Source organism: Hyperolius riggenbachi, chromosome 10, assembly GCF_040937935.1.
Source record: "Hyperolius riggenbachi isolate aHypRig1 chromosome 10, aHypRig1.pri, whole genome shotgun sequence".
NCBI lineage: Eukaryota > Metazoa > Chordata > Amphibia > Anura > Hyperoliidae > Hyperolius > Hyperolius riggenbachi.
In genome coordinates, this window is record NC_090655.1 from 181,607,917 (window position 1) to 181,680,005 (window position 72,089).

The 72,089-nt window shown below is 46.0% G+C and overlaps 2 long non-coding RNA genes across 2 annotated transcripts in view; one reads left to right on the plus strand and one right to left on the minus strand.

The window, feature by feature from the left end:
- Positions 1–23,379: 23,379 nt before the first annotated feature.
- Positions 23,380–48,899, minus strand: LOC137536055 (uncharacterized). The gene is made up of 3 exons (XR_011024510.1): positions 48,835–48,899; positions 29,773–29,971; positions 23,380–23,460 (listed from the first exon to the last, which is right to left on the minus strand). It is a non-coding gene; the product is annotated as an uncharacterized lncRNA (long non-coding RNA).
- A 17,226-nt stretch (positions 48,900–66,125) lies between these two features.
- LOC137536056 (uncharacterized) overlaps positions 66,126–72,089 on the plus strand; it is a 13,396-nt gene continuing 7,432 nt past the window's right edge. The window contains exons 1-2 of the long non-coding RNA XR_011024511.1: positions 66,126–66,212; positions 71,415–71,542. This is a non-coding gene — a long non-coding RNA (uncharacterized lncRNA). The remainder of the gene's footprint in view (positions 66,213–71,414; positions 71,543–72,089) is intronic.

Genomic DNA, 72,089 nt, shown 5'->3' on the forward strand with positions numbered 1-72,089 from the left:
AATGATATTATCAGCCCGTCGCGCACCTACTAAAGGGCGCCGGACCAAAAGGTAACTTTAAATTATATTATCAGCCCGTTTGAGAATGGCATCTCAACTGCCAACAAAATACTGCACGCATTGCACAAATTGCTGCAACCTAAAGAGTAGAACTCAGGGGCATATTTAAAATGATTTAAATATACCCCCAAATTCGACTTATGGCCTCCTCCTCCCCTACAGCCATACCAAGCCTCACCAAAAAGCAACAAAAGCATAAGACTGCAAACAAAACAAAGAAAATGCTGGCCGACAATTGCCATTCCAGAAATACCAATAGCACTAGCAAAGACCAAGAACTGTGATTTACATGTTCATCGCAGTGCTGTTACTAATGACAAAAAGGAAACAAATCGATTTTTAGATCGAAAAGTGCTGTATAAGGGCCCTAATTAGTTGTTCTCTTCTAAGATATTTTTATATTATTTTGTGGCACATTACTTTAGGTAAGGTAATTCAAAATTATATTATTAGCCCATCTTGGTCATGCCACAGGACGCCGGACCAAAAGGTAACGCAAAATTATATTATCAGCCCGTCGCGCACCTACTAAAGGGCGCCGGACCAAAAGATAACTCAAAATTGTATTATCGGCCCGTCGCGCTCTTTCCACAGGGCGCCGGACCAAAAGCAAATGTAACTAATGTAATAAAAAATTACATTTCTAGGCCGTCACGCTCCTACCACAGGGTGCTGGACCAAAAGGTAACTCAAAATTATATTATCAGCCCGTCGCGCACCTACTAAAGGGCGCCGGACCAAAAGATAACTCAAAATTTTATTATCAGCCCGTCGCGCACCAAAAGATAACTCAAAATTTTATTATCAGCCCGTCGCGCTCTTTCCACAGGGCACCGGACCAAAAGCAAATGTTATTAATGTAACTAAAAATCACATTTTCAGTCTGTCGTGCTCCTACCACAGGGCCCCAGACCAAACGGTAACTCCAACTTTTATTATCAGCCCGCCTTTCCACAGCGCGCCGGACCAAAAGCAAATGTAACTAATGTAATTAAAAATTACATTTTCAGGCCGTCACGCTCCTACCACAGGGCGCTGGACCAAAAGGTAACTCAAAATGATATTATCAGCCCGTCGCGCACCTACTAAAGGGCGCCGGACCAAAAGGTAACTTTAAATTATATTATCAGCCCGTTTGAGAATGGCATCTCAACTGCCAACAAAATACTGCACGCATTGCACAAATTGCTGCAACCTAAAGAGTAGAACTCAGGGGCATATTTAAAATGATTTAAATATACCCCCAAATTCGACTTATGGCCTCCTCCTCCCCTACAGCCATACCAAGCCTCACCAAAAAGCAACAAAAGCATAAGACTGCAAACAAAACAAAGAAAATGCTGGCCGACAATTGCCATTCCAGAAATACCAATAGCACTAGCAAAGACCAAGAACTGTGATTTACATGTTCATCGCAGTGCTGTTACTAATGACAAAAAGGAAACAAATCGATTTTTAGATCGAAAAGTGCTGTATAAGGGCCCTAATTAGTTGTTCTCTTCTAAGATATTTTTATATTATTTTGTGGCACATTACTTTAGGTAAGGTAATTCAAAATTATATTATTAGCCCATCTTGGTCATGCCACAGGACGCCGGACCAAAAGGTAACGCAAAATTATATTATCAGCCCGTCGCGCACCTACTAAAGGGCGCCGGACCAAAAGATAACTCAAAATTGTATTATCGGCCCGTCGCGCTCTTTCCACAGGGCGCCGGACCAAAAGCAAATGTAACTAATGTAATAAAAAATTACATTTCTAGGCCGTCACGCTCCTACCACAGGGTGCTGGACCAAAAGGTAACTCAAAATTATATTATCAGCCCGTCGCGCACCTACTAAAGGGCGCCGGACCAAAAGATAACTCAAAATTTTATTATCAGCCCGTCGCGCTCTTTCCACAGAGCGCCGGACCAAAAGCAAATGTCATTAATGAAACTAAAAATTAAATTTTCAGCCTGTAGTGCTCCTACCACAGGGCCCCAGACCAAACGGTAACTCCAACTTTTATTATTAGCCCGCATTTCCACAGCGCGCCGGACCAAAAGCAAATGTAACTAATGTAATTAAAAATTACATTTTCAGGCCGTCACGCTCCTACCACAGGGCACTGGACCAAAAGGTAACTCAAAATGATATTATCAGCCCGTCGCGCACCTACTAAAGGGCGCCGGACCAAAAGATAACTCAAAATTTTATTATCAGCCCGTCGCGCTCTTTCCACAGGGCGCCGGACCAAAAGCAAATGTTATTAATGTAACTAAAAATCACATTTTCAGCCTGTCGTGCTCCTACCACAGGGCACCAGAGCAAACGGTAACTCCAACTTTTATTATCAGCCCGTCGCGCTCTTTCCACAGGGCGCCGGACCAAATGGTAACTCAAAATTATATTATCAGCTCGTTTGAGAATGGCATCTCAACTGCCAACAAAATACTGCACGCATTGCACAAGTTGCTGCAACCTAAAGAGTAGAACTCAGGGGCATATTTAAAATGATTTAAATATACCCCCAAATTCTACTTATGGCCTCCTCCTCCCCTACAGCCATACCAAGCCTCACCAAAAAGGTAAAAAGCATAAGACTGCAAACAAAACAAAGAAAATGCTGGCCGACAATTGCCATTCCAGATTACCAATAGCACTAGCAAAGACCCAGAACTGTGATTTACATGTTCATCGCAGTGCTGTTACTAATGACAAAAAGAAAACAAATCGATTTTTAGATCGAAAAGTGCTGAATAAGGGCCTTAATTAGTTGTTCTCTTCTAAGATATTTTTATATTATTTTGTGGCACATTACTTTAGGTAAGGTAATTTAAAATCATATTATCAGCCCATCTTGGTCATGCCACAGGACGCCGGACCAAAAGGTAATGCAAAATTATACTATCAGCCCGTCGCGCACCTACTAAAGGGCGCCGGACCAAAAGATAACTCAAAATTTTATTATCAGCCCGTCGCGCTCTTTCCACAGCGCGCCGGACCAAAAGCAAATGTAACTAATGTAATTAAAAATTACATTTTCAGGCCGTCACGCTCCTACCACAGGGCGCTGGACCAGAAGGTAACTCAAAATTATATTATCAGCCCGTCGCGCACCTACTAAAGGGCGCCGGACCAAAAGGTAACTTTAAACTATATTATCAGCCCGTTTGAGAATGGCATCTTAACTGCAAACAAAATACTGCACGCATTGCACAAATTGATGCAACCTAAAGAGTAGAACTCAGGGGCATATTTAAAATGATTTAAATATACCCCCAAATTCGACTTATGGCCTCCTCCTCCCCTACAGCCATACCAAGCCTCACCAAAAAGGAAAAAAGCATAAGACTGCAAACAAAACAAAGAAAATGCTGGCCGACAATTGCCATTCCAGAAATACCAATAGCACTAGCAAAGACCAAGAACTTTGATTTACATGTTCATCGCAGTGCTGTTACTAATGACAAAAAGGAAACAAATCGATTTTTAGATCGAAAAGTGCTGTATAAGGGCCCTAATTAGTTGTTCTCTTCTAAGATATTTTTATATTATTTTGTGGCACATTACTTTAGGTAAGGTAATTCAAAATTATATTATTAGCCCATCTTGGTCATGCCACAGGACGCCGGACCAAAAGGTAAGGCAAAATTATATTATCAGCCCGTCGCGCACCTACTAAAGGGCGCCGGACCAAAAGATAACTCAAAATTGTATTATCGTCCCGTCGCGCTCTTTCCACAGGGCGCCGGACCAAAAGCAAATGTAACTAATGTAATAAAAAATAACATTTCTAGGCCGTCACGCTCCTACCACAGGGCGCTGGACCAAAAGGTAACTCAAAATTATATTATCAGCCCGTCGCGCACCTACTAAAGGGCGCCGGACCAAAAGATAACTCAAAATTTTATTATCAGCCCGTCGCGCTCTTTCCACAGGGCACCGGACCAAAAGCAAATGTTATTAATGTAACTAAAAATCACATTTTCAGCCTGTCGTGCTCCTACCACAGGGCGTCAGACCAAACGGTAACTCCAACTTTTATTATCAGCCACAGGGCACCGGACCAAAAGCAAATGTTATTAATGTAACTAAAAATCACATTTTCAGCCTGTCGTGCTCCTACCACAGGGCGTAAGACCAAACGGTAACTCCAACTTTTATTATCAGCCCGTCGCGCTCTTTCCACAGGGCGCCGGACCAAAAGGTAACTCAAAATTATATTATCAGCTCGTTTGAGAATGGCATCTCAACTGCCAACAAAATACTGCACGCATTGCACAAATTGCTGCAACCTAAAGAGTAGAACTCAGGGGCATATTTAAAATGATTTAAATATACCCCCAAATTCGACTTATGGCCTCCTCCTCCCCTACAGCCATACCAAGCCTCACCAAAAAGCAAAAAAGCATAAGACTGCAAACAAAACAAAGAAAATGCTGGCCGACAATTGCCATTCCAGAAATACCAATAGCACTAGCAAAGACCAAGACCTGTGATTTACATGTTCATCGCAGTGCTGTTACTAATGACAAAAAGGAAACAAATCGATTTTTAGATCGAAAAGTGCTGTATAAGGGCCCTAATTAGTTGTTCTCTTCTAAGATATTTTATATTATTTTGTGGCACATTACTTTAGGTAAGGTAATTCAAAATTATATTATTAGCCCATCTTGGTCATGCCACAGGACGCCGGACCAAAATGTAAGGCAAAATTATATTATCAGCCCGTCGCGCACCTACTAAAGGGCGCCGGACCAAAAGATAACTCAAAATTGTATTATCAGCCCGTCGCGCTCTTTCCACAGGGCGCCGGACCAAAAGCAAATGTAACTAATGTAATAAAAACTTACATTTCTAGGCCGTCACGCTCCTACCACAGGGCGCTGGACCAAAAGGTAACTCAAAATTATATTATCAGCCCATCGCGCACCTACTAAAGGGTGCCGGACCAAAAGATAACTCAAAATTTTATTATCAGCCCGTCGCGCTCTTTCCACAGGGCACCGGACCAAAAGTAAATGTTATTAATGTAACTAAAAATCACATTTTCAGTCTGTCGTGCTCCTACCAAACGGTAACTCCAACTTTTATTATCAGCCCGCCTTTCCACAGCGCGCCGGACCAAAAGCAAATGTAACTAATGTAATTAAAAATTACATTTTCAGGCCGTCACGCTCCTACCACAGGGCGCTGGACCAAAAGGTAACGCAAAATTATATTATCAGCCCGTCGCGCACCTACTAAAGGGCGCCGGACCAAAAGATAACTCAAAATTGTATTATCAGCCCGTCACGCTCTTTCCACAGGGCGCCGGACCAAAAGCAAATGTAACTAATGTAATAAAAAATTACATTTCTAGGCCGTCACGCTCCTACCACAGGGCGCTGGACCAAAAGGTAACTCAAAATTATATTATCAGCCCGTCGCGCACCTACTAAAGGGCGCTGGACCAAAAGATAACTTAAAATTTTAATATCAGCCCGTCGCGCTCTTTCCACAGGGCGCCGGACCAAAAGCTAATGTAACTAATGTAACTAAAAATTAAATTTTCAGCGCGTTTTGCTTCTAATACAGGGCGCCAGACCAAACGGTAACTCCAACTTTTATTATCAGCCCGTCGTGCTCTTTCCACAGGGCGCCGGACCAAAAGCAAATGTAACTAATGTAATAAAAAATTACATTTCTAGGCCGTCACGCTCCTACCACAGGGCGCTGGACCAAAAGGTAACTCAAAATTATATTATCAGCTCGTATGAGAATGGCATCTCAACTGCCAACAAAATACTGCACGCATTGCACAAATTGATGCAACCTAAAGAGTAGAACTCAGGGGCATATTTAAAATGATTTAAATATACCCCCAAATTCGACTTATGGCCTCCTCCTCCCCTACAGCCATACCAAGCCTCACCAAAAAGGTAAAGAGCATAAGAGTGCAAACAAAACAAAGAAAATGCTGGCCGACAATTGCCATTCCAGAAATACCAATAGCACTAGCAAAGACCAAGAACTGTGATTTACATGTTCATCGCAGTGCTGTTACTAATGAAAAAAGGAAACAAATCGATTTTTAGATCGAAAAGTGCTGTATAAGGGCCCTAATTAGTTGTTCTCTTCTAAGATATTTTTATATTTTGTGGCACATTATTTTAGGTAAGGTATTTCAAAATTATATTATCAGCCCATCTTGGTCATGCCACAGGACGCCGGACCAAAAGGTAACGCAAAATTATATTATCAGCCCGTCGCGCACCTACTAAAGGGCGCCGGACCAAAAGATAATTTAAAATTTTATTATCAGCCCGTCGCGCTCTTTCCACAGCGCGCCGGACCAAAAGCAAATGTAACTAATGTAATTAAAAATTACATTTTCAGGCCGTCACGCTCCTACCACAGGGCGCTGGACCAAAAGGTAACTCAAAATGATATTATCAGCCCGTCGCGCACCTACTAAAGGGCGCCGGACCAAAAGGTAACTTTAAATTATATTATCAGCCCGTTTGAGAATGGCATCTCAACTGCCAACAAAATACTGCACGCATTGCACAAATTGCTGCAACCTAAAGAGTAGAACTCAGGGGCATATTTAAAATGATTTAAATATACCCCCAAATTCGACTTATGGCCTCCTCCTCCCCTACAGCCATACCAAGCCTCACCAAAAAGGAAAAAAGCATAAGACTGCAAACAAAACAAAGAAAATGCTGGCCGACAATTGCCATTCCAGAAATACCAATAGCACTAGCAAAGACCCAGAACTGCGATTTACATGTTCATCGCAGTGCTGTTACTAATGACAAAAAGGAAACGATTCGATTTTTAGATCGAAAAATGCTGTATAAGGGCCCTAATTAGTTGTTCTCTTCTAAGATATTTTTATATTATTTTGTGGCACATTACTTTAGGTAAGGTAATTCAAAATTATATTATTAGCCCATCTTGGTCATGCCACAGGACGCCGGACCAAAAGGTAACTCAAAATGATATTATCAGCCCGTCGCGCACCTACTAAAGGGCGCCGGACCAAAAGATAACTCAAAATTGTATTTTCAGCCCGTCGCGCTCTTTCCACAGGGTGCCGGACCAAAAGCAAATGTTAATAATGTAACTAAAAAATCACATTTTCAGCCTGTCGTGCTCCTACCACAGGGCGCCAGACCAAACGGTAACTCCAACTTTTATTATCAGCCCGTCGCGCTCTTTCCACAGGGCACCGGACCAAAAGGTAACTCAAAATTATATTATCAGCTCGTTTGAGAATGGCATCTCAACTGCCAACAAAATACTGCACGCATTGCACAAATTGCTGCAACCTAAAGAGTAGAACTCAGGGGCATATTTAAAATGATTTAAATATACCCCCAAATTCGACTTATGGCCTCCTCCTCCCCTACAGCCATACCAAGCCTTACCAAAAAGGAAAAAAGCATAAGACTGCAAACAAAACAAAGAAAATGCTGGCCGACAATTGCCATTCCAGAAATACCAATAGCACTAGCAAAGACCCAGAACTGCGATTTACATGTTCATCGCAGTGCTGTTACTAATGACAAAAAGGAAACGATTCGATTTTTAGATCGAAAAATGCTGTATAAGGGCCCTAATTAGTTGTTCTCTTCTAAGATATTTTTATATTATTTTGTGGCACATTACTTTAGGTAAGGTAATTCAAAATTATATTATTAGCCCATCTTGGCCATGCCACAGGACGCCGGACCAAAAGGTAATGCAAAATTATATTATCAGCCCGTCGCGCACCTACTAAAGGGCGCCGGACCAAAAGATAACTCAAAATTGTATTATCAGCCCGTCGCGCTCTTTCCACAGGGCGCCGGACCAAAAGCTAATGTAACTAATGTAATAAAAAATTACATTTCTAGGCCGTCACGCTCCTACCACAGGGCGCTCGACCAAAAGGTAACTCAAAATTATATTATCAGCCCGTCGCACACCTACTAAAGGGCGCCGGACCAAAAGATAACTTAAAATTTTAATATCAGCCCGTCGCGCTCTTTCCACAGGGCGCCGGACCAAAAGCTAATGTAACTAATGTAACAAAAAATTAAATTTTCAGCGCGTTTTGCTTCTACAACAGGGCGCCAGACCAAACGGTAACTCACACTTTTACTATCAGCCCGTCGCGCTCTTTCCACAGGGCGCCGGACCAAAAGCAAATGTAACTAATGTAATAAAAAATTACATTTCTAGGCCGTCACGCTCCTACCACAGGGCGCTGGACCAAAAGGTAACTCAAAATTATATTATCAGCTCGTTTGAGAATGGCATCTCAACTGCCAACAAAATACTGCACGCATTGCAAGAATTGCTGCAACCTAAAGAGTAGAACTCAGGGGCATATTTAAAATGATTTAAATATACCCCCAAATTCGACTTATGGCCTCCTCCTCCCCTACAGCCATACCAAGCCTCACCAAAAAGGTAAATGCATAAGACTGCAAACAAAACAAAGAAAATGCTGGCCGACAATTGCCATTCCAGAAATACCAATAGCACTAGCAAAGACCCAGAACTGTGATTTACATGTTCATCGCAGTGCCGTTACTAATGACAAAAAGGAAACAAATCGATTTTTAGATCGAAAATGCTGTATAAGGGCCCTAATGAGTTGTTCTCTTCTAAGATATTTTTATATTATTTTGTGGCACATTACTTTAGGTAAGGTAATTCAAAATTATATTATTAGCCCAACTTGGTCATGCCACAGGACGGCGGACCAAAAGGTAACTCAAAATGATATTATCAGCCCGTCGCGCACCTACTAAAGGGCGCCGGACCAAAAGATAACTCAAAATTTTATTATCAGCCCGTCGCGCTCTTTCCACAGGGCGCCAGACCAAAAGCAAATGTTAATAATGTAACTAAAAATCACATTTTCAGCCTGTCGTGCTCCTACCACAGGGCGCCAGACCAAACGGTAACTCCAACTTTTATTATCAGCCCGTCGCGCTCTTTCCACAGGGCACCGGACCAAAAGGTAACTCAAAATTATATTATCAGCTCGCTTGAGAATGGCATCTCAACTAGAAACAAAATACTGCACGCATTGCACAAATTGCTGCAACCTAAAGAGTAGAACTCAGGGGCATATTTAAAATGATTTAAATATACCCCCAAATTCGACTTATGGCCTCCTCCTCCCCTACAGCCATACCAAGCCTCACCAAAAAGGTAAAAAGCATAACTGCAAACAAAACAAAGAAAATGCTGGCCGACAATTGCCATTCCAGAAATACCAATAGCACTAGCAAAGACCCAGAACTGTGATTTACATGTTCATCGCAGTGCCGTTACTAATGACAAAAAGGAAACAAATCGATTTTTAGATCGAAAATGCTGTATAAGGGCCCTAATTAGTTGTTCTCTTCTAAGATATTTTTATATTATTTTGTGGCACATTACTTTAGGTAAGGTAATTCAAAATTATATTATTAGCCCATCTTGGTCATGCCACAGGACGCCGGACCAAAAGGTAACTCACAATTATATTATCAGCCCGTCGCGCACCTACTAAAGGGCACCGGACCAAAAGATAACTCAAAATTTTATTATCAGCCCATCGCCCTCTTTCCACAGGGCGCCGGACCAAAAGCTAATGTAACTAATGTAATAAAAAAATTACATTTCTAGGCCGTCACGCTCCTACCACAGGGCGCTGGACCAAAAGGTAACTCAAAATTATATTATCAGCCCGTCGCGCACCTACTAAAGGGCGCCGGACCAAAAGATAACTCAAAATTTTATTATCAGCCCGTTGCGCTCTTTCCCCAGGGCACCGGACCAAAAGCAAATGTTATTAATGTAACTAAAAAATCACATTTTCAGCCTGTCGTGCTCCTACCACAGGGCCCCAGACCAAACGGTAACTCCAACTTTTATTATCAGCCCGTCGCGCTCTTTCCACAGGGCGCCGGACCAAAAGGTAACTCAAAATTATATTATTAGCTCGTTTGAGAATGGCATCTCAACTGCCTACAAAATACTGCACGCATTGCACAAATTGCTGCAACCTAAAGAGTAGAACTCAGGGGCATATTTAAAATGATTTAAATATACCCCCAAATTCGACTTATGGCCTCCTCCTCCCCTACAGCCATACCAAGCCTCACCAAAAAGGTAAAAATCATAAGAGTGCAAACAAAACAAAGAAAGTGCCGGCCGACAATTGCCATTCCAGAAATACCAATAGCACTAGCAAAGACCCAGAACTGCGATTTACATGTTAATCGCAGTGCTGTTACTAATGACAAAGAGGAAACAATTTGATTTTTAGATCCAAAAGTGCTGTATAAGGGCCCTAATTAGTTGTTCTCTTCTAAGATATTTTTATATTCTTTTTTGGCACAGTACTTTAGGTAAGGTAATTCAAAATTATATTATCAGCCCGTCTTGGTCATGCCACAGGATGCCGGATCAAAAGTTAACGCAAAATTATATTATCAGCCCATCGCGCTCCTACCAATGGGCGCCGGACCAAAAGGTAACTTTAACCACTTAAGCCCGAAGGGTTGACATTTTTTTACATCCGAGCAACTTTCACCCCCCATTCATTTGCCAATAACTTTATCACTACTCATCACAATTAATTGATCTATATCTTGTTTTTTCCGCCACCAATTAGGCTTTCTGTGGGTGGTATATTTTGCTAAGAGCCACTTTACTGTAAATGCATTTTAACAGGAAGAATAAGAAAAAAATGGAAAAAATTCATTATTTCTCAGTTTTCAGCCATTATAGTTTTAAAATAATACATGCCTCTATAATTAAAACTCACATATTGCATTTGCCCATATACCCCGGGTATTTCACTGTTAAAATTATGTCCCTATCACAATGTATGGCGACAATATTTTATTTGGAAATAAAGGTGCATTTTTTCCGTTTTGCGTCCATCACTGTTTAGAAGCCCATAATTTATTAAATCATATTGATATACTCCTTTGACATGAATATTTAAAAAGTTCAGACCCTTAGGTAACTATTTATGTTTTTTTTTTTTTATTATTATTGTAATTTTTTTTTTTTTTTTATTTAAACTTGTATGTGGGTATTTTTTGGTGTGGGAGGTAAACAGGTTTTTTTTAATATATTTATAGGTTTATTCTTAAAACTTTTTATTTTTAGGTGTAATTTGCTATTTGGCCACAAGATGGCCAGAATCAAAAAGTCCTGGGAGCGATCGATCTCGCTCCCAGGCAGAAGAAAGGAGACCAGAGCTCAGAAAAGCCGCAGCGTCTGAAGAGACGCTGTCGGCTTTTCTCAGGGGGGGGGTCCAATCAGCGAAAGGGATTTATAATCCCTTTCACTGATCGGTGGGCTAGCGGCCAGCAGCGGGGCGCGCGCGCGACCCGCGGGAGTGCGCGCAGCCCAACTGGACGAGAAATCTCGTCCAGTTGGGCTTAAGTGGTTAAATTATATTATCAGCCCGTTTGAGAATGGCATCTCAACTGCCAACAAAATACTGCACGCATTGCACAAATTGCTGCAACCTAAAGAGTAGAACTCAGGGGCATATTTAAAATGATTTAAATATACCCCCAAATTCGACTTATGGCCTCCTCCTCCCCTACAGCCATACCAAGCCTCACCAAAAAGGTAAAAAGCATAAGACTGCAAACAAAACAAAGAAAATGCTGGCCGACAATTGCCAATCCAGAAATACCAATAGCACTAGCAAAGACCCAGAACTGTGATTTACATGTTCATCGCAGTGCTGTTACTTATGACAAAAAGGAAACGAATCGATTTTTAGATCGAAAAGTGCTGTATAAGGGCCCTAATTAGTTGTAAGGTAATTCAAAATTATATTATCAGCCCATCTTGGTCATGCCACAGGACGCCGGACCAAAAGGTAACGCAAAATTGTATTATCAGCCCGTCGCGCACCTACTAAAGGGCGCCGAACCAAAAGATAACTCAAAATTTTATTATCAGCCCGTCGCACTCTTTCCACAGGGCGCCGGACCAAAAGCTAATGTAACTAATGTAACTAAAAATTTAATTTTCAGCGCGTTTTGCTTCTACCACAGGGCGCCAGACAAAACGGTAACTCCAACTTTTATTATCAGCCCGTCACGCTCTTTCCACAGGGTGCTGGACCAGAAGGTAACTCAAGGCACATTCTCACCAGAGGGGTAATCTTAGCAGTCCCTGTGTGTGTGTGTGCGTGTGTGTGTGTGTGTGTGTGTGTGTGTGTGTGTGTGTGTGTGTGTGTGTGTGTGTGTGTGTGTGTATGTATGTATGTGTATATATATATATATATATATATATATATATATATATATATATATATATATACATATATATATATATATATATATATACAGGATCTTCTCAAAAAATTATTGTGATAAAGTTCATTATTTTCTGTAATGTACTGATAAACATTAGACTTATATATATTTTAGATTCAAATCAGCCTGTGGCACTGCTCAGGTGTTATGGAGGCCCAGGATGCTTCGATAGCAGCCTTAAAGGGAAGGTTCAGGGAGGGTGGGGAAAAAATAAAAATCAATTTCCACTTACCTGGGGCTTCCTCCAGCCCGTGGCAGGCAGGAGGTGCCCTCGCCGCCGCTCCGCAGGCTCCCGGTGGTCTCCGGTGGCCGACCCGACCTGGCCAGGCCGGCTGCCAGGTCGGGCTCTTCTGCGCTCCAAGTCCTTGTACTTCTGCGTCCCACGCCGGCGCTCTGACGTCATCGGACGTCCGCCGGGCTGTACTGCGCATGCGCAGTAGTTCTGCGCATGCGCAGTACAGCCCGGCGGACGTCCGATGACGTCAGCGCGCCGGCGTGGGACGCAGAAGTACAAGGACTTGGAGCGCAGAAGAGCCCGACCTGGCAGCCGGCCTGGCCAGGTCGGGTCGGCCACCGGAGACCACCGGGAGCCTGCGGAGCGGCGGCGAGGGCACCTCCTGCCTGCCACGGGCTGGAGGAAGCCCCAGGTAAGTGGAAATTGATTTTTATTTTTCCCCACCCTCCCTGAACCTTCTCTTTAAGCTCATCCAGAGTGTTGGGTCTTGCGTCTCTCAACTTTCTGTTCACAATATCCCACAGATTCTCTATGGGGTTCAGGTCAGGAGAGTTGGCAGGCCAATTGAGCACAGTAATACCATGGTCAGTAAACCATTTACCAGTGGTTTTGGCACTGTGAGCAGGTGCCAGGTCGTGCTGAAAAAAGAAATCTTCATCTCCATAAAGCTTTTCAGCAGATGGAAGCATGAAGTGCTCCAAAATCTCTTGATAGCCAGCTGCATTGACCCTGCCCTTGATAAAACACAGTGGACCAACACCAGCAGCTGACATGGCACCCCAGACCATCACTGACTGTGGGTACTTGACACTGGACTTCAGGCATTTTGGCATTTCCCTCTCCCCAGTCTTCCTCCAGACTCTGGCACCTTGATTTTCGAATGACATGTAAAAGTTGCTTTCATCCGAAAAAAGTACTTTGGACCACTGAGCAACAGTCCAGTGCTGCTTCTCTGTAGCCCAGGTCAGGCGCTTCTGCTGCTGTTTCTGGTTCAAAAGTGGGTTCATGCTTCCATCTGCTGAAAAGCTTTATGGAGATGAAGATTTCATTTTTCAGCACGACCTGGCACCTGCTCACAGAGCCAAAACCACTGGTAAATGGTTTACTGACCATGGTATTACTGTGCTCAATTGGCCTGCCAACTCTCCGGACCTGAACCCCATAGAGAATCTGTGAGATATTGTGAAGAGAAAGTTGAGAGACGCAAGACCCAACACTCTGGATGAGCTTAAGGCCGCTATCGAAGCATCCTGGGCCTCCATAACATCTGAGCAGTGCCACAGGCTGATTGCCTCCATGCCACGCCGCATTGAAGCAGTCATTTCTGCAAAAGGATTCCCGACCAAGTATTGAGTGCATAACTGAACATAATTATTTGAAGGTTGACTTTTTTTGTTTTAAAAACACTTTTCTTTTATTGGTCGGATGAAATATGCTAATTTTTTGAAATAGGAAATGTGGGTTTTCATGAGCTCTATGCCAAAATCATCAATATTAAAACAATAAAAGGCTTGAACTACTTCAGTTGTGTGTATTTGAATGTAAAATATATGAAAGTCTAATGTTTATCAGTACATTACAGAAAATAATGAACTTTATCACAATATGCTAATTTTTTGAGAAGATCCTGTATATATATATATATATATATATATATATATATATATATATATATATATATATATATATATATATATATATATATATATATATATATATATATATATATATATACACACACACACACACACACACATACATACATACATATATATATATATATATATATACACACATGCTTTTAATATATAATGCTTTTACAGAGTACATCATCATGGTCCTCAAAGGAGCTCACAATCTAATCCTTCAAATCATATGTCCATCCTAAGGTCAATTGTAGTGGAAAGCCAAATAGCTTATCTGTATGATTTTGGGATGCGTGTGGAAACTGGAGTGCCAGGAGGACACCCACAGTGATGGCCACACTAGTTATATGACTCTTGCAAAATGGTTCCCACCAGGCTGTGTGAGTCACCAAGGCGAGGGGTGTGAGCATGGGGGGGAAGGGGGGCACATCGAAGTCACGCTGAGGGTACCATGGTGTTTAGTTAAGCCCCTGCTTTTCACCACGTCCCAAACCCAGGTCACCCATGTCAATCATATAGTTTGCCCCAAAGGAACATGACTGAGGCCTTGTTCACATTGTGTTCCGTTTGCGTGTCCGTCCGTGTTGGGCTTTTTTTGAGCGGTCTTTTTTTCTGATACCCTTTGTGGTTAGCAGTTTTCTAAGCTTTTTTTCCAGAGCGGATTAGAAATCCAGTCTTTGATGCAAATCAGGAAGTGAACTCTTTGACCTGGAAAAGAATAAATACAATGTATTTATTCTTAAAAACGCGGACGCAAACGCCTTAATGCACGTTTTGTATGCGTTCGCCGATTTTTCTATACCTTTCTTTGAGGCGGAATTGCCCAGAAAATGCGACACGCACCGCTTTGCTAGCCACACCGCTTTCCTAGCCGCACCGGACTGACGTCAGTGAAGCTGGAGACGGAGCTCACCGTGGCTGAACAGCAGACCACGGGAGGACGGCATGGGACTTGAACACAATTATTGGTCGGCAGGAAGCCCCGGGTAAGTATCAGAGCTTGAGTTAATTTCATCTCTTAGTCTCTTTAAGCCTGGCACTTTCAGACCTTGTTCACATCTAAAAACGAAAGTGCAAACGTTTTACATTTTTGTGCATTTTTTTTTACTGCGCACTGCGTTTTTGTTAAAAGCACTTTTCCACAGCGGTTTTTTTCATTCACTTCCTGATGCAAGTCAGGAAGTGAACTCTTTGACCTGGGAAAGAATACAATGTATTTATTCTTAAAAACGTGAAATACAGGGCACCTTTATACGCCGCAATGATAAAATAGCAGCTAGCCCCAAATTTCCAGCTATTGCTGCTAATTGAAGCTTGGAGGCAGGAGTGGGAGGGTGTTAAGAATTAGTCTCCGCTGAGGGAGGTGGTCAATGGTTAGGCACCGTGGGGGGGCATTAAAGGGTTAGGCAAGCCTACGGGTGGCGATGGGTACACAAGATAGGCTGCTGTCATCGGAAACTAATGATAAATGACGGTTCAGTTGTGAATTGTGTATAAAAAAAAGTGTCCCAGTCATGGTAAAAGAGCAATTATTGTCCATGTAGACCGATCTGTCCCGGAGGATTGGTTTAGACGAGTGTGGCAAATGTCACACTTCTGGGTCCTCTTCTTCGCACTTCTGGTAATGATCCGATTGGCAGACCATCGTCATGCCGTTACTGACTTAAAATATGCATCAACAACGTTCACTCATCACTAACCGTCAGGGATTGCTCGTTTTCCAACAATCACGATCTAGCGTGTACCTCCGCACACATGGTAGAATGTGATCTTGGGAAACTAGTTTTAGAGTACAGCAACATTAAAAGGAACTGTACTGAAAATATTGTAATTAAGGTGCCCATTAACAGTACAATTTTTTCACCAAATGCGATCTTTCGATGTGATTTTATGAGCGTTTTGAATAGAAAATGATCGATTTGTATAGAAAATTAGTTGTTTTTGAAGGCAATCAATAAGAAACGATTCTTTGGTAGATTGCTGAGTAGGATAAAATCGATCCAAAAGTTGCATTTTATGATGGAATTTGAAGACAGAATCATTCATTAATTGTAAACAATCGATAATTACCTTCCAATTATTTTCGATCGTGAAAATTGCATTGAAATATGGCATCTGGTTTAAAAATTGTACTGTTTATGGGCACCTTTAGTAAAATAGCTTATTACGTACAATATAACTTTATAAATTATCTGGTCAGTGTTTGCCCATTTTAAAATCTTTCCTCACTCCAATTTGCATTCTGAAATCTTTATTGCTGTCAGGTGCATCTCTGTGGAATGCTTGTTTACCGGGAGTCCTGAAGCCAGGGAAAATAATACCTGGTCTCCCAGAATGCTGTGGGAGGAGAATTCTGCATATTTAAATAGCCTAGGCTGTGACATCATTGGGAGGGAAGGGCTACATACCAATATATTGCAAAATACTGTGTATAGATATAGGAAGTGATTCTGATGCTGAAAGCAAAATAATTATGGTAAACGTGAGTATCCTGAATAATTTACAATGTGTCACTTTGGTGCCTCCTTAGGGGCTGATGTAAGTCTGGTGAAGTTGCCGTGTGCTCCCTGCAATATTACCACGGTAACACACAAGGCACTAATGGGTTAATGGGCGGTCCTCCTACTGCGCTCCTAATGGTAAAATTGCTGTACGTTCCCTGCACAATTACCTCTGAGCTCAGATCACACTGCTGTCCATGCACCTGACCCTCCCATAGGAATGAATCAGTCCTGTGCTGCTGGAGCTATAAAGTCTACCCCACACACTTTCCATGACATGAGGTGTGCACATGGGGGATAGAATTGCGCCTCTCATCTCTTTTTTGCTGGAGCAATGTGAAGGATACATCAGTTGTGATGCTTTGTGATGTGAAGCTCCACGACCCCTTAAAGGACAACTGAAGTGAGAAGACTATGGAGGCTGCCATGTTTACTTCCTTTTAAACAATACCAGTTGCCTGGCAGCCCTGCTGGTCTGCTTGGCTGAAGAAGTGTCTGTATAATACCAGAAACAAGCATGGAGCTAATCTTTCAGATCTGACAATAATGTCAAACACCTGATCTGCTGCATGCTTGTGCAGGGTCTATGGACGAAAGTATTAGAGGCCAAGGGTCAGCAAGGCTGCCAGGCAACTGGTATTTCTTAAAAGGTAATAAACATGGCAGCCTCCATATACCTCTCTCTTCAGTTGTCCTTTAAAAGTACCTTTATTGCGAAAGTCGTAAAATGTAAAATCTATGTCAACACATACAAATAAGAAGTACGTTTCTCCCAAATTAAAATGCTTTTCAGGGAGTGTCTTAATAAAGGCCATGCTGAGAATCCCCCATGAGGATATGGACTAGTCCAAATCCTGTCAGTTCGGCCAGCTTTCTGCTGCTAACCATAAGTGACAGCAACATAGTAGAAAATTAATTTAGAGCTCATTTTACTCTGGGAGAAACGTGATTCTTATTTATGTGTTTACCGTATTTTTCGGACTATAAGACGCTCCGGACTATAAGACGCACCCAAGTTTAGAGCATAAAAATCATGGGAAAAAAATATATACTAAACCTGGTGCGTCCATGGTCCAGGAGCATCTTGTATATGTTCTGCCCCATTTATTGTCCCCCTTGTGCCTTCCTTGTATATCTTGTGTCCTTATTTCCTCCTGTATCCCCCATGTCCTCCTCTGTCCCCCTGTCCCTGCATACTCTGTCCTCCAGTGGCTTCTCTGATAAAATCACAGAAACTGCAAACTATTGCGATTAGCTAATTAGCTCCTTTAGCAGCGCTTCAGCTAAGTCCTGTCTATAGCAGCAGATCGCAAAGAAATCAGCCTCTCAGCTGGCTGGCCACTAGGATGATCGCATCCTAATATGGAGAGGGAAGACAGAGCTACCAGGAGGGTGCCTTGCTGGAGAGATGCTGCTTTTCATTACCAATGCCAGCAGGTGGCTTCCAGAATTCTGTGTCCCTTCCACCTGTCTTTGGCCCCCTAGGGTATCGCTGTCCCCCTGCCCATCATCCACTCTGGTGTACACTGTCCCCCCAACCCCCCCTCTGGTGTCTGCTGTCCCCTGCCCATCATCCCCTCTGGGGTACACTGTTCCCCCTCTGGTGTCTGCTGCCCCCCCCCCCTCTGGTGTCTGCTGTCCCCTGCCCATCATCCCCTCTGGTGTCTGCTGTCCCTGCCCATCATCCCCTCTGGGGTACACTGTTCCCCCTCTGGTGTCTGCTGTCCCCTGCCCATCATCCCCTCTGGGGTACCACCCCCCCTCTCTGGTATCGCTGTCCCCCATCCCCGTGACCCCTCTGGTGTCTGTCATCCCCTCTGGTGTACACTGTCCCCCCCCCCCCTCTGGTATCGATGTCCCCATCCTCGTGACCCCTCTGCTGTCCTCTGTCCCTTTAAAATAGATACTGTGAGCGCTGCAGATTACTAGCAAATACCGGTATATACACACCGAGGGAAGGGGCCACACATCTTCACATATCCCTCCTCCACTTCGTAATCCTTTGCCCCCCGACGGAAAACACTGAAGGTTACCGGCATGTTTTTTCAGAACACGGGAAGGAGCCACACAGCTTCAGAACGCAATGCCCGATCAGGCAGGGGGCGCTGCGCGAGCCGGCCAATCACAGACTTCCCGATAGTCTCGAGGGCGGGACAAGGGCTCTATCAGCCGGGCTGGTGATTGGAAGGAAGCAGTGAGAAGAGAGTGCTGTGATTGGCCGGCTCGCGCAGCGCCCCCTGCCTGATTGGGTATTGCGTTCCGATGCTGTGTGGCTCCTTCCCGTGTTCTGAAAAAACTTGCCGGTAACCAGCAGCGTTCTCTATCGGGGGGCAAAGGACACCGGCGTGGAGGAGGGATATGTGAAGATGTGTGGCCCCTTCCCTCGGTGTGTATATACCGGTACTTGCTAGTAATCTGCAGCGCTCACAGTATCTTTGTTAAAGGGACAGAGGACATCAAAGGGGTCACGGGGATGGGGACAGCGATACCAGAGGGGGGGAGGGGCAGTGTACACCAGAGGGGATGACAGCAGACACCAGAGGGGTCAAGGGGAAGGACAGTGGCAGTCACAAAATTTAGTATTCGGACTATAAGACGCACCAACTTCCCCCCCCCCCACCTTTGGGGGAGAAAAAGTGCGTCTTATAGTCCGAAAAATACGGTACATATATTTTACATTTTCAAATTGTTTTGCAATAATGGTCCTTTAAGAAGAATCGAAGGATAGCTGTCATGTTCCATCTCCCTGTTGGGCCTGTGTGTGAAGAGGAATGTGCAGTGTGTGTGGATCCACAGACCGAAGATGAATTAAATTTATATTGTTCTGAGCTACATTATAATTGTGGGACTGACAGTGGGAGGTGACTGCAAGGCGTAATGAGCAGCAGCTGCTGACAGTTTGCGGCCATATTGTGTGTGCCGGGTTCGGTTGGGCCTTACTATCGAATGACTCGCCTCACCCTCAAGGGATTATGGGACTGGTCAGTGGACAGCATAGGAACAGTGCTAGAAGGTTTATTTACACGGCATGTTTCTGATATTGTATTGTGGAGCGCCAACCAAAAAAGGACAGCTGTAACTTGCTATAAAAAAAGTAAGATACTCCCCTCAGAAGAGGGAAGACTCTGGATCCCTAATAGCCTTCCCGTTCCTCTGTGTCCCCTCGTTCCACTGCCGGGGCCATTGTTCAAATCTACCGCTGGCTGCTGCTTCAGGTCTTCTAGTACGGAGCTGCTTGTCTTTGGAAGTACTTGGACACCCGAGTACTTCAGTGGCCCTCCGAGGATACCCAAAGGCCTCGTCCACATTAAAGTTGAAAACTGGAACGGGGGCGGCGGCAGTGGAACGAGGGGACATAGAGAGGAACGGGAAGGCTCTACGGCAGGGGATGCAAACTCCAGTACAAAATGGGGAGAATTAAACACTGGGACAAAGTGGTGGGCCAACTTCAATGTCTAATGGCCACTGCTTTAGCCATGTCCGTGTTCTACCTTCTCCCCGTGTCTGTGTGAGTTTCCTCCAGGCACTCTACGATACACGCACTACACCATATATACATAGACATATGACTACAGTAGAGATTAGATTGTGAGCTCCTCTGAGGGACAGTTAAGTGACAAGATCATATACTCTGTACAGCGCTGCGAAACATGTCGGTGCTATATAAACACTAATGCCATAGAATTATGCCATCTCTACCCAGCAGTTACCTTGTTTTGATGATTAAACTCCCTATTGTAATGTGATTACTTAGCTAGACTGTCATTAGCTTAGACTTCAGTATTCCCCACCAGTGGAGTAGCTAAAGAGCTGTAGGCCCCGATGCAAGTTTTACATGGGGCCCCCCCAAACACTCTATACATAACAATTGATACGTCGCACCAAAACCCGCCAATGGCAACTACAGTGTCAGAGGGAATGGGGAGCAGTGTGTTCATGTTTACTACTATTTAAAGTATCTATAGAAGTTATTATTACGAGCTAATACTGCAGTTGAGAGCTAATACTGCAGTTGAGGGAGGGCCCTTCGGGGCCTCTCTGGGGCCCCGATGCGGTTGCAACCTCTGCAACCCCTATTGCTACGCCCCTGTTCCCCACACTCAGATTATACACGCGCTTTCTCACAGCCCCCTCCGATAGAACCGTCTCCTGGTATTTACAGTATTTGCATCTGCAAAACCTAACAATCTCACAGTACGGCCACGCGGGGAGAGCCGCACACAAGTTCAATGGACATTCTGACAGTACGGCCACAAGGGGGAGCTCCGCACACAAGTTCAATGGACATTTTCCTAGTAATGTCGACAAGGGGGAGCTCTGCACACAATGCTGCCGGCATACATACCGTTCCTGGTTCCAGGATACTCGGTGGGATGCTCTTAGTCTCGTCCCCCTCGGCTGTGTACAGCAGAGACACACCGACCTCCTCCATCCTTTTGTCGCATGAGCGCTGCTTCCTGTGCCCACGGAGATCGTGTTTCCGTCCCGCAGGTGATGCAGATGCCTCGCGCTGGTAACGTGGAGCTGTGCGATTAAGCACACCTTGCCAGTGATGTATATACTATACTGTAATATATATGTTATATCTATTAATACAAGATTAATTCTTGGCACAGCATATACTGTCAGGCTGTATAACGGTAAGCACAGCTTTAATACAAGGTTTTCACACTGGTTTCTTCAACTAGATGTTCAAGTATTACTGTGCATGTTTGCTAGCCTTGTAACACATAGCTGTCTCTTGCAGCATTTCATAGCTCCCGCCTCCCAACTATCCCTGCTTTGGAGGGACAGTACCTCTTTAGGGACCCTGTCCCTCTGTCTTCCTCATTTGTCCCTCTTTCTTGACTGATGTATACATCTACAGTGGTTTGCAAAAGTATTTGCCCCCCTTGAAGGTTTTCCACATTTTGTCATATTTCTGCCACAAACATGTATCAATTTTATTGGAATTCCATGTGAAAGACCAATACAAAGTGGTGTACATGTGAGAAGTGGAACGAAAATCATACATGATTCCAAACATTTTTTACAAATAAATAACTGCAAAGTGAGGTGTGCGTAATTATTCAGCCCCTTTTGGTCTGAGTGCAGTCAGTTGCCCATAGACATTGCCTGATGAGTGCTAATGACTAAACAGAGTGCACCTGTGTGTAATCTAATGTCAGTACAAATACAGCTGCTCTGTGACGGCCTCAGAGGTTGTCTAAGAGAATATTGGGAGCAACAACACCATGAAGTCCAAAGAACACACCAGACAGGTCAGGGATAAAGTTATTGAGAAATGTAAAGCAGGCTTAGGCTACAAAAAGATTTCCAACGCCTTGAACATTCCACTGTTCCACTGAGCACTGTTCAAGCAATCATTCAGAAATGGAAGGAGTATGGCACAACTGTAAACCTACCAAGACAAGGCCATCCACCTAAACGCACAGGCCGAACAAGGAGAGCGTTGATCAAAAATGCAGTCAAGAGGCCCATGGTGACTCTGGACGAGCTGCAGAGATCTACAGCTCAGGTGGGGGAATCTGTCCATAGGACAACTACTAGTCGTGCACTGCACAAAGTTGGCCTTTATGGAAGAGTGGCAAGAGGAAAGCCATTGTTAACAGAAAAGCATAAGAAGTCCCATTTTCAGTTTGCCACAAGCCTTGTGGGAGACACAGCAAACATGTGGAAGAAGGTGCTCTGGTCAGATGAGACCAAAATGGAACTTTTTGGCCAAAACGCAAAACGCTATGTGTGCGGAAAACTAACACTGCACATCACTCTGAACACACCATCCCCACTGTCAAATATGGTGGTGGCAGCATTATGCTCTGGGGGTGCTTCTCTTCAGCAGGGACAAGGAAGCTGGTCAGAGTTGATGGGGAGATGGATGGAGCCAAATACAGGGCAATCTTGGAAGAAAACCTCTTGGAATCTGCAAAAGACTTTAGACTGGGGTAGAGGTCTTCAAGCAGGACAACGACTCTAAACATAAAGCCAGGGCAACAATGGAATGATTTAAAACAAAGCATATCTGTGTTAGAATGGCCCAGTCAAAGTCCAGATCTAAATCCAGTCGAGAAGCTGTGGCAAGATCTGAAAACTGCTGTTCACAAACGCTGCCCATCTTATCTGACTGAGCTGGAGCTGTTTTGTAAAGAAAAATGGGCAAGAATTTCAGTCTCTAGATAAGCAAAGCTGGTAGAGACATACTCTAAAAGACTGGCAGCTGTAATTGCAGCAATTTAAAAAAAAAAAATGTTTGGAATCATGTATGATTTTCATTCCACTTCTCACGTGTACACCACTTTCTATTGGTCTTTCACGTGGAAATCCAAAAAAATTGATTCATGTTTGTGGCAGTAGTGTGACAAAATGTGAAAAACTTCAAGGAGGCCGAATACTTTTGCAAACCACTGTATGTAATCATATGTATACTTCTTATTTTCAAATGTTAATATGAAGGAAAATGAACCAGGATAGAAAGTACCTGTGTGGTTTAAACTATAAAATAACATATTTTTCTTTTGGGAAAAGGGTAGGAGGCGCCCGTGGACGTGTATCTGTGGTTCTTATATTAGATGTGGAAATTCAAACAAGGTATTAATGATCCTACCTTATAGTAGTACAACTCGCACGTAAAGTGATGGTTGATGTTTCTCAAACTTTATTAGGGCACAATTGACAACGCGTTTCGCGACCACGCCGCTTCCTCAGGTCTATAGGTGTGCCTTCAAATACAACATGGCAACAATCAGGATAGACACACCACTAAACGTTAGTATAGGCATAAAAAACCGTAAATTACAATAAATCACACTAATCAATATATAATAAAAAATATTCGGAACGTACCACAGTACTCCAAAGGATAAAATGTATGCATCCATATACATATACATATACATATACCCATATATATATATATATACACACTCACTCCCATTCACACAGACAAAATTGTAATAATAATATATACATGAAAAATAAAAAAAAAACACATACATGCATACTATACATTTCTATTCGTGTATAGAATAATGGTTAAAAAGAACCCGTATACCAATTGAAGGGCCTAATGTAGTATGTAGTATAATCAATATAAAAACGTATGTGGCCGTAAGGGCCCACTAGTGCAACTAACCATAAATATTAAAGAAGTGGGGCTCAATAATGTGTGTAGGATGAATGGAGCCGAGGTGCCTATAAGTGTGTAGAGCAGTAGGGTGAGAGAATCTAATGGTTAAGTATATTTTTCTTTTGAAATCTTTATAGTATGCGTGACTAGGGGTGTGCCTAGGGCGTGATTAACCACTTAACGACCGCCCACTGCACAGGGGCGGCCGGAAAGTGGATCCCACAAGGACCAGCTCATGCCCAGAGGCGGCGGTCCTTGTAGGGGCATGGGCGGCGCGATTGCGTCATTCGTGACGCGATCGGCCGCCGGCGACTGGCTCCGCCCCCCTCGCGCTGTAACCCGCCGGCCGTTCGGAAGCGCCGGCGGGTTACTAGCACCCGGATCACCGCATACAAAGTGTATAATACACTTTGCAATGTATACAAAGTGTATTATACAGGCTGCCTCCTGCCCTGGTGGTCCCAGTGTCCGAGGGACAACCAGGGCAGACTGCAGCCACCCTAGTCTGCACCCAAGCACACTGATTTCCCCCCCCCCTGCCCCCTGATCGCCCACAGCACCCCTCAGACCCCCCCTGCCCACCCCCCAGACCACTGTTTGCACCCAATCACTCCCCTAATCACCCATCAATCACTCCCTGTCACTATCTGTCAACGCTATTTTTATTAAGCCCTAAACTGCCCCCTGCTCCCTCGTGATCACCCCCCCCCACCCCTCAGATTCTCCCCAGACCCCCCCCCCCGTGTACTGTATGCATCTATCCCCCTGATCACCTGTCAATCACCTATCAATCACCTATCAATCACTCATCAATCACCCATCAATCACCCCTGTCACTGCCACCCATCAATCAGCCCCTAACCTGCCCCTTGCGGGCAATCTGATCACCCACCCACACCAATAGATCGCCCGCAGATCCAACGTCAGATCACCTCCCAAGTGCAGTGTTTACATCTGTTCTCTACCCTAAACACCCACTAATTACCCATCAATCACCCATCAATCACCCCCTATCACCACCTGTCACTGTTACCCATCAGATCAGACCCTAATCTGCCCCTTGCGGGCACCCAATCACCCGCCTACACGCTCAGATTGCCCTCAGACCCCCCCTTATCAATTCGCCAGTGCAATATTTACATCTGTTCTTCCCTGTAATAACCCACTGATCACCTGTCAATCACCCATCAATCACCCCCTGTCACTGCCACCCATCAATCACCCCCTGTCACTGCCACCCATCAATCAGCACCTAACCTGCCCCTTGCGGACAATCTGATCACCCACGTACACCAATAGATCGCCCGCAGATCCGATGTCAGATCACCTCCCAAGTGCAGTGTTTACATCTATTCTCTACCCTAAACACCCACTAATTACCAATCAATCACCTCCTGTCACTGCTACCTATCAGATTAGACTCCTATCTGCCCCTAGGGCACTCAATCACCCGCCCACACCCTCAGAACGCAGCCCTGATCACCTCGCCAGTGCATTGCTTGCATCTATTCCCCCCTCTAACCACCCCCTGAGACACCCATCAATCACCTCCTGTCACCCCCCTAGCACTCCTATCCATCAGATCGGGCCCAATACAACCTGTCATCTAAAAGGCCACCCTGCTTATGACCGGTTCCACAAAATTCGCCCCCTCATAGACCACCCGTCATCAAAATTTGCAGATGCTTATACCCCTGAACAGTCATTTTGAGAAATTTGGTTTCCAGACTGCTCACGGTTTTGGGCCCGTAAAATGCCAGGGCGTTATAGGAACCCCACAAGTGACCCCATTTTAGAAAAAAAAGACACCCCAAGGTTTTCTGTTAGGTGTATGACAAGTTCATAGAAGATTTTATTTTTTCCGCAAAAAAGTGGGATCAGCGCATCACCAGGCCGCCTCTGAATGGCCTCTGCTCAGAGATGCGCTGAGCCCCCCCAGAAACTACAAACGCACCTTGAACCCAAACAGAGGCTCTGCATATACACCAAAAGCAAAACTGTTAAGTGGGAGCAGCTGACCAGAAATAAAATTATAACATAGCAAAGAAGTGAACAGCGCTACTTAAAAACAGATGAATGCTTACCTGCAAAAGAGTGCAAGCCCCACTTATGGGATAAAATACACACTGAGCCTACACATGACCTGTCTACCACTTGGAGGATGTTAGTTTCCTGTAACAGCTTGCATGCAACTTATTAAGTACTCGTCCCTCCCACTGTCGAAGAAGTCTTTCCTCCACAGGAGGGGACCTAACACTAACTAAATCCTACCTATGCATATGCACAGCCTGGGCGCGCTACCAAGTAAAATTGAAAATTGCGCAAAAAAGTTGGATCAGCGCATCACCAGGCCGCCTCTGAATGGCCTCTGCTCAGAGATGCGCTGAGCCCCCCCCAGAAACTACAAACGCACCTTGAACCCAAACAGAGGCTCTGCATATACACCAAAAGCAAAACTGTTAAGTGGGAGCAGCTGACCAGAAATAAAATTATAACATAGCAAAGAAGGGACGAGTACTTAACAAGTTGTATGCAAGCTGTTACAGGAAACTAACATCCTCGAAGTGGTAGACAGGTCATGTGTATGCGCAGTGTGTATTTTATCCCATAAGTGGGGCTTGCACTCTTTTGCAGGTAAGCATTCATCTGTTTTTAAGTAGCGCTGTTCACTTCTTTGCTATGTTATGATTTTATTTTTTGTCAAAAGTTAGCGGAAATTGATTTTTATTGTTTTTTTTTCACAAAGTGTCATTTTTCACTAACTTGTGACAAAAAATAAAATCTTCTATGAACTCGCCATACACCTAACGGAATACCTTGGGGTGTCTTCTTTCTAAAATGGGGTCACTTGTGGGGTTCCTATACTGCCCTGGAATTTTAGGGGCCCTAAACCGTGAGGAGTAGTCTAGAAAACAAATGCCTCAAAATGACTTGTGAATAGGACGTTGGACCCCTTAGGCTGCAAAAAAGTGTCACACATGTGGTATCGCCGTACTCAGGAGAAGTAGTATAATGTGTTTTGGGGTGTATTTTTACACATACCCATGCTGGGTGGGAGAAATCTCTCTGTAAATGGACAATTGTGTGTAAAAAAAAAATCAAACAATTGTCATTTACAGAGATATTTCTCCCACCCAGCATGGGTATGTGTAAAAATACACCCTTAAAACACATTATACTACTTCTCCTGAGTACGGCGGTACCACATGTGTGGCACTTTTTTACACCCTAAGTACGCTAAGGGGCCCAAAGTCCAATGAGTACCTTTAGGATTTCACAGGTCATTTTGCGACATTTGGTTTCAAGACTACTCCTCACGGTTTAGGGCACCTAAAATGCCAGGGCAGTATAGGAACACCACAAATGACCCCATTCTAGAAAGAAGACACCCAAAGGTATTCCGTTAGGAGTATGGTGAGTTCATGGAAGATTTTATTTTTTGTCACAAGTTAGCGGAAAATGACACTTTATGAAAAAAAAACAATTAAAATCAATTTCCGCTAACTTGTGACAAAAAAATAAAATCTTCTATGAACTCACCATACTCCTAACGAAATACCTTGGGGTGTCTTCTTTCTAAAATGGGGTCATTAGTGGGGTTCCTATACTGCCCTGGCATTTTAGGGGCCCTAAACCGTGAGGAGTAGTCTTGAAACAAAAATGACCTGTGAAATCCTAAAGGTACTCATTGGACTTTGGGCCCCTTAGCGCAGTTAGGGTGCAAAAAATTGCCACACATGTGGTATCGTCGTACTCAGGAGAAGTAGTATAATGTGTTTTGGGGTGTATTTTTACACATACCCATGCTGAGTGGGAGAAATATCTCTGTAAATGGACAATTGTGTGTAAAAAAAAAATCTAACAATTGTCATTTACAGAGATATTTCTCCCACCCAGCATGGGTATGTGTAAAAATACACCCCAAAACACATTATACTACTTCTCCTGAGTACGGCAATACCACATGTGTGGCACTTTTTTGCAGCCTAACTGCGCTAAGGGGCCCAAAGTCCAATGAGCACCAGCACCAGACACGCTCGTGAGCAAGCGCCGGTCTGGTGTGAAACGGCTGTAGTGCCGTCCATTCTTCCCCTGGTCACCTTTCCCCTGCACACCACAGCACCATCTGGCATCCAGGTTTGACGCTTCTTCTTTCTGTATGTCAATACTGTTGATTTTTGGCTGAAGGACAGAATAAATATAAAAAATGTTTAAAGAGACAGGTGCACAGTATTTTTTCTCCATGTGCTATGTGATTAAGGGTGTGACAGGGGTGTGGCTTAAGTGTCCCTATTTCTTATCTCACTAAAGTTGGAAGGTATGGCCAGGGCCTGTTCGAGGGGCTGGTTACAATTTCTAGGACACCAACACAGGTGTCCATTTAAATATCTGAATGGTCGCCTATGGCAGTGCCCAAATTTCCTATTTCAGAGTCTCCCACATAGGTAGCCAGAGAGCCCTGTTTATGTGGCAAGAGAGGGCCCCAAATACACCACACAGCAGAGGGAGAATTAAAGTGAACCTTAACTGTATGAAAAAAAAAAGAGAGTTTAACTTCCCTGGGGCATCTACCACCCCCCTGCAGCTGCCCTGTGCTTGCACCGGGACACACCCATCCTCCAGTGCCTCGCTGCACCCTACTTTCGTTCTAATGAGAGCCTCTGGTCCGCTTGCCTCCTAATCACGCTCCCATGGACGGGAGCACTCTGCAGATTTGCAGCACTAAAAAATCTCTACTGCACATAGATGAGAGCGTTATTGAGGAGCCGCACATGCGCAGTGGCCAGTCAGCCTGGAAGAGGATCGCTGAGGGGGCACAGGGCAGCTGCAGGGGGCTGGTAGAAACCGCAGGTAAGTTAAACCTGTTTTGATTTCTTTTCTTTTTTTACTTAATAAGGTTCCCTTTAACTCACCTCTCCAGGTTCGCAGTAGTGATGGGTCGTTCGTGAACGAGCCGGCTCTTTGCTGCGAACGACAAGAGCCAACTCCCACTTTGAGGAGAGCCGGTGCCTCAGCCACCCCACATAGCCCTGCTTTGCTATGTAATAAAGGGTGCTAAGGCATGCTGGGAGATGTAGTCCTCCTCTTGCAGCTTGTAGGAGTGTATGGGGCGGAGCAGAGCAGTAGCAGGAGGGATTGCCCCAGTCAGAGAAGCAGTCTGGAGTTGTCATGGAAACGGGGGCGGGGCTTTTACGCCGATTCTGAATGGTGTCTAGTGATATTTACACTGCAAGCGATTCCGATTCCGCTTTTTAATCGGTTTTTACATCTGATTCTGATTTGCAGTTTGCTCCCTGCACACTGCAAATCGGAATCTGAATCGGATCTAAAAACTGATTAAAAAGCGGAATCGGAAATGCATGCAGTGTGCAAGAGGCCTGAGAGCCGGCTCTTTAATGGGAGCCGATTCAGAAGAGCCGATTCTCTGAGAAGAGCCGGAATTCCCATCCCTAATAGTAACATGTCTGTAGATGTAAGGCCTGTACACACTGAAAATCACCAGACGCAGTGTGATGCAATGTTGCTGAGGGGATCTGTTGCTGGTTTTATGATTGTTCAATTATGAAACAATGCAAAGTACCAGTATGGGCTGTTGGCCGGGGGAGAGCACACCTGTCTGCTCAGCCTGCCATGTGCAGCAGCAGCGCCCCTGATCACGTGCAGCTCAGTCTGCAGCCACCTGCATCCATATACAGCCGCCCTGTTCTTCCAGCAGCCTCAATACGGGATTCCCCAGACTCACAATATACACACAGCCCTCCCATATCACTGGCTCCTCACAGGGTCTATGTACATCAATAAGAGTTCTATAGCGGCCACACGGGGGAGCTCCGCACACAAGTTCCATGAACATTTTACAGTCCGGCCACAAGAGGGAGCTCCGCACACAATGCTGCCAGCTTACATACGTGATCCTGGTTCCTGGCTGTTCCATGTGATGCCTCAAGAGGGTAGGCGGACTCTCGTCCTCGGCTGTGCAGAGCGGAGACTCGTCTACCTCCTCCGGCTGTCAGTGTCTCGAGTGTGCTGTGTCCGTGGAGGGCGTGTTTCCGGTCACCTCACCTTCTGCAGATGCCTCGCGCTTCCAGCTCACCCGGCCAGTGCTATATGTAATGTATGCAATAGCATTGCTGACTATACTGTAATATATATATGCTATATGTTAATAGAAGATTAATACATGCACAACATATATTGTCAGGCTGTATAATGGTAAGCACAGCTTTTATACAATGATTTAACACTTGTTACTGCAACTAGGTTTACAATCACTTCCTTTGTGCTGTTACTGTGGACTTATCATTCTGCTGGACTATCTTTACATTGATAAAACAGTCCACTTCAGCTTATAGGAGGGCTATCTAATTCTGGGCTCACCTCCATCTCTTTCCCTGAACCCTAGCAATCATTAGGGCTCTTTCACATCACAGAGCGTGTGCAGGAACCGATTTCGTGCACGCATTATGACCTGCGGTGTGACTTTGGGAAATTGCGGTGCGACGCTGATTAGCGGCGGTAGTTCTAATTCAACCTTGCGGGAGAACGCTGCGGCTGGACGTTACGAAGCTCCCAGATGCATTTCAATGTAACGCTCTGGAATGTGTCATTTAATGTGAAAGTGAACATGAAAGTCAAATAGGTTTTCATGTTACTTTTCTAAACGCAGCCTAGGAGCGATCCGTCAAAACGCACGGTGCAGCTCCTAGTGTGAAAGAGCCCTTACTGGTTCAGCTGTATCACACTGCAGACCTCGGATCCAAGTTTCACAGAGCCATAAAACATCACCTGCAATTCTTCTTAGGGCTCATTCACACTAAGTGCTGCGCTGTCAGTTTTGATGCATTGCACATAGTGTGCGATCCACATGGTAACATGAAAGTCCATAGACTTTCATGTTATTAGTCACTGTAGAGCTGTGCGTTCCCTGGGTGTTGCGATTTAACACGTCTGGGAACATCTTATCACATGACAAACACATTTTCCCAATGGGTTCTATTGTGTTGCTGCTGCCAATGTCTGCGCTTTAACCCTCCTGGCGGTTTGCTAAAAAATCGCCAGGGGGCAGCAAATCTTTTTTTTTAATTTTTTTTTTTTGTTTTTTCATGTAGCGAGACAAAGTCTCGCTACATGATAGCCGCTGCTCAGCGGCATCCCCCCAGCCCCTCCGATCGCCTCAGGCGATCGGCGATCAGGAGATCCCGTTCAAAGAACGGGATCTCCTGGAGGGCTTCCCCCGTCGCCATGGCGACGGGGCGGGATGACGTCACCGACGTCGTGACGTCAAAGGGGATTCCGATCCACCCCAAAGAGCTGCCTGGCACTGATTGGCCAGGCAGCGCACGGGGTCTGGGGGGGGGGCGGCTGCGGCGCGACGGATAGCGGCGGATCGGCGGGTAGCAGCGGCGATCGGGCACCGGCCCAGCGGGGCCTGAGCGGTGCCTTCCAGCGGCATAGCCCGAGCTCAGCTCGGGCTTACCGCCAGGAAGGTTAAGACACCTCAATGTGCATTCCGTGCGATGGAGATGCATGCACAAAATCGCATTTGTGCATGTGTTCTGTAGTGTGAATGAGCCCTTAGCCACAATTCTAGGGATACAGTGGGTTGCAAAAGTAATCGGCCTGCTTGAAGTTTTCCACATTTTGTCATATTACTGCCACAAACATGAATCAATTTTATTGGAATTCCACGTGAAAGACCAACACAAAGTGGTGTACACATGAGAAGTGGAACGAAAATCATACATGGTTCCAAACATTTTTTACAAATAAATAACTGCAAAGTGGTGTGTGCATAACTATTCGGCCCCCTTTGATCTGAGTGCAGTCAATTGCCTATAGACATTGCCTGATGAGTGCTAATGACTAAATAGAGTGCACCTGTGTGTAATCTAATGTCAGTACAAATACAGCTGCTCTGTGAGGGCCTCAGAGGCTGTCTAAAGCCGCATCTACACGCGTAGATGCGGCCGCGATGTTCCTTATCAATCGAGCCGGCTCAATTGATAAGATCCGGCAGGACGGATCTCCCCACCGCCGATTCCCTGCTTGCTTCCGGCGAACGCGCGGCGAGCGGGGACGCGGAAGAGGTGATCCGGTGGCTAATCGAGCCGCTGGATCGCCGCCTCATCTACACGTGTAGATGAGGCTTAAGAGAATATTGGGAGCAACAACACCGTGAAGTCCAAAGAACACACCAGACAGGTCAGGGATCACGTTATTGAGAAATTTAAAGGGGAACTGAAGAGAGAGGTATATGGAGGCTGTCATGTTTATTTCCTTTTAATCAATACCAGTTGCATGGCAGCCCTGCTGGTCTATTTCTCTGCAGTAGTATCTGATTAAAACCAGAAACAAGCATGCAGCTAGTCTTGTCAGATCAGACTGAAACACCTGATCAGACTGAACCACTGAAACACCTGATCTGCTGCATGCTTGTTCAGGGGCTATGGCTAATAGTATTAGAGGCAGAGGATCAGCAGGGCTGCCAGGCAACTGGTATTGTCTAAAAGGAAATGAACATGACAGCCTCCATATACCTCTCTCTTCAGTTCCCCTTTAAAGCAGGCTTAGGCTACAAAAAGATTTCCAAAGCCTTGAACATTCCACGGAGCACTGTACCAAGACAAGGCCATCCACCTAAAGTCACAGGCCGAACAAGGAGAGCGCTGATCAGAAATGCAGTCAAGAGGCCCATGGTGACTCTGGACGAGCTGCAGAGATCTACAGCTCAGGTGGGAGACTCTGTCCATAGGACAACTATTAGTCATGCACTGTACAAAGTTGGCCTTTATGGAAGAGTGGCAAGAAGAAAGGTATTGTTAACAGAAAGCATAAGAAGTCCTGTTTGCAGTTTGCCACAAGCCATGAGGTGGACACAGCAACCATGTGGAAGAAGGTGCTCTGGTCAGATGAGACCAAAATGGAACTTTTTGGCCAAAATGCAAAACGCTATGTGTGGCAAAAAACTAACACTGCACATCACTCTGAACACACCATCCCCACTGTCAAATATGGTGGTGGCAGCATCAAGCTCGGGGGGTGCATCTCTTCAGCAGGAACAGGGAAGCTGGTCAGAGTTGATGGAATGATGGATGGAGCCAAATACAGGGCAAACTTGGAAGAAAACCTCTTGGAGTCTGCAAAAGACTTGAGACTGGGGCGGAGGTTCGCCTTCCATCAGGACAACGACCCTAAACATAAAGCCAGGGCAACAACGGAATGGTTTAAAACAAAACATATCTATGTGTTAGAATGGCCCAGTCAAAGTCCAGATCTAAATCCAATCGAGAATCTGTGGCAAGATCTGAAAACTGCTGTTCACAAAAGCTGTCCATCTAATCTGACTGAGCTGGAGCTGTTTTGCAAAGAGGAATAGGCAAGGATTTCAGTCTCTAGATGTGCAAAGCTGGTAGAGACATACCCTAAAAGACTGGCAGCTGTAATTGCAGCAAAAGGTGGTTCTACAAAATATTGACTCAGGTGACTGAATAATACCGCACACCGCACTTTGCAGTTATTTATTTGTAAAAAAAAGTGTTTGGAATGATGTATGATTTTCGATCCACTTCTCACATGTACACCACTTTGTGTTGGTCTTTCACGTGGAATTCCAATAAAATTAATGCATGTTTGTGGCAGTAATGTGACATAGGCCTCAATTCACTAAGTTTAACTCCTGTCTTTAATAACTCTTCTGAGCTGTTTTACAGTTATCACCATGGTGATATAATTGTGATAAATATAAAACAGCCCAGAAGAGTTATTAAAGACAGGAGTTAAGCTTAGTGAATTGAGGCCAAAATGTGGAAAACTTCAAGGGGGCCTAATACTTTTGCAACCCACTGTATCATGTGTAACAGAGGCCTCCTGACCTGGCCTATCACCTGGCATACTGTGATCTTCTGGGCTGTGTATAACCTGAGGTCTGTGTATGGGGCGATGCTGAGCGATATTATGGTGCCGTTAGGGAAGGTGAGGAGTATTGCTGGCAGTGTGTAGGGCTGGATCATATTCCTCAAGGTGACTGCTATGGCTTCTATACACTGAAGCTACATACACACATGCGAGAATTGTTACGATGACAGAAGGGCTTTCATTGGTGGGCAGACTATTAGAAAGCATTGCGAATGGTCATGCTTGGGCATGGGGGGTCGTACGGATCTTTAACGATGCCCGAGCAATAGCGATCTGCAGCCTCTGTACACACATAATGATCGGCAGTTGAAACCGCCATTATTGGCTGTTTCAGATGCATGAATGTACGTGTAAACCCAGCCATAAAGTGACCCTAAGGGCTGGGACTCACTATGGAAAATCAATTCTGCAGCAATTTGGGGGTGAGCCTTTGTAAATTTAAATAAAAGGATTCCGTCCGTAGCCCTGCCCCCCAATGGAAGAGGTCATAGGTGTTGTTCTAGGACCAATCAGAGAAGCTTCTGTGACCTCTTCTGCTAGGGGGCGGGGCTATGGGCAAAAAATGGACATTGAGACACCCGGTAAGTATAAAACTTTATATAAAATTCTAAACGCTAAGACCCCAAATCGCTGTAAAATTTATTTTTGAAAACTGTTTTGCAGCACTTCTATACATGGCATTGAGTGCATGTCCTGCGATTGTGATTAATCCTAATGGCAATCGCACTAGCGGGTTCCCCACCATTTAAATGCATTGGCAAAGCGTTTTGTTTGTTTCTTTTCAATCGCCGGCGATCTAAAAACGCTGCCAGTATCTCCCTAGTGGGTTCTAGCTGTAAACATGGCCCAAAAGCCTTGTGCACACACCTAATTTTCATCATTCACCCTCTAATAGGATTAGCACTGTCCAAAGTTTTCATTGAGGGTTGGGAACACAAAAGGCGATGCATGAAAGGTTGCGTTTTGCTGCATATGCCTTAATGCATTTTATTAGCGTTTTGAGTGCGTTTTAATTGCATTTTGCACATGAGTTGTTCTTGCGTTTTACTTAGTTACATAGAAAAGCATGTAACTTTAACTGCGGGTGTCTTCTGAAGTATTGTTACCGCGATAATTCACTTGCGGCCGCTACTATGTTCATTTACATAGTTGTAACTATGTATGTTAACATAGTAGCGGCTGCAAGTGAAGTATCGCGGTAACGATACTGCACAAGACCACCTGCAGTTAAAGTTACGCGCGGTAGGCAAAGCGGGTGCGCCTTCACATTAAGCTGCGCTGCTAAGGAGCGCATCTTGATAAATCCGGCCCAAGGGTACACAGAGCTTGTGCCAAAGTAAGCGCTTAGCTTCTGATTGGAGGAAGCTAGCGGAGGCTGGGAGCGGCGGGGGGAGCCTGTAATGGAGGAGAACAATGATGGACAAGCTACAGGTAAGTACAGGTTCTATTAAGAATTAAAAATTCCGCCTTAGGTTCTCTTTAAAAACGAATTTTGAAAATCTAGTTTCACTTTCATGCTTTCCTCTGCACTGACTAATATAACTGCCTGGTTGCTATGGGCAGCATCTCTGCACTGGCTGATATAACTGATTCAGTTGCTATGGGCAGCATCTCTGCACTGGCACTGACTGATATGACTGACACGGTTGATATGGGCACCATCTCTGCACTGGCACTGACTGATATAACTGTCTGGTTGCTATGGGCAGCATCTCTGCACTGACTGATATAACTGATGCAGTTACTATGGGCAGCATCTTTGCACTGACTGATATAACTGACGCGGTTGCTATGGACAGCATCTCGCCTTGCATTTGCTGCACCACCACTGCACCGCATGCATCATGTTCCCATATGGTAGATTAGATAAAGTAGCAGTATGGGCTGCTGGCCAGCGGGGAGAGCACACTTGTCTGCTCAGTGAGAGGCGCCCTGCAGCCATACTACACAGGCAGTATCAGGAAGCTTGAAAGGCTCCTATCACCTGTAGTGTCGGGGTTGGTGTGAGCAGCACAGGCAGCCTGCTGTGGACCGTACTTCTTCCCTGCAGTGACCTGCGTCACCAACACAGGCCTACCCTGCAGTCACTGATGTACCCAGTAGTCACCTTGCTTTGATGATAAAACCCCCTATTGTACTGTGTTTACCTAAGCAGCCTGCCATGTGCAGCAGCAGCGCCCTCTGATCACGTGCAGCTCTGTCTGCAGCCACCTGTATCCATATACAGCTGCAATGCCCCTTCCAGCAGCCTAACTACTGGATTCCCCAGACTCACATTATACACACAGGCTCTCACAGCCCCAGGGCCGGTTTAAGCAGCATGGGGGTCCCGGGGCAAAGGAAAATTGGGGGCCTCCTACCCCCCTCACCCTTCCCAGCATAGTCAGCCCCCAGGCTTGTAGTAAACTACACCCACGCTATTTGGCCAATCACATCGCTTAGTGCTGTAAGAGAGTACTGTGATTGGAGAACTGCTCCCCATGAGGAATTGTGCTGGGTTCCCTGAAGTAGACTAGAGCCAAGGATTGTAGTTAGCCAATAAATAGTATCATCCTGATTCAAAGCATAACCATAACTCCCAACTTTTTGAGATGGGAAAGAGAGACACTTAAGCCACGCCCCTGCCACACCCTTCATCACGCCCAAATCATACCCCTAGTCATGCATACCATAAAGATTTAATGAGAAAAATATGTTGTTTTATAATTCAAACCACACTGATCCTTTCTATCCTGGTTCATTTTCCTTCATATTAACATTTTAAAATTATTAATATATCAATTTAAATAATGGGAATACAGTTTAAAGTCAAACATTTTTTAGTAGAGAAATATATATATTTACATAGAAAGAGGGACAAAGTCCTGAAAGAGACAAATGAGGAGGAAAGGGAGACAGAGGGATAAGGTTCCCAAAGAGAGACTGTCCCTCCAAAAGAGAGGGACAGTTGGGAGCTATGACATAACCTTACTGTTGGGCAACATTTTGCATATTTAAATAGCCTAGGCTGTGACATCATTGGGAGGGAAGGGCTACATACCAATATATAGCAAAATACTGTGTATAGATATAAGAAGTGATTCTGATGCGAAAAGCAAAATAATTATGGTAAACGTGAGTATCCTGAATCATTTACAACGTGTCAGTTTGGTGCCTCTTTAGGGGCTGATGCTCTAAAATCTGGTGAAGTTGCCGTGTGCTCCCTGCAATATTACCACGGTAACACACAAGGCTCTAATGGGTTAATGGGCGGTCCTCCTACTGCTCTCCTAATGGTAAAATTGCTGTTCGCTCCCTGCACAATTACCTCTGAGCTCAGATCACACTGCTGTCCATGCACCTAACCCCAGGGCAGCCATCAGGGGGGGGGGGGGGCAACTGACACTGCAGTGAGGGGCCTAGGACTTCTGGGGGCCCTGGGCCCCCCCCCCAAAGCGCTGGAGGGCCGCATGTGCTGGCTGCGGGCCTGTGGCTCACAAACCAGAACACCACGTTCCAGCACTGAGAGAAGAGTGACATCAGCGCTTGAAAATGAGGAGCAGATGAGTGAGTCCGCTACAGCTGACTTTCTATACTGGGGCACCACCTATATCTGGCTACCTATACTGGGGCTGGAACCACCTATACATAGCTACCTATACTGGGGCACCACCTATACTTGGCTACTTATACTGAGGGCACCACCTGTACCTGGCTACCTATACTGGGGCACCACCTATACTTGGCTACTTATACTCGGGCACCACCTATAGCTTGCTACCTATCTGGGGGAACCTGTACCTTGCTAACCTATACTGGTGCACCACCCATACCAGGCTACCTATAATGTGGGCAACTATTCCAGGCTACCTATACCGGGGCACAACCTTTAGTTAAATACCTATACTGGGGGCACCTGTACCTTGTTGGCCTATACTGGGGCACCAGCTATACCAGGCTACCTATACTGGGGGTATCTACACCATCTACTGGGACACCACCTATAGCTGGCTAATTATACTGGGGGAACCTATACCTGGCTACCTATACTGAGGGCACCTATGCCTGGATACCTATACTGGGGGCACCTATACCTGGCTAGGACAGGGGGACGAGCTGAGACAGAAGGGTACAAGAGGTAACACAGGGATAAAATAGGCACAGGGGGTAAAGAGGCGGACAAAAGAGGCACAGGGAGAAAAGAGATGAGACAGGAACATGAGGTCACACAGAGGGACACAAAAGAGGCACAAACTGAGGTGAGACGGAGGGGGATCAAAAGATGCACAGGAAGAAAAGAGGGGGACAAGAGAGTGCGGATAAAGGATAAGAATGGACCTATAAGTCCCTATCTCATTTGTTAACCGGGGACTACCTGTATTTTTCTAGTATTTGGCTCCACCCATAACATACCATGGTCACGCTCACGTTCTGCATGCCGCTTTCTTTAGTGTCGGAGCCATGAACATTTTTCAATGCAGCTCACTTTGTGCACGGACACAGGGTGGGGTTTCTAGTGGGCAGGCACAGCAACCGGTGGGTGGGCCCAGGGAGGGGGGGAGGCCCAGACCAGATGATGTGTGAGGGGCCCCAAAATTTCTGATGTGGCCCTGCCTAACCCTGCCAAAGGAATGAATCAGTCCTGTGCTGCTGGAGCTATAAAGTCTACCCCACACACTTTCCATGACATGAGGCGTGCACATGGGGGATAGAATTGCACCTCTGTTCTCTTTTTTGCTGGAGTAATGTGAAGGACTGGGATGGTCGTAGTTTTACGCAGTCATGCTTCGCCAAACTATGGCTTTGAAATCAAATATTCGCTTTGTATGCATTTCGTAGACTGCGTGTTAAATTTCGCAATTACGCTTAGTGCGAAGCGGATGCTTATGCCCGTATGCAGAAAATGCTACGCATTAATTCTACTTGAAATGCTTATACTGGTAACTCTTCTATGCGTACATTACCCTTTCCAATGCGTAAATTTGTAAGCATACAATCGCACGCGGAAAATTAGACGCGAGTAACGCAATACACATGTTAACTACGCATAGAGGGCATAAGCCACGCGTAGCAGTACTTCGCTACGCTTAAATTTGTAAGCGTAGTTTTGAAACTTCACCTACGAACTACGATGCGTAGATGGGAACTACGATGCGTAAATTCGCACTGGTGTCGTTTCTGCTATTCCCTGGTGAAGGATACATCAGTTGTCATGCTTTGTCATGTGATGTGAAGCTCCACGACCCCTTACTGGACAACTGAAGTAAGAGGTATACGGAGGCTGTCATGTTTATTTCCTTTTAAACAATACCAGTTGCCTGGCAGCCCTGCTGGTCTGTTTGGCTGCAGAAGTGTCTGAATAACACCGGAAACAAGCATGCAGCTAATCTGTCAGATCTGATAATAATGTCATCTGATCTGCTGTATGCTTGTTCAGGGTCTATGGATGAAATTATTAGAGGCCAAGGGTCAGCAAGGCTGCCAGGCAACTGGTATTGCTTAAAAGGAAATAAACATGGCAGCCTCCATATACCTCTCTCTTCAGTTGTCCTTTAAAAAGACCACTATTACGAAACTCGTCAAATCTAAAATCTATGTCAACACATACAAATAAGAAGTACGTTTCTCCCAAATTAAAATGAGCCATTAAAAAATGCTTTTCAGGGAGTGTCTTTATAAAGGCCATGCTGAGAATCCTCCATGAGGATATGGACTAGTCCAAATCATGTCAGTTCTGTCAGATTTCTGCTACTAACCGTAAGTGACAGCAACATAGTAGAAAAGTAATTTATAGCTCATCATGCTTCTTATTTATGTGTTTACATGTATTTTACATTTTCAAATTGTATTGCGATAATGGTCCTTTAAGAAGAATCAGAGGATAGCTGTCATGTTCCATCTCCCTGTTGGGCCTGTGTGTGAAGAGGAATGTGCAGTGTGTGTGGATCCACAGACCGAAGATGAATGAATTTTATATTGTTCTGAGCTACATGATAATTGTGGGACTGACAGTGGAAGGTGACTGCAAGGCGTAATGAGCAGCAGCTGCTGACAGTTTGCGGCCATATTGTGTGTGCCGGATTCGGTTGGGCCTTACTATCGAATGACTCGCCTCACCCTCAAGGGATTATGGGACTGGTCAGTGGACATCATAGGAACAGTGTTAGAAGGTTTATTTACACGGGATGTTTCTGATATTGTATTGTGGAGCGCCAACCAAAAAAGAACAGCTGTAACCTGCTATAAAAAAAAGTAAGATACTCCCCTCAGCAGAGGGAAGACTCTGGATCCCTAACAGCCTTCCCGTTCCTCTGTGTCCCCTTGTTCCACTGCCGGGGCCTTGGTCAAATCTCCCGCTGGCTGCTGCTTCAGGTCTTCTAGTACGGAGCTGCTTGTTTTTGGAAGTACTTGGAGACCTGAGTACTTCAGTGGCCCTCCAAGGATACCCAAAGGCCTCGTCCACATTAAAGTTGAAAACTGGAACGAGGGCCGGCGGCAGTGGAACGAGGGGACATAGAGAGGAACGGGAAGGCTCTAAGGCAGGGGTGGCAAACTCCAGTACAAAGTGGGCAGAATTAAACACTGGGACTAAGTTGTGGGCCAACTTCAATGTCTTATAGCCACTGCTTTAGCCGTGTCCGTGTTCTACGTTCTCCCCGTGTCTGTGTGAGTTTCCTCCAGGCACTCTGGTTTTTGCCCACATCCCAAAAACATACAGGATTAATGAATTGGCTTCCCCCTAAATTGGTCCAAGACTACGATACATGCACTACACGATATATACATAGACATATGACTACGGTAGAGATTAGATTGTGAGCTCCTCTGAGGGATAGTTAAGTGACAAGATCATATACTCTGTACAGCGTTGCGAAACATGTCGGTGCTATATAAATACTAATGCCTTACAATTATGCCGTCTCTACCCAGCAGTTACCTTGTTTTGATGATTAAACCCCCTATTGTATTGCGATTACCGGTACTTAGCTAGACTGTCATTAGTTTAGACTTCAGTATTCCCCACCAGTGGCGTAGCTAAAGAGCTGTGGGCCCCGATGCAAGTTTTACATGGTGCCCCCCCAAACACTCTATACGTAACAATTGATACGTCACACCAAAACCCGCCAATGGCAACTACAGTGTCAGAGGTGCAAGAAGGGAATGGGGAGCAGTGTGTTTATGATTACTACTATTTAAAGTATCTAATGAAGTGATTATTACGAGCACAGGACCAATAGAGAGCTAATACTGCAGTTGAGGTAGGGCCCCTCTTGCCCAAGGGCCCCGATGCGGTTGCAACCTCTGCACCCACTATTGCTACGCCCCTGTTCCCCACACTCAGATTATACACACGCTTTCTCACAGCCCCCTCCGATAGAACCGTCTCCTGGTATTTACATCTGCAAAAACTAACATTCTCACAGTACGGCCACGCGGGGAGCGCCGCACACAAATGAAATGGACATTCTGACAGTACGGCCACAAGGGGGAGCTCCGCACACAAGTTCACTGGACATTTTCCCAGTAACATCCACAAGGGGGAGCTCCGCACACAATGCTGCCGGCTTACATACCATTCCTGGATACTCGGTGGGATGCTCCTAGTCTCGTCCCCCTCGGCTGTGTACAGCAGAGACACACCGACCTCCTCCAGCCTTTTGTCGCTTGAGCGCTGCTTCCTGTGCCTGTGGAGATCGTGTTTCCGTCCCACAGGTGATGCAGATGCCTCGCGCTGGTGACGTGGAGCTGTGCGATTAAGCACACCTTGCCAGTGCTGTATATACTATACTGTAATATATATGTTATATCTATTAATACAAGATTAATTCTAGGCACAGCATATACTGTCAGGCTGTATAACGGTAAGCACAGCTTTAATACAAGGTTTTCACACTGGTTTCTTCAACTAGATGTTCAAATATTACTGTACAGGTTTGCTAGCCTTGCAACACATAGCTGTCTCTTGCAGCATTTCATAGCTCCCGCCTCCCAACTATCCCTGCTTTGGAGGGACAGTACCTCTTTGGAGGACTCTGTCCCTCTTTCTTCCTCATTTGTCCCTCTTTCATGACTGATGTATACATCTACAATGGGTTGCAAAAGTATTCGGCCCCCTTGAAGTTTTCCACATTTTGTCATATTTCTGCCACAAACATATATCAATTTTATTGGAATTCCATGCGAAAGACCAATACAAAGTGGTGTACACGTGAGAAGTGGAACGAAAATCATATATGATTCCAAACATTTTTTTTACAAATAAATAACTGCAAAGTGAGGTGTGCATAATTATTCAGCCCCCTTTTGGTCTGAGTGCAGTCAGTTGCCCATAGATATTGCCTGATGAGTGCTAATGACTAAACAGAGTGCACCTGTGTGTAATCTAATGTCAGTAAAAATATGGCTGCTCTGTGACGGCCGCAGAGGTTGTCTAAGAGAATATTTGGAGCAACAACACCATGAAGTCCAAAGAACACACCAGACAGGTCAGGGATAAAGTTATTGAGAAATGTATAGCAGGCTTAGGCTACAAAAAGATTTCCAAAGCCTTGAACATCCCACAGTGCACTGTTCAAGCAATCATTCAGAAATGGAAGGAGTATAGCACAACTGTAAACCTACCAAGACAAGGCCATCCACCTAAACTCACAGGCCGAACAAGTAGAGCGCTGATCAGAAATGCAGTCAAGAGGCCCATGGTGACTCTGGACGAGCTGCAGAGATCTACAGCTCAGATGGGGGAATCTGTCCATAGGACAACTATTAGTCGTGCACTGTACAAAGTTGGCCTTTATGGAAGAGTGGCAAGAAGAAAGCCATTGTTAACAGAAAAGCATAAGGGCTCGTCTCTACTGGTGCGGCGTGCGTCTCGCAGACGCACGCCGCACTGAGCCGGTGGGCGGGATCGCAGGCGAATCCCATGAGCCGTGCCATGCATGGCTATGGGATTCGCAGCCTCCGCGGCAAATTCTGCCGGGGGTTCCGGGCGAATCGCTCCCGCAAGCGATTCCGCCGCGGCGCCGTCATTCCCTATGGCAGAGTTTCCCCGTGCGAATCATGTGCGGGGAAACTCTGCAGAATCGCTGGCGAAACCGCCCTAGTGGAAACGGGCCCTTAGAAGTCCCGTTTGCAGTTTGCCACAAGCCATGTGGGGGACACAGCAAACATGTGGAAGAAGGTGCTCTGGTCAGATGAGACCAAAATGGAACTTTTTGGCCAAAATGCAAAATGCTATGTGTAGCGGAAAACACTGCGCATCACTCTGAACACACCATCCCCACTGTCAAATATGGTGGTGGCAGCATCATGCTCTGGGAGTGCTCTCTTCATCAGGGACAGGGAAGCTGATTATACATAGATGGTGAAGTCCGCTCAACCGACCCCCCTGCAGGGTCAGAGCAGGAACGAGGCAACTTTACCTCAAATATACAGTGTCCAAGAAAGAGGTGTTCCGCTCGATGATCCAGCAAAATAGAAAATCTCTATTATAGCAGTAACACACGACACAACATGTCTGCTGCTCTATGTGTTACTGCTATAATAAAGATTTTCTATTTTGCTAGATCATCGAGCGGAACATCACTTTCTTGGACACTGAAGCTGATTATAGTTGATGGGAAGATGGATGGAGCCAAGTACAGGGAAATCTTGGAAGAAAACCTCTTGGAGTCTGCAAAAGACTTAAGACCGGCAGGACGGGTCTTTGCGCCGGCGGCAATCGGAGGGCAGGGAGGGAGGCCGCAGGAAGGGGGGTATCATGTAGCTAGCGCTACATGATTCACATGTGGTGGCTGGATAGTGTACTGGTTAAGGGCTCTGCCTTTGACATTGGAAACCAGGGTTCGAATCCTGGCTAGGTCAAGTACCTATTCAGTAAGGAGTTCAAGGCAAGACTCCCTAACACTGCAGGGTGGCCTCTTGAGCGCGTCCCAGTGGCTGCAGCTCTTGAGCGCTTTGAGTCCGACAGGAGAAAAGCGCTATATAAATGTTCAGATTATTATTATTATTATTATTATTATGTGCAAAAAACTTTCCAGCCGCGGGAATCAGAACGCCAGGCAGGTTAAAACAAAACATATTTATGTGTTAGAATGGCCCAGTCAAAGTCCAGATCTAAATCCAGTCGAGAATCTGTGGCAAGATCTGAAAACTGCTGTTCACAAATCTGACTGAGCTGGAGCTGTTTTGCAAAGTAGAATGGGCAAGGATTTCAGTCTCTAGATGTGCAAAGCTGGTAGAAACATACCCTAAAAGACTGGCAGCTGTAATTGCAGCAAAGGGTGGTTCTACAAAGTATTGACTCAGGGGGCTGAATAATTACGCACACCCCACTTTGCAGTTTTTTGTTTTTTTTAATGTTTGGAATCATGTATGATTTTCATTCCACTTCTCACGTGTACACCACTTTGTATTGGTCTTTCATGTGGAATTCCAATAAAATTGATTCATGTCTGTAGCAGTAATATGACAAAATGTGGAAAACTTCAAGGGGGCCAAATACTTTTGCAAACCGCTGTATGTAATCATACTTCTTATTTTCAAATGTTAATATGAAGGAAAATGAACCAGGATAGAAAGTACCGGTGTGGTTTAAATCAGGGGTCCCCAACCTATTCCGGCCCGGGGACCACTTTCTGACCAAATTTTTCTCCAGGGACCAGGTGGGGGTGGGTGGGGGGTAATGTGCGCGAGCTAGTGGACAGTGTCGTGCGCAGCGGGTTACGGGGTGGGGGGGGGGGCTGAGGGCAGCGGCATAGCTAGCATAGTTGCCCCAGTATAGGGTGTTTAGTTGCCCCAGTATGGCTAGTATAGTGCCCCAGTATAGCTAGTATAGTGCCCCAGTATAGCTAGTATAGTGACCCAGTATAGCTAGTATAGTGACCAGTACAGCGAGTATAGTACCCAGTATAGCTAGTATAGTGCCCAGTATATAGCTAGTATAGTGCCCAGTATATAGCTAGTATAGTGCCTAGTATGGGTAGGTAGTGCCCACCCCCTGGATCCAAACCCCTCCCCCCGGCCACCCGCGGCTGCCGCTCCTGTTACCTTATGAGCTGGCGGCCGCTTGTTCTCTTAGATTCCCCGTAGCCGCTCTCCTCTTAGCAGCATCTCGTATTACAGCAGCACGTATTGCGGCTGCTGTAAGGAAGGGAAGGAAGCGGGGCAGTGGCTTCCTGTAGCGGTGATATGCATCGCCGTTACTATGGGAACCGCTGTGCTACTTCCCTCCTTACAGCAGCCGCAAGACGCGCTGCTGTAATACGAGATGCTACTAAGAGGAGAGTGGCTACGGGGGAATATAAGAGAACAAGCTCATAAGGTAACAGGAGCGGAAAACTGCCAACGGACCAGCAGTGGATGGTTGGGGACCCTTGGTTTAAATCATAAAATAACATTTTCTTTTTAAATCGATATAGTATGAGCGACTAGAGGTGTGCCTAGGGCGTGATTAAGGGTGTGGCAGGGGTGTGGCTTTAGTGTCCCTATTTCTTATCTCAAAAAGTTGGAAGGTATGGCCAGGGCCTGTTCGAAGGGCCGGTTACAATTTCTGGGGCACCAACACAGGTGTCCATTTAAATATCTGAATGGTCGCCTATGGCAGCACCCAAATGTCCTATTTCAGTCTCCCACATAGGTAGCCAGAGAGCCCTGTTTATGTGGCAAGAGAGGGCCCCGACTACACCGCACAGCCAGTGGCGTACCTAGGGCATTTGACACCCAGTGCTGGGTATTATAAGACACCCCCCCCCAAAAAAAAAGTAAAGGGGCAAAAAACGGGTGGGGCTATAACAAAAAACAATGGGCGTGGCCGTGACCGGATGAGGGCGGAGCTAACTGTAATTTAACGTGAACCCAGGGTGAGTGTGATATGGAGGCTGCCATATTTATTTCCTTTTAAACAATACTAGTTGCCTGCCAGCCCTGCTGATCTATTTGGCTGCAGTAGTGAACTGAATCACACCAGAAACAAGCATGCTTGTTCAGGGTCTTGAAAGAATTAGAGGCAGAGGACCAGCACGGCCGCCAGGCAACTGGTATTGCTTAAAAGGAGATACATATGGCAGCCTCACTATTATTCTCACCTCGGGTTCCCTTTAAAAGTGCAACGCAAAGACAGTGGACCCAAGTTTTGGTGATCCTTTCCCCAGAAAATTCACATACTTGTCCAGGTTTTCTCAAGAAAATACACGTAATGTGTGCAGATTTGCCCAGAGAATACGTTCAATTAGGTCGGCAGATTTGCCCAGAAAATACATGCAATCATGTCGGCAGATTTGCCCAGAAAATACATGCAATCATGTCGGCAGATTTGCCCAGAAAACACATTCAATAATGTCGGCAGATTTGCCCAGAAAACACGTGCAATCATGTCGGCAGATTTGCCCAGAAAACACGTGCAATCATGTCGGCAGATTTGCCCAGAAAACACTTTAATTGTGTAGCAGACCTGGGCAGAACATAAACGTAAAAATATAAATAAATAAAAAAAAAAACATTTACTCACCTGCAGCAGAGCTCCTGTTCCGGGCCTCAGTCTGGTGCGCAGCTCCCACGATCCTCTGCAGTCAGCAACTGAAACTCCCAAAGTCTCCAGAGCAGGGCTTCGGACATTTTACCATAGCCCTGCTCTGCCGCTGCGGTGAACTGACACGGCATCTAATAGATAGGTCAGTTGCCCCCAATGTAGGTATTGTTGTTGCCCTCAGTGTAGCTAGTATAGTGGCCCCCGTACAGCTGCCCTCCAGTATAGGTAGTATAGTGGCCCCCATAGTTGCCCCAGTATAGCTAGTATAGTGGCCCACAGTTTAGATAGTATAGTGGCCCCCAGTGTAGCTAGTATAGTGGCCTAAATTAGCTAGTAAAGTTATCCCCAGTGTAGCTAGTATAGTGGCCTCCATTGTAGCTGGTATGGTGCCCCTCCCCAGTATAGGTAATATAGTGGCCCCCATAGTTGCCCCCAGTATAGCTAGTGTAGTGACCCCCAGGCCCACCCCCAGTGTAGCTAGAAGGAGGGGTGACAGCAGGGATAGCGGTGGGGAGGGGGGGACATATCCCCTCCCTCACCTGGGTCCCCTCCTTCTGCCTCTCTTGAAATGCGGGCAGCGGGCAACAAACGGCGAGCAGGCGGGCACGGAGAATACTCACGTTACTTCCGTGTATCAGCCTGGAACGCTGCGTCGCCGTCATGTGCCTCTTCTGCGCCTCCAATGATTGGAGCGCGCCGCCGCGAAGAGTGGGGAGGACTGAGGAGCGCGCAGCGACGAAGACTGGGGGGGGGGGGCATGAAAAATGGGCGTGGACATGACATTGTATGGGCGGAGCTAACATAATGATGTAACAGCGAGGCATAAGAAAGCAGTGTTTACGCCATGATGTGGACAAACGAGACTTTGCATCATGGCTGTGCAGAAACTGTGTGATGCTAATAGTATACCGTAACCACAAAGCAGCAAACATAGCCATCTATGACCATTAAATAATAAATGCAGTAACAGATACCCCGGACACCAGAAAATAATTGCGCAATGGGCAACATGTCAGACCAAAATAAACGCAATGCGGGCAACATGTCAGTATAAAATAAATGCAATGCGGGCAACATGTCAGTACAAAATAAACGCAATGTGGGCAAACATGTCAGTACAAAATAAACGCAATGCGGGCAACATGTCAGTACAAAATTAACGCAATGCGGGTAAACATTTCACCAGAAAAGAAACGTAATGCGGGCAAACATTTCACCAGAAAATTTACGCAATGCGGGCAAACATTTCACCAGAAAATTAACGCAATGCGGGCAAACATTTCACCAGAAAATTAACGCAATGCGGGCAAACATTTAACCAGAAAAGAAACACAATGCGGGCAAACATTTAACCAGAAAAGAAACGCAATGCGGGCAAACATTTTACCAGAAAAGAAACGCAATGCGGGCAAACATGTCAGTACAAAATAAACGCAATGCGGCCAACATGTCAGTACAAAATAAATGCAATGCGGGCAAACATTTCACCAGAAAATAAACGCAATGCGGGCAAACATTTCACCAGAAAATAAACGTAATGCGGGCAAACATGTCAGTACAAAATAAACGCAATGCGGGCAAACATGTCAGTACAAAATAAACGCAATGCGGGCAAACATGTCAGTACAAAATAAACGCAATGCGGGCAAACATGTTAGTACAAAATAAATGCAATGCGGGCAAACATGTCAGCACAAAATAAACGCAATGCGGGCAACATGTCAGTACAAAATAAACGCAATTCGGGTGACATGTCAGTACAAAATTAACGCAAAGCGGGCAAACATTTCACCAGAAAAGAAACGCAATGCGGGCAAACATTTCACCAGAAAAGAAACGCAAAGCGGGCAAACATTTCACCTGGAAAAAAAACGCAATGCGGGCAAACATTTCACCTGGAAAAGAAACGCAAACCGGGCAAACATTTCACCAGAAAAATGCGGGCTAACATTTCACATGGAAAAGAACCGCAAAGCGGGCAAACATTTCACTTGGAAAAAAAAACGCAATGCGGGCAAACATTTCACCTGGAAAAAAAAACACAATGCGGGCAGACATTTCACCTGGAAAAGAAACGCAAAGTGGGCAAACATTTCACTTGGAAAAAAAACGCAATGCGGGCAAACATTTCACATGGAAAAGAAACGCAAAGCGGGCAAACATTTCACCTGGAAAAAAAAACGCAATGCGGGCAAACATTTCACATGGAAAAAAAACGCAATACGGGCAAACATTTCACCTGGAAAAGAAACGCAAAGTGGGCAAACATTTCACTTGGAAAAAAAACGCAATGCGGGCAAACATTTCACCTGGAAAAAAAAACGCAATGCGGGCAAACATTTCACCTGGAAAAAAAAACGCAAAGCGGGCAGACATTTCACCTGGAAAAAAAAATGCAATGCGGGCAAACATTTCACCTGAAAAAAAAACCCAATGCAGGCAAACATTTCACCTGGAGAAAAAAACGCAATGCGGGCAAACATTTCGCCTGGAAAAAAAACGCAATGCGGGCAAACATTTCACCTGGAAAAAAAAGCATTTACTTACCTGGCAGAAGTCTCCGGCCTCTGGCGCGCTGCTCCCGGGACCATCTTGCTGCTGATCTTCTCTCCTGCGCTGACAGGGCTACGGCAAGATGGCGCCCGAAGCCCTGTACTGGAGACACAAATAGTCTCCAGTACAGGGCTCCGGCAGCCATCTTGCCGTAGCCCTGCTCGCCTGCCGGTGTCGGAACACCGGAAGACAGTTAGGCTGGAGCGGGGCTGCGGGCAATGAACTGGCACGGCGTCTATAGACGCCGCTGCCACTCCATGAGTATAGAGTGGCCAGAGTCCCGAGGCCGGGACGTCCCGCTGCTGAAAGCGGGACGTTTCCCGGGACCTCATGCAGCCTGGGACAGCGGACCCCGAATCCGGGACGCGTCCCGGGCAATCCGGGACATCTGGTCACTCTAGTTATTAGAAATCTAATTGTATCGTCTCCATCCTACCTCACTGTGTAATTGCTGCTACCGGCCGCTAGAGGGAGCTCCGGGATATAACTGCTTGTTCCTTCCCGGAGCTTCTGCCGAAAAATGTCGGGGCTGGGAGCTCCTGCCTATCGGGGATACAGAGAGAGAGACGCCGCACGTCTGTCTCCGCTGCTGCCGCCGCTCCGTCTGCGAAAAGAAGAATGAGTGCCGGAGTGACGTCATAGAAGCTATTGTGACGCAGGTGGGCAGCTCGAGCACCGCTGAGGAAGGCACCTGCAGTGACACGTGACCATGCCCCTCTGCTGTTGCTGTGCCATGCTAGTGGATGGAGATGACGTCATAGCAGCTATTGTGACGAGTGGGCAGCTCGAGTCGAGCACCGCTACGGATGGCACCTGCAGTGACACGTGACCACGCCCCTCTGCTATTGCTATGCCATGCTAGTGGATGGAGGTGAGGCATTATGTGCAATAGGGAAAGGTCAGGCAGGGAGCGTGTGCAGCGCTGTATATACTGCTGTGCATGCATCATGCAGTTATGTACTCAGTGACCTGCATATGCCTATCCACACATTTAAGCTTGGGACACATCCAATTTTGATTGGCCAATTTTATCACTGCCATGTCGTATGAGAGGCTTACTTGCACAAGCTGGTCTCAGTATTTAAAGTCTCACTCTACATTGAGGTGGTAACAGTCTCTAGCAATTGGCTAATCAATGTTGGATGTGTGTCTGCACCCTAAGTTACTTTCCCTCTATCTGCAATGCTGGGGTTATGTGATAGTGTTGTCCGGATCATGAACGATTCGGATCTTTGATCCGAATCTATTTTGTGAGTCGAATCATCCGAATCATCAAAATGAGTGATTCGGATCGCAAAAGGGGCGGGGCCAGGAGCGACACCCCCCCCCCCCTCTCAGCGGGCAGCGGGGTCCTGGAAGCAGAGCAGAGATGGATTGCTCTGTTGGAGGGGTGGCTCCCCTCCCCTCCTTGCACCCTCCCCTCCTTGCAGCCAGGGACAGGTAAATGAGAGAGAGGGGACATGGTGCCACTGAAATGTGCTGCTCATTACAGGCTGTCTGTTCCGTAGTTGTGCACAGTGAACACATTGGAAGCTTTTGGCTCAGCACAGCTCAGCTCAGTAACTGTGTAGGCAGCGTGCTGGGCTAGGACAGGGCAGCAGGCACTGTGATTGCAGCGCAATATGATCCTCCTGCACTCTGCTCTATACAGCTGCACTTCACTTCTGGGAATGCTTTGGGGAATGCTTTCTTTCACTGTGCGACGTTTGCATTCTAAGTACACAGATGAGCATATAGGTGAAATACATGTAAAGCATATGACTGCAGCATGTGGGTATTGTGTGCAAACAAACATTTCTGCTCGTCCCTCCCCCCATCTCTGTCCACTCCCTGCCCTCTGTCCATCTTCTCCCCTTCTCTGTGTGTCCACCCCCCTCCCCTTCTCCTGTCCTGCTAGTCATTTCACCCCCGAAATGCTTCCGTAGTAAAATGATCCGAGATTCGGATCAAAGATCCGGATCTTTTCAATGATCCGATTCGAATCATCCGGATCATTGAAAAGATCCGAACTTCCCATCTCTATTATGTAATATACAGGGCTCGGCTGTCTAGAGTACTCTGGCCTGCCCCTTAGCATGTGGCTGCTCCTCCCCTCCTTAGTCCTGTCACACTGGGCAGCTCCGCCCCCTGATCTCCCAGCAATAGAGCAGAAGCTGTCACCATGTTAGCCACAGCTTGGCACTGAAACACTGGCCTGCCCGTCAATTTATGTTGCTGCTCCTCCCCTCCTCAATGCTGCTGGTACACCCAGAGAAGCATATAGTAACATGTCTGTAGATGTAAGGCCTGTACACACTGAAAATCACCATCTGCTCATCCTGCCATGTGCAGCAGCAGCGCCCCTGATCACATGAAGCTCTGTCTGTAGCCACCTGCATCCATATACAGCCGCTCTGTCCTTTCCAGCAGCCTCACTACTGTATTCCTCAGACTCACAATATACACACAGCCCTCCCATAGAACTGGCTCCTAACAGTGCGTATGTACATCAATAAGACATTCTATAGCGGCCACACGGGGGAGCTCAGCACACAAGTTCCATGGACATTTTAGAGTCCGGCCACAAGAGGGAGCTCCGCACACAAACGCGATCCTGGTTCCTGGCTGCTCCGTGTGATGCCTCCAGAGGGTGGGCGGACTCTCGTCCTCGGATGTGCCGAGCGGAGACTCGTCCACCTCCTCCGGCTGTCAGTGTCTCGAGCGTGCTGTGTCCGCGGAGGGCGTGTTTCCGGTCACCTCACCTGCTGCAGATGCCTCGCGCTTCCAGCTCACCCGGCCAGTGCTATATGTAATGTATGCAATAGCATTTCTGACTATACTGTAATATATATGCTGTATATTAATAGAAGATGAATACATGCACAACATATATTGTCAGGCTGTATAATGGTAAGCACAGCTTTTATGCAATGATTTAGCACTTGTTTCTACAGCTAGGTTTACAATCATTACCTTTGTGCTGTTACTGTGGACTTATCATTCTGGTGGACTAACTACATTGATAACACAGTGCACTTCAGCTTTCACATCACAGAGCGTGTGCAGGAACATTAGCGGCGGTAGTTCTAATTCACCCTGCGGGAGAACGCTGCGACTGGACGTTACGAAGCTCCCACATGCATTACAATGTAACGCTCTGGTATGTGTCATCTAATGTGAAAGTTAACATGAAAGTCAAATAGGTTTTCATGTTACCTTTCTAAACGCAGCCTAGGAGCGATCCGTCAAAACGCATGGTGCAACTCCTAGTGTGAAAGAGCCCTTACTGGTTCAGCTGTATCACACTGCAGACGTCGGATCCAAGTTTCACAGCTGCTGAGCCATAAAACATCACCTGCAATTCTTCTTAGGGTTCATTCACACTAAGTGCTGCGCTGTCAGTTTTGATGCATTGCACATAGTGTGCGATCCACATGGTAACATGAAAGTCCATAGACTTCCATGTTACTAGTCACTGTAGAGCTGTGCGTTCCTGGGAGTTGCGATTTAACTTTTCTGGGAACATCTTATCACACGATAAACACATTTTACCAATGGGTTCTACTGTGTTGCTGCTGCCAGTGTCTGCGCTTTAAGACACCTCAATGTGCATTCCGTGTGATGGAGATGCATGCACAAAATCGAAGTTGTGCATGTGTTCTGTAGTGTAAATGAGCCCTTAGCCACAATGCTGGGGATATCATGTGTAACAGAGGCCTCCTGACCTGAATACTCGGGCCTGTCACCTGGCTGGCATACTGTGATCTTCTGGGCTGTGTATAACCTGAGGTCTGTGTATGGGGCGATGCTGAGCAATATTATGGTGCCATTAGGGAAGGTGAGGTGTATTGCTGGCAGTGTGTAGGGCTGGATCATATTCCACAAAGTGACTGCTATGGTTTCTATACACTGAAGCTACATACACACATGCGAGAATTGTTGCAATGACGGAAAGGCTTTAATTGGTGGGCAGGCTAGTAGAAAGCATTGTGAATGGTCGTGCTCGGGCATCGGGGGTCGTACAGATCTTTACCAATGCCCGAGCTATAGCGATCTGCAGCCTCTGTACACACATTATGATCGGCAGTTGAAACCGTCATTATCGGCTGTTTTAGATGCATGTGTGTGTGTGTGTAAACCCAGCCATAAAGTGACCCTAAGGGCTGGGACCCATTGGCGTTTTTGGCAGTGTTTTGGGATCACTGACAATCGACAGCGATTCCAAAAAAACTTTGTCACTGTATCTAAATGGGGCTGAACCCACTAATGCGATTGTGATTAGAGTTAATCGCAATCGCAGGGCAGGCAGCATTTTGAGTGTGTTTGAGCTCAGTGCTAAGTATAGAAACCCTGCAAAATCGCTTTAAAAATGAATTTTGCAGCAATTTGGGGGTGAGCATTTGTAAATTTAAATAAAAGGCTTTCCTCCGTAGCCCTGCCCCCTAATGGAAGAGGTCATAGGTGTTTCTCTAGGACCAATCAGAGAAGCTTCTGTGACATCTTCTGCTATGGGCGGAAGCTGGACATCGAGACACCCAGTAAGTATAATTAACTTTATTTAAAATTATAAACGCTCAGCCCCCAAATCGCTGTAAAATTTCTTTTTGAAAACGGTTTTGCAGCACTTCTATACATAACATCAGGGCATTTTTTAGGCTAAAATGCACCCAGGGCGAGAGTCTAAAAATTGTGCCCCCCACCTGCCGTGGAGCCAGGTATAGGTGTCAACAGTATAGGTTAGCCAGGTCTAGTTGCCCTCAGTATAGGTAGCCAACTATAGGTCCCCCCAGTGTAGGTAGCCAGGCATAGGTGCTCCAGTATAATTGCCCCCAGTATAGGTTAGCCAGGTATGTGCCTCCGGTATAGGTATCCAGTATAGTTGCCCCATTATAGGTTAGATAGGCAGTTGCCCCTGTATAGGTTAGATAAGTAGGTGCCCCAGTACAGGTTAGCTAGGTGGGTGCCTCTAATATACGTAGCCAGAATAGTTGCCCCCAGCATAGGTTAGATAGGTAGGTGACCCCAGTATAGGTTAGTTAGGTAGCTGCCCCCAGTACAGGTTAGCTAAGTGGGTGCCTCTAATATAGGTAGCCAGAATAGTTGCCCCCAGCATAGGTTAGATAGGTAGGTGCCCCCAGTATAGGTTAGTTAGGTATGTGCCTCCAATATAGGTAGCCAGTATAGTTGCCACCAGTATAGGCTAGCTAGGTAGGTGCCCGCAGTATAGGCTAGCTAGGTAGTTGCCCACAGTATAGGTTAGATAAGTAGGTGTCCCCAGTATAGGTTATGTAGGTAGGTGCCCCAGTATAGTTTAGATAGGTAGCTTCCCCCAGTACACATTAGATAGGTAGGTTCCCCCAGTATGGGTTGGATAGGTAGGTTCCCCCAGTATGGGTTGGATAGGTAGGTTCCCCCAGTATGGGTTGGATAGGTAGGTTCCCCCAGTATAGGTTAGATAGGTAGGTTCCCCAAGTGTATAGTCTAGATAGGTAGCTGCCCCCCAGTATAGGTTAGGTAGGTAGGTGCCCCCCTCATAATGGGGGAGCCGCAGCCGTAGGGAGGGTAGCCCGACCTCTCCCTCCCTTCCTCACCTCGGGCCGCCCTTCGTGCTCCCCCTCCGACTGCAGAGTAATTAGCGCAGGGAAACGCTGTATACAACTACTCACCTCCCTGGTTCCAAGCGCCAGCTCACTCACCGCTGGTCTTCTCCTCTCTGCACAGACACTGATACACCCGCTGAACAGGAAGCAGCGTGTGTATCAGTGTCTATACAGAGAGGAGAAGACCGGCGGCGAGTGAGAGGCGATTGGAACCAGGGAGGTGAGTCACGGGCGTCCGCACATATGGCAAAACCGGGCATCTGCCCGAGCCTGGCCGCCCGCTGCCCCCCCTGGCCGCGTGCCCGTGCAGCCAGCAGGAGGGAACAGCGCAGAGAAGAGAGAGCTATGGGCACAGTGGGTAAGGGCGGACGTCACCCCCCCCCTTCCCTCACCTTAGGGGGCTCTCTCTCCCTCGCTGTCCCCTCCGGAATGAAGTGTGCACTGTGCAGCGGCTGGCAGCGGGCGGAACTTACCTCCTCTCGCTCCTGCGCCGGAAGTTCTGGTGCCGCACTCTGGTCTGGATCAGGCCAGAGTAGCGGCTAATCCATCCGGCGCGTGCGACGAGAAGAGGTAAGTTCCACCCCCTGCCAGCCGCTGCACACTTCATTCCGGACTCCGGAGGGGACAGCGAGAGAGGGAGGGAGAGCCTCCTAAGGTGAGTACCCATAGCTCTCCCTCTTCTCTCCGCTGCTCCCCTCCTCCTGCACACAGACATGGCCACTTTTTCTGGGGACATATCCCCCTGGCTACATATACTGGGACATATACCCCTGCCTACATATACTGGGACATATACCCCTGCCTACATATACTGGGACATATACCCCTGCCTACATATACACCTGCCAACATATACTGGGACATATACCCCTGCCTACATATACTGGGACATATACACCTGCCTACATATACTGGGACATATACACCTGCCTACATATACTGGGACATATACCCCTGCCTACATATACTGGGACATATACCCCTGCCTACATATACTGGGACATATACCCCTGCCTACATATACTGGGACATATACACCTGCCTACATATACTGGGACATATACACCTGCCTACATATACTGGGACATATACACCTGCCTACATATACTGGGACATATACCCCTGCCTACATATACTGGGACATATACCCCTGCCTACATATACTGGGACATATACCCCTGCCTACATATACTGGGACATATACACCTGCCTACATATACTGGGACATATACCCCTGCCTACATATACTGGGACATATACCCCTGCCTACATATACTGGGACATATACACCTGCCTACAAATACTGGGACATATACCCCTGCCTACATATACTGGGACATATACCCCTGCCTACATATACTGGGACATATACCCCTGCCTACATATACTGGGACATATACCCCTGCCTACATATACTGGGACATATACCCCTGCCTACATATACTGGGACATATACCCCTGCCTACATATACTGGGACATATACCCCTGCCTACATATACTGGGACATATACCCCTGGCTACATATACTGGGTCATATACCCCCTGCCTACATATACTGGGACATATACACCTGCCTACATATACTGGGACATATCCCCCTGGCTACATATACGGGGACATATACACCTGCCTACATATACTGGGACATATACACCTGCCTACATATACTGGGACATATACACCTGCCTACATATACTGGGACATATACACCTGCCTACATATACTGGGACATATCCCCCTGGCTACATATACTGGGACATATACACCTGCCTACATATACTGGGACATATACCCCTGCCTACATATACTGGGACATATCCCCTGGCTACATATACTGGGACATATACCCCTGGCTACATATACTGGGACATATACCCCCTGCCTACATATACTGGGACATATACACCTGCCTACATATACTGGGACATATCCCCCTGGCTACATATACTGGGACATATACACCTGCCTACATATACTGGGACATATACCCCTGCCTACATATACTGGGACATATACCCCTGCCTACATATACTGGGACATATACACCTGCCTACATATACTGGGACATATACACCTGCCTACATATACTGGGACATATACCCCTGCCTACATATACTGGGACATATACCCCTGCCTACATATACTGGGACATATACCCCTGCCTACATATACTGGGACATATACCCCTGCCTACATATACTGGGACATATACCCCTGCCTACATATACTGGGACATATACCCCTGCCTACATATACTGGGACATATCCCCCTGGCTACATATACTGGGACATATACCCCTGGCTACATATACTGGGACATATACCCCCTGCCTACATATACTGGGACATGTACACCTGTCTACATATACTGGGACATATCCCCCTGGCTACATATACTGGGACATATACACCTGCCTACATATACTGGGACATATACCCCTGGCTACCTGTTCTGGGGACATCTCTACCCCTGGCTACCAGTTCTGGGGACATCTATACCGCTGGCCACCTATTCTGGGGACACCTATAGACCTGGGGCTACCTATTTTTGGGGAACCACTGCTGTCAGATTGAGTGTATTTTGGGGAACTGCTGCCAGGTGAGAGGTGTCTACATATTAAGGGGGCATTCTGCCTATTTATGTGAAAAGCTGTCTATTTATGTGCCTCATGACTGCTGAATTTGTCTTGTTGCGGGCCTCATGGTTACTGACTTTGTCTTGTTGGGGGCCTCATGATTTGTTGGGGGCCTCAAGATTGCTGAATTTGTCTTGTTGGGGGCCTCATGATTGCTGAATTTGTCTTGTTGGAGGCCTCATGATTGCTGAATTTGTCTTGTTGGGGGCCTCATGATTGCTGAGTTGGTCATGTTGGGGGCCTCATGATTGCTGAATTTGTCTTGTTGGGGGGGGGCCTCATGATTGCTGAATTTGTCTTGAGGCCACATGATTGCTTACTGCGAGACTATGGAAAAAGCTGAATCATCATCATATGAGACAATAGCATTAAACCTACTTTTTCCGCTTTTTAAAACAGAAAATGAAACTGGGAGGTTCTAAAAAAATGAATACTTTTTTTCAGGAGTACGATGGATGAAATTGTTTATCTTCACAGTTTATTTTCAACTTAATTTTCCATAATGTTCATGTATGAGTTAAATGTTTGTATTTAGTTTAAATTGCTGTTGGCACTTTGTGATAGTAAAGTGACTTTGCAGTTTGGACACTCGACCTCCAAAAGGTTCGCCACCACTGTCCTAATCTAATGTCCCACCATTGCTTAGTTCATGTAAACTTGTCTCCACCCACGACCACACCCACATTCTGGTTCATGACCACACCCATTCTTCGGCATGACGTAGCTCCATTTTTTGGTGCGCCACACAACACCAGCCTGGACTACGCGCGCCGCCCCACTTTTTGCTCCCCACTTTTTGCCCCCCCCTGGAAAATTTTCTGCGGACGCCCATGAGGTGAGTAGTTGTATACAGCGCTTCCCTGCGCATTACTCTGCAGTCTGGAGGGGGAGCACGGAGGGCGGCCCAGGGAGAGGAAGGGAGGGAGAGGTCGGGCTGCCCTCCCCACGGCTGCGGCTCCCCCCTCCATTACAGCGCCCCCCCCTCCCTCTGCGCTCAGAGCTGCAGCACGGCTGCACGGCCCCTAGAAACGGACCTGCATAGCATTGAGTGCCCAAAATGCTGCATGTCATGCGATTGTGATTAATCCTAATCGCAATCGCACTAGTGGGTTCCCCACCAATTAAATACATTGGCAAATCGGTTTTTTTTTTTTTTTCAATCGTCAGCGATTTAAAAACACTGCCAATATCGCCCTAGCTGGTTCTAGCCGTAGACATGGCCCAAAAGCCTTGTGCACACACCTAATTTTTAATTCATCATCCACCCTCTAATAGGATTAGCACTGTCCAAAGTTCTCATTGAGGGTTGGGAACACACTAGGCGATGCGTGAAAGGTTGCGTTTTGCTGCATATGCGTTAATGTGTTTTATTAGCATTTTGAGTGCATTTTAATTGCATTAGCATTTTGCACATGAGTTTTTCTTGCATTTTACTTTGCTTACATAGAAAAGCGCGTAACTAACTGCAGGTGGTCCTGTGAAGTATTGTTACCGCGATAATTCACTTGCGGCCGCTACGCTGTTCATTTACATAGTTGTAACCATGTAAGTTAACATAGTAGCGGCTGCAAGTGAAGTATCGCGGTAATGATACTGCACAAGACCACCTGCAGTTAGTTACGGGCCCTAGGCAAAGCGGGCGCTCCTTCACATTAAAGAGAATCTGTATTGTTAAAATCGCACAAAAGTAAACATACCAGTGCGTTAGGGGACATCTCCTATTACCCTCTGACACAATTTCGCCGCTCCCCGCCGCATTAAAAGTGGTTAAAAACAGTTTTAAAAAGTTTGTTTATAAACAAACAAAATGGCCACCAAAACAGGAAGTAGGTTGATGTACAGCATGTCCACACATAGAAAATACATCCATACACAAGCAGGCTGTATACACCCTTCCTTTTTAATCTCAAGAGATCATTTGTGTGCTTCTTTCCCCCTGCAGCTATCTTCCACTGAAGTGTCAGGCTGTTTCTTCCTGCAGAGTGCAGACAGCTCTGCCTGTATGTAATTCTTTAGTATGTGAAAGCCCAGCCAGCTCAGAGGACGATTTATCCAGCTTGTAAAAGATAAGAGAGAAGAGAGAAGCTGCCATAATCTAAATAATACACAGGCAGTGTGCAGAGAGGGGCCTGCATCACAGAACCACAACACTGAAGAACTTGGCAGCCTTCCAGACACAGGCTGACAAGTCTGACAAGAGAGAGATAAGTTGATTTATTACAGAGATGGTGATAGTAGAACGTGCTGCAGTAAGCCAGAACACATTAGAATAGCTTTTGGAACTTGTAGGATGATAAAAAACAGGATGCAATTTTTGTTACGGAGTCTCTTTAACCTCCCTAGCGGTATGGACAGATATATCCGTCCATAAAAACATGCTGTGAACAGTATAAACGTGCATACACATCAATACTCTCCTGCATTGCCTACTATTCCCTTGCTTGACACATTTTTGCAAGTTACAGGAAAAAAAAAGTTTTAAAAATAAATTGTATCACTTTTTTGCACAGAAATCCTGGGAAAAATTGAACGCCAGGGTTAAAGAAAATCTGTAATGAAAAAAGTTCCCCTGGGGGTACTCACCTCAGTAGGGGGAAGCCTCCGGATCCTATTGAGGCTTCCCCCGTCCTCCTCGGCCCTACGGCGGCGGCGAAATTCTCCTGGAGCGGCGGCGATGTAAATATTTACCTCTTGGCTCCAGCGCAGGCGCAGTATCCGCTCTTCCCACGGAGATAGGCGGAAATAGCTGATCTCCGTCGGACCGCTCTCCTGCGCCTGCGCAGTACAGCGGACCCAAAGGAGATTGGCTATTTCCGCCTATTCTCCGTCAGAAGTTTCCGCAACAGCGCCCCCGCTGGAGCCAGAAAAGGTAAATATTGCACAGCAGGACAAATTATCGCCTGTGCGTTCCGGGGGCTGCAGCGAGACCGCTGTGGGACACAGGAGGATGGGGTAAGCCTCTATAGTGTCCAGAGGCTTCCCCCTACTGAGGTGAGTACCCCCAGGGGAACTTTTTTCGTACAGGTTTTCTTTAAGCTGCACTGCTAAGGAACGCAGCTTGATGAATCAGGCCCAAAGGTACACAGAGCTTGTGCCAAAGTAAGCGCTTAGCTTCCGATTGGAGGAAGCTAGTGGAGGCGTGAAGATCCTGTAATGGAGGAGAACAATGATTGACAAGCTCCAGGTGAATACAGGTCCTATTTAGAATTAAAAATTCCGCCTTGGGTTCTCTGTAAAAACGGATTTTGAAAATCTAGTTCCACTTTCATGCTTTCCTCTGCACTGACTGATATAACTGTCTGGTTGCTATGGGCAGCATCTCTGCACTGACTGATATAACTGACACGGTTGCTATGGGCACCATCTCTGCACTGACTGATGTAACTGATGCAGCTGCTATGGGCAGCATCTCTGCACTGTCACTGACTGATATAACTGACACAGTTGCTATGGGCAGCATCTCTGCACTGGCACTGACTGATATAACTGATGCGGTTGCTATGGGCAGCATCTCTGCACTGACTGATATAACTGACACGGTTGCTATGGGCAGCATCTCTGCACTGGCACTGACTGATATAACTGATGCGGTTGCTATGGGCAGCATCTTACCTTGCATTTGCTGCACCGCCACTGCACCGCATCATGTTCCCATATGGTAGATTAGATAAAGTAGCAGTATGGGCTGCTGGCCGGCGGGGAGAGCACACCTGTCTGCTCAGTGAGAGGCACCCTGCAGCCATACTACAGAGGCAGTATCGGGAAGCTTGGAAGGCTCCCACCTGTAGTGTCGGGGTTGGTGTGAGCAGCACAGGCAGCTTGCTGTGGACAGTACTTCTTCCCTGCAGTGACCTGCGCCACCAACACAGGCCTACCCTGCAGTCACTGATATACCCAGCAGTCACATTGCTTTGATGATAAAACCCTCTATTGTACTGTGTTTACCTAAGCAGCCTGCCATGTGCAGCAGCAGCGCCCCTGATCACGTGCAGCTCTGTCTGCAGCCACCTGTATCCATATACAGCAGCCCTGTCCCTTCCAGCAGCCTAACTACTGTATTCCCCAGACTCACAATATACACACAGGCTCTCACAGCCCCAGGGCCGGTTTAAGCAACATGGGGGCCCGGGGCAAAGGTAAATTGGGAGCCTCCTACCCCCCTCGCCCTTCCCAGCATAGTCAGCCCCCAGGCTTGTAGTAAACTACGCCCACACTATTTGGCCAATCACATCGCTTAGTGCAGTAAGAGAGTACTGTGATTGGAGAACTGCTCCCCATGAGGAATTGTGCTGGGTTCCCTGAAGTAGACTAGAGCCAAGGATTGTAGTTAGCCAATAAATAGTATCATCCTGATTCAAAGCATAACCACACCTCCCAACTTTTTGAGATGGGAAAGAGGGACACTTAAGCCACGCCCCTGCCACACCCTTCATCACGCCCAAATCACACCCCTAGTCATGCATACCATAAATATTTCATGAGAAAAATAGGTTGTTTTATAATTCAAACCCCGCCCCACCCCCGATTTGGAATGATCACACAGCACCCGACAATTTACTTTGCTTCATTTAATGTTCTCACATGACATGCTGCAGCTCAACACAATAGCACACTGGCTGGCTGTGAGTCTGTGCCAAACAGACTGCTAGCCACTCCATTCCTCCTCAGGAAGGTACACACAGTACAAAAATGCTGCCCCTGAAATCTCTGCGCTTGATGCAAATGTTTCACCTTGCTTCATGAAAGAACCGGCCCTGGGTATGGCATTTAATGTGTAAAACCTCCAGTCCTTCGCAGACTGATAGACCAGATAGGATAACTGTAACAGTTCCTAGTGAGGGTCATAATGGAGCAAGAGAGACAATGTGGACTTTCTGTGCAAACTGGTGTTCTGTGTGCTAAACTGCGTACAATCAGCATGTGTCCTGCTACAGCGAAGCGGGTAAAAAGGAACCCGCTGTGCCGTGAAGTACAGGGCACCTTTATACGCGGCAATGATAAAATAGCAACTAGCCCCAAATTTCCAGCTATTGATGCTAATCGCAGCTTGGCGGCAGGAGTGGGAGGGTGTTAAGGGTTAGGCTCCGCTAGGGGAGGTGGTTAATGGTTAGGCACCAGGGTAAAGGGTACAGGGCACCCCTACGGGTGGGGATGGGTACACAAGGTAGGCTGCTGTCATCGAAATGTATCGATAAATAACGGCTCGGTCGAGAATTGTGTATACATAGTGTCCTAATCATGGTAAAAAAGAGATTATTGTCCATGTAGACCGATCTGTCCCAGAGGATTGGTTTAGACGGGTGTGGCAAATGTCACACTTCTGGGTCCTCATCTTCGCGCTTCTGGTAATGATCCAATTGGCACACCATTGTCATGCCGTTACTGAATTAAAATGTGCGTCAACAACATTCACTCATCACTAACCGTCGGGGATTGCTCGTTTTCCAACAATCACAATCTAGCGTATACCTCCGCACACATGCTAGACTGTGTCCTTTGGGAAACTAGCTTTAGAGTACAGCAACATTAAAAGGAACTGTACTAAAAATATTGTAATTAAGGTGCCCATTAACGGTACAATTTTTTCACCCAATGCGATCTTTTGATGTGATTTTATTGATCAAGTTGTATAGAAAAGTCGCCGTTTATGAAGGCAATCAATAAGGAACGATTATTTGGTTGATTGCGGAGTAGGATAAAATTTGATCCAAAAGTTGGATTTTATGATCGAATTTTAAGACAGAATCGTTCAGTAAATGTGAACAATCGATAATTACCTTCCAATTATTTTCGATCGTTAAAATCGCATTGAAATATTGCATTTGGTGAAAAAATTGTACCGTTAATGGGCACCTTTAGTAAAATAGCTTATTACGTACAATATAACTTTATAAATTATCTGGTCAGTGTTTGCCCATTTTAAAAATCTTTCCTCAGCCCAATTTGCATTCTGAAATGTATCACAGGTAGAGACATCTTTACTGCTGTCAGGTGCATCTCTGCGGAATGCTTGTTTACCGACAGTCCCATCAGTGAAAATGATACTTAAGTGGGAGGAGAATTCTGTATATGCCTCCCTGGGAGGAGAATTCTGCATATTTAAATAGACTAGGCTGTGACATCATTGGGAGGGCAGGGCTACATACCAATATACTGCAAAATATACAGATATAGGAAGTGAGTCTGATGCTGAAATCAGGATAATGAATGTAAACGTGACTGTCCTGCATAATTGACGTGTCACACTGCTGTCCATGCACCTGACCCTGCCATACGAATGAATCAGCCCTGTGCCGCTGGAGCCATAGGGTCTAATCCCCCACCCCCACCCCATACACTTTCCTTGCACATGGGGGATAGAATTCTCTTCCCTTTGATGCTGGAGAAATGTGAAGGATACATCAGTTTCCATGCTTTGTCATGTAACTCCACGACCCCTTAAAGGACCACTATCGCGAAAATCTTAATATTTAAAATACATGTCAACACATACAAATATGAAGTACATTTCTCCAAAATTAAAATGAGCTATAAAAAAATCCTTTTCAGGGAGTGTCTTTATAAAGGCCATGCTAAGAATCCTCCATGAGGATATGGACTAGTCCAAAACCTGTCAGTTCTGTCAGATTTCTGCTACTAACTTTAAGTGACAGCAACATGGTAGAAAAGTAATTTATAGTTCATTTTACTCTGGGAGAATCCTGCTTTTTGTTTATGTGTTTACATGTATTTTACATTTTTTTTGCAATAATGATCCTTTAACTGCTTGCCGACCGCATCACACCGATGGGCGTGGCCGCGGCAGCAGCCCCAGGACCACCTAACGCCAATCAGCGTAAAGTCCTGGGGCAGCAGTTTGCAGGAGATCGCGCTCAGGCTGCGCGTGCATCTCCTGCTCGGGGGCGGAGCTCCGCCCCTCCTTCAGTCTCCGAGCGGCGATCGCCACTCAGGAGACTATTAGACGGCGAAACCACTGTCTAATTACACGCGCAGCGCTGCATTCTGCAGCAGCTCTGTACTTGGGACAGCTGTGTGACACTTCTGTCCCCTCCATAGGCTGAAACCTATGACAGCTGATCACAGTGATTGGCTGGCGGGGAAAGGGAGGGTGGGCCTAGGGTAATACAAATTAAAAAAATTAGTAAAATGTATTTAAAAAATAATGAACAATAATATATATATATATATATATATATATATATATATATATATATATAATTTAAACACACGGGGAGAGATCAGACCCCACCACCAGAGAGCTCTGTTGGTGGGGAGAAAAGGGGGAGGAATCACCTGTGTGCGGTGTTGTGTGGCCCTGCAGCTTGGCCTTAAAGCTGCAGTGGCCCATTTTACATAAAAGGGCCTGGTCACTAGGGGGGTTTAACACTGCAGTCCTCAAGAGGTTAAAAAGAATCAGAGGATAGCTGTCATGTTCCATCTCCCTGTTGGGCCTGTGTGTGAAGAGGAATGTGCAGTGTGTGTGGATCCAAAGACCGAAGATGAATGAAATTTATATTGTTCTGAGCTACATAATAATTGTGGATCTGACAGCGGGAGGTGACTGCAAGGCATAATGAGCAGCAGCTGCTGACAGTTTGTAGCCATATTGTGTGTGCCGGGTTCGATTGGGCCTTACTATCGAACGACTCGCCTCACCCTTAAGGGATTATGGGACTGGTCAGTGGACAGCATAGGAACAGTGCTAGAAGGTTTATTTACACAGAATGTTTCTGATATTGTATTGTGGAGCGCCAACCAAAAAAGGACAGCTGTAACCTGCTATAAAAAAGTAAGATGCTCACCTCAGAAGAGGGGAAACTCTGGATCCCTAATAGCTTTCCTGTTCCTCTCTGTGTCCCCTCGTTCCACTGCCGAGGCCCGTGTTCAAATCTCCCGTCGGCTGCTTCAGATCTTCTAGTACGGAGCTGTCCGTCTTTGGAAGTACTTGGAGAACCGAGCACTTCAGTGGCCTTAGAGGATGCCCAAAGGCCTCTTCGACACTAAAGTTGAAGACTGGAAGGAGGGCCAGCGGCAGTGGAACGAGGGGAAGTAGAGATGAACGGGAAGGCTCTAAGGCAGCGGTGGAAAACTCAAATACAAAGTGGGACAAAATTAAACACTGGGACCAAGTTGTGGGCCAACCTCAATGTCTAGTGGCCACCTCCCTGCCTTATAAAGTTACTTGGTGTCTAGTGGCCCCCTCCCTTTTCAAGCCGGAAGGAGGAAGTGCTATAATGAGTCGTGCAACGCGTGCCATAGGTCGCGTGCAAGTGGTGGAAGATGCATAGAGGCTGACGGACTTCTGGGTAAGTAACCCCCGTCTCTTGTGGTCACACCTGAGGCAATCGAGCCTCATTTTAATTTCGAATTCAAGTAGTTGAATACATGAAAGCCCCTCCCTGCTTACCAGGGCTGTGGATTTGGTACAAAAATCATCTGACTTTATGAAACCACCAACTTTGACTCCAACTCTGATTCCAGGTACCCAAAATTGCTCCGACTCCACGGCCCTGGTTCTTTCTGTGTTCCTCTTTGTTCTAAGTAAACTTGTATTACCTGATGGTGGTGTATGATTTGTCTCTGCACGTTTTCTTCAGTAAAGAGCTCTAACTTGTTATACTGGGTGCCTATCTGTATGTACCGACCACTCTTCTCCATCATACAAATGGTAGCCAGCAGGAGTGGGGCATATGGCGTTAAGACTAGGTAGTCCGATCTTGATGATCATGTCCTGTCTCCTTTTCCTGTTCGAATCTCTGAAAACTGAGGGTAATCTATTGGTCACTTTTGGTCTACTAAAGAAGAAGATGTCTATATGCATGCAGTTAGATAAGTCATTAGTGGTAGCATACATCCAGCACCAAGGTGACATTTATGGCCTGATACAAAAACTAAACCTTTTTATTGGGCTAATTCAGATCAATTTTTCACCTTTTTGCTACTTTTCCTATTGCAAAGTGCTAAAATGTTCATTAAAGAAGAGATGAAAAAGGATATTAGGAAAAAAAATCAGGAGAAAAAAGTGAATTGAATTAATGTTAATAATAATCTGGATCTTTACAGGTGTGGCTAGATTTGGACCTTGGACTCAATACACAGAAGGTACAAGTATCTACTTTGTCCACTCTCACTGACGTCTGTCCAGTGTCCACTTAGGTAAGTATAGTAAGCTGGTAAGTGTGATTTTTGCAAGTGCGGCCACACCTGAGAAGTAGCATGAAGAGGAGTATAGCCCCGATCTTCAATCCAAAAAGCTCTTGTCGTATTTCTTTGGGGGTTACTGATCGACAACAGGGGTCTGGAGGACCTCTTCTTTGTTAAGTTTGTGTTTTTTGACCCAAGGTTAGCTTTAGGTGCACACCATAGAATTTCCTGTCAGATCAAATCGATCGTTTCTGTCATGTCTGATCTGCTTCCAATCTAGAACAGGATCGATTTTGTGCACTAATGAAATTAAATTTGATACTGTTGTCGATTGGGAGCAGATCGGATATGACAGAAATTATCAATTCAACACATCGATCTAATGGGAAATTGCATATTGTGTAATAATAATAATTCCAACATTTGTATAGTGCTTTCCTCCTGTGAGGCTCAAAGCGCTTGAGAGGCGCTCAAGAGGCCACCCTGCAGTGTTAGGGAGTCTTGTGCCTAAGGACTCCCTACTGAATAGGCGCTGGCTTACTAAATAGAAAGAGCCGAGATTTGAAGCCAGGTCTTTTATGTCAGAGGCAGAGCCCTTAACTACTCCACCTTCAAGGGGTTTTCCCCTTTAAAAAAAACAGAGCAATTTTCACCTGTTAGTGCTCATTTGGCTATAACTTTATTACTACTTATCACAACGAAACAATCCATATCTTAAAGTTTTTTCTATAGTGCAATGTATGGCGCCAATATTTTATTTGGAAATAAAGGTGCAATTTTTTTTCAGTTTTGGGTCCATTACAAATTATAAGCCCATAATCTACAAAGTAACAGAAATAAACCTTCTTGACATACAGTACATATTAAAAAAAGTTCAGTCCCTAAAGTAACTATTTATGTTTTTTTTTTTATTGTATATTTTTGTATTTTTTTTTTTTACAACATTTTTTGGGGGGGTAACTATTGGGGAATGTGGAAGGTAAGGGGTTCATTTTAAATGTTAGAGAGAACCCGAGGCGGGGTTCTGAGAATAAAATCCCCATACAGAGGCTGGGTCTGTCTATAGTTTGCCCCTAAGCTCCCCCAGCGCTACGCAATACCCCCCTAAAACACAGGCGCGCTGCTGACACGAAGCTTGTCAGAGCACGCTGTGTTTTCCTCTCTCCTGTCAGTCTCGCCGCTCCCCGCCTCCTGCATCGCTCCAGTCCCCGCCCGCATCCCTTCCCTCCCAGCCGATGCAGGAGGCGGGGAGAGCGGCGAGAGAGACAGGAGCGAGGTAAACACAGCGCGGCTGTGATTTATGTGGTATTGTAGAGTGCATGGGGCGATTAGTGGCGATCTATATAGCAACAGAGGCTGGGCTCTATAGACCGACCCAGCCTCTGTATGGGGATTTTATTCCCAGAACCCTGCCTCGGGTTCTCTTTAAAAAAAATGTTTGTAGATGTAATTTTACTTTTTGGTCACAAGATGTCCCCATGCATCACTTTCCTATGCGTAGTCTTACTACACAAAGTAATGCATGGACGTGGAAGTATTTTTTGTGAATGACGGCACCACCTCATTGTGGTCATTCACATGGGGACTTAGATCAATGAATGGGAACTGTGTTGGTGCCTGAATCACACCTGAAGCAAGCATGCAGCTAATCTTGTCAGAAACCACAGTCTGTCTTTTAGGCTGCTTCCACACAGTGACGTTACAGGCGCACGTTAGTGCAGCCTGTAACGCTCCCCAACTCACAGCAATACAAAGTCAATGGGGCTGTTCACACTGCCCACGTTGCGTTACATGTAACGCTGCACGTTCTTCAGAACGTGCAGCATACTATAGCATTCCATCGGCTTAAGCCGCGTTAGACTGTTTGCACAAGCTCAGTGTTGGGGCGGAGAGGAGGCGGGGAGAGGCCGCTACGTAGCCGCGCACATGGCTACTCAATATGCACTGCACTGCACTGGTGGCCGCTGATTGGCTGGCGGTACCACGTGAAAACACTCCGCATCGCGTGGTACCGCCGGCCAATCAGCGCCACTCTCACTGCCCTAATGCGGAAAGAGCCGCTTAACGCGGCTCACTCAACGTCCTCTACCGGCAGCCGTTGCGTTAGGGGATGTTATGCGACCATAACGTCCACTATAACGCAACGTCCCGGTGTGTAACTAGCCTAAAGCTATGAAACAAAGCAAAGATAATGACCTTTTGAACTGTCCTGCAGTAAAACCTTATCTCAGGTTGTCTCTCACTGTTTCTTGGTTTTATATGTGCTTCACAAAAACAGGACTGTATTCAACCTAGTGGGTCGAATAGCTCAGAAAAGCTCTTTTGCAAAGATAACTTACTTGTTTAACTCTTCCTTAACTGGAAAACAACACGAGACCTTTTACAATGCTACTAATGTTCTATTTCTTAGCTGTACTACACATACAATTTGTGATCTAATAAGTTTATTTTCTCTTCAGGTTAATTTTAATCAGGGAAAGGGTTACAGTTGGGAGCAGATATGGAGCAAATTATCTTGGCTAGGGATGGTCAATGAAATTCAAATAATTCGGAGCTGATGAAAATGTTATGGCCATTTTGTATAGCTTGAAAATGAAGCAATCTAATTACACCTTGGCAGGATTCATTTGGTCCATCTTCAAACTGCATACATTTACATATAGCATTTGCATTATACGGAATTATTATCTCATAGACCAGTGCTGTCCAACTTCGCGGGCATGGAGGGCCGTTTTGTTTTCAGACCACATGGTGCAGGGCCGGCAGTCCGACACAGTCCCCTCACCCCCCGGGAAAAAGAAATATATATATAGCAGCAGATTGCACCACAAAATGCAAATAGAGTGATAGCAGATTCTCCACAAAATGCACTCAGATTGGCTGCAGATTTACCCACAAAATACATTCAGATTGGCTGCAGATTTACCCACAAAATACATTCAGATTGGCTGCAGATTTACCCACAAAATACATTCAGATTGGCTGCAGATTTACCCACAAAATACATTCAGATTGGCTGCAGATTTACCCATAGAATACATTCAGATTGGCTGCAGATTTACCCACAAAATATATTCAGATTGGCTGCAGATGTACCCACAAAATACATTCAGATTGGCTGCAGATTTACCCACTAAATACACAAAGATTGCCTGCAGATTTACCCACAAAATACATTCGACTCATCAGTTTATGAAACCACGACTCCAACTCCCACTCCTCCACTCCGACTCCTTAGTCTAATATTTAACAGGGCTGTGGATTTTGTACAAACATCACCCGACTCCGACTCCCGACTCAGACTCCTCAGTTTATGAAACCACGACTCCAACTCCGACTCCAGGTGCCCAAAATTGCCCCGACTCCGACTCCACAGCCCTGGATTTACCCACAAAATATATTCAGATTGGCTGCAGATTTACCCACAAAATACATTCAGATTGGCTGCAGATTTACCCACAAAATACATTCAGATTGGCTGCAGATTTACATACAAAATACACGAAGATTGGCTGCAGATTTACCCACAAAATACATTCAGATTGGCTGCAGATTTACATACAAAATACACAAAGATTGGCTGCAGATTTACCCACAAAATACATTCAGATTGCCTGCAGATTTACCCACAATATACATTCAGATTGGCTGCAGATTTACCCACAAAATACATTCAGATTGGCTGCAGATTTACACACAAAATACAAAAAGATTGCCTGCAGATTTACCCATAAAATACATTCAGATTGGCTGCAGATGTACCCAAAAAATACATTCAGATTGGCTGCAGATTTACCCACAAAATACATTCAGATTGGCTGCAGATTTACCCACAAAATACACAAAGATTGCCTGCAGATTTACCCACAAAATACACAAAGATTGCCTGCAGATTTACCCACAAAATACATTCAGATTGGCTGCAGTTGTGCCCACAAAATGCACTCAGATTGGCTGCAGTTGTGCCCACAAAATGCACTCAGATTGGCTGCAGATGTGCCCACAAAATGCACTCAGATTGGCCGCAGTTGTGCCCACAAAATTCACTCAGATTGGCCGCAGTTGTGCCCACAAAATTCACTCAGATGTGCCCACAAAATTCACTCAGATGTGCCCACAAAATGCACTGATTGGCCGCAGTTGTGCCCACAAAATTCACTCATAGTGGCCGCAGATTTGCCCACAAAATGCACTCAGATTGGCCGCAGTTGTGCCCACAAAATTCACTCAGATGTGCCCACAAAATGCACTGATTGGCCGCAGTTGTGCCCACAAAATTCACTCAGATTGGCCGCAGTTGTGCCCACAAAAGTCACTCAGATTGGCCGCAGTTGTGCCCACAAAATTCACTCAGATGTGCCCACAAAATGCACTGATTGGCCGCAGTTGTGCCCACAAAATTCACTCAGATTGGCCGCAGTTGTGCCCACAAAATTCACTCAGATGTGCCCACAAAAATGCACTGATTGGCCGCAGTTGTGCCCACAAAATTCACTCAGATGTGCCCACAAAATGCACTGATTGGCCGCAGTTGTGCCCACAAAATTCACTCAGATGTGCCCACAAAATGCACTGATTGGCCGCAGTTGTGCCCACAAAATTCACTCAGAGTGGCCGCAGAGCTAAAATATTTACACCCCCTCGTTGCCCCCCTCGTTGTCCCCGTGCTGCCGCCTGTTTTTAAAACCCTTTCCCCCATGCTGCGCCTATAAATATTTACAGCCTCCCCCCTCTTTGTCCCCCGTGCTACCGCCTCTAATTCACCTCAGATCGGCAGCGGCGGGCAGGAGATCGGAGCCAGTCAGATCGGCGCATAGCAGCCACGCGGTGAATTTGAATGGAGGACGTGACATCATCGGTCACATCCAGCACTTAAAGTCCCCCGTGCGGCTGCCATGCGCTGGTGTGGCTGGTTCCCATCTTCTGCCGCCACCGATCTGAGGGGTGTTAGAGGTGGCAGCCCGGGGGACAAAGAGGAGGGGGAGGCTGTAAATGTTTATAGGCCGCAGCATGGGGGAAAGGGTTTAAAAAAAAAAAAGTTGCGCTGCCACAGCATGGAGCAGGAGGCTTGGCGGGCTGATAGCACTGTCATAGACCATCCATAATCTCGACACAGGGATTGACCAATGAAATTGAGCGGCTACATGAAATGACCATTACATTTGCATTCACCATGTAAACTGATTAACAGTGCCAGCAATGATGGCCTTGTAGCTTTCTTGTGCAGAGCAGAAGATTGGAGATGAGGTTGGGTAACGTGGCCATCTTTGGGGCGGTCCTGTTCTGCCTGCTGTGGACGGAGGAGGCCCAGGCTGAGTCCAGCAGACATGCAGAAGAATGCGGTAAGAACTTCACTTATATATTACTATTTTTCTAATGACAGAAATTCCAAAGTAGAGGTCTCGCATATATGCTCAGTATTAGGGGCCCTTGTCCGCAGGCGGCTGACCTGCAAGCTCAGTGAGCAGTTGCCAGGCAGCAGTGAGAATCACCCTTTTTTAAAATCGCTCCATAAATCACTCAGCGCTTGCGATTGTAATGTGAACAAGGCCTAAGGGAATATCGCCTACAGCCAGGCAGAAGTCCTGAGCCTTCAGTCCAGCTATTTCCAGTAACCAGTAAGGACAGAGGATAGGTCAGTGCAATCCTCCACAGGGCTGAATCTGTACCAGGAATGGCCAGTGAGTTGCTAAAGCTAAGTACACACATCCAATCCTAATTACCCAATTTTACTACTTTCATGTTGTATGGAAGGCTCTGGATAGAATAGAGCCTTCCCTTTCCAATGCCATACTGCGTGTGCGCAATTCGAACTTGTGCATGCGCTGTAATGATGCGCTCTTCCTCGGAACTACTTGGGGTGCAGTCCCAATGAGCTATTGGACTGAG